Consider the following 69576-nt stretch of genomic DNA (forward strand, 5'->3'; position numbering starts at 1 on the left):
GAGATTGGAAAGGTACCATCCGAGACCTCTCACTCACTGATTGCTCTCTTTCACCGACTCTTCCATTTCCCTTCTCCTCTCCGCCTACTGCGTGTCTGTCAAGTAAACGCACATCACCGAGGACGTGCGGTAACAGCCTCTGATATGCTCTCTCCTGGCTGTCCTCATTTTCCAAACTCCGTGTAAACCACCCGGCCATGAGAGAGTTGGAAGATGGATGAGAGGCTGGTATAAATAGTGTTCTCTAAGGATTGTGCAAGGCTTAGTGGATAGGGGTTGGTGCGAGGGAGTCGGCGTGTGTGTGTGTGTAAATGGTTTAGATTGTTAGTATTGTTGAGCAGATTGATAGTATCTATGAATTTTAACAAATAGATGCAACGTCTGTAGATTGAAGCCATTTAGGATCGTTGGAGAGGCTCCTCTGTTGTGGAATTGTCACTTTGGACTGTGGGATGAGCTATTTGCTTCCTCTCCGTGCTACAATCTGCTCCCCCAGCAGGAACTGAGTCTGCCCTCTCTCTGTGTGTTTGTTTTGTTGTGTATGAATTTGTCTGCACAGGGCTCTAATTGGGCCCACTTTCTACACAGAGTTTCCTGCGTTGAGGAGTTTTGAGGGCGGGGGAGGGGCGCGGTGTGATGGCACAAACCAGATCCAGTTTCCTTAATTAGCCTGAAATCAAAAATGAAAGAGCGATGGAGAGAGAGGATTTGAATTTCTCTGTTCTCACTTTGAAGCAGCTGGTACTCTTTCAGCGTGGGCCCACTCACTTCAGCTCGTGTGTTGATGCTTGTGTGTTTTCTACATATTAATGTTGTTTATTTAGTATGAAACGTTTCTTTTTTTTTTTCTCTCTTCCGCAGGGCTCTTATGGTGTTGTCAAGCTTGCTTACAATGAGGATGACAACACATACTATGTGAGTATTGTGAACCCCACTCCCACATCCTAATTGCACAATAACAATATGCCTGTTATTTTTATGAATAAGCTACATCTGTGAGAAAGTTCAGAATGTCATTTACTCTTCATAACAATGGCTCAATGACAGCGACTGAAAATGTCATGGGGGTTGTTTTACTAATTTCTCCCAAGTGACAAAGCACACATGTCACAATTGGTGATTATATCATTGTTAAAATAGCTTAGTGGATTGGCAGATTAGTTGGGTCTGAATAAGGCCAGTCTGGAAGTATTCATCCCCTTTGAGCTTTTTCAGACTTTAACAATCTGTAAATATTTTATACGAGGGTTTCATGTGATATAACAACAGAAGTCTTGGTCCTGCATTCATGTACTTAAAATGAAGGCCTTAAAAATCTTAAATTTATATTAACATTTTTTTTTGGCCTTAAATATGTTTGTCACAGGTCTTATATTTTGTTATGGCAGTAATATTTAATCTTGTGTATGCAGTTTTTCTTTTCACGGGACTGTTCTGACAAAAGTTTGAACCTCATGTAGACATCTTTAGATTGTGACTCAAGGAGAATGAGGACTAATATGCCCTTCCTACCTAGATAGGTTTTTTTGCATCCATCATAGGTAATTGGCCAGTTTATTGCCGATTGGCTGGACGGCGTTTGTTTTTGCCACTAGCTCACTTCTGTTGAGAGGCTGGGTGCATTCTGTGCAAAAACAACTTTTAAGTCTGCCCCTTCTGTTTTTTTTTTTTTTTTTTTGCAATGCTTGTTTGCAATGCTTGCAGGAGGCCCCAACCGTTCTCTTTATAGGTTTTTTTGGTCTTAACTTTTACGCAAGGTGGCATTAAAAAGTCTTAAATTTGACTTGCTGAAACCTGCAGACATCCTGCTCCATTCCTGTTTTCCATAATTGTGAAGTGCAAACTAAAGGATGCATGTTATTTAATCTGGTGAGTGTGGCATGGATTTGTATGAAGCCCTCCTTAGTCAATGCTTTATGTAACCATCTTTCACTGCAGTTACAGCTGTAGGTCGTTTGTTGTGTCTCTACTAGCTTTGCTCTCTTCGTGAGATTGGATGAGTAGTGTCTGAGAACATTGATTTTTCAAGTCTTTAGGTATGGACTCTGAGTCATTGTAGCTCTGGACCTGCTTGAATCTTAACAATCCCTGCTGGTTAATCAAATGCGGATGTGCTAATTCACATCTGGATGAGCTCTCTTTCTTCTTGATCACTCCAATTGGTACAGATTTTGGTCTTAAGTGGCACAACCCCCGAGTAGATTAAGTAAAGTTTGTGTTAATTGCAGCAATCGTTGCAGTATTGAACAAAAGTATTGCAACTGCATGTTTTCCAAATATTATTTAGCCCCAGATTTCATCACAGTCCTGCTAGAAGCTCCATCTCTGCACCAGTCCCAGCTCTTTTGCAGCCTCTGTCAGGTTTCCGTTTAGGATGCTCTCTCTACCCCTGGTGAGAAAATTCATGAATATGATTCCAATGCTCTCTATATGGAAATCTTTAGGCATGCTGTGCTTTCTAAAAATCACTTTTGAGTCTGTAAAAGTGATTATTTTAGTTACTGAGAAGCATTAGTTACCAGACAAAGGATTTTCAAGGTAAGAGAGATGTTTTTTTTTTTGTTGTTTTTTTTAACTGTAGATGCTGCCACTGTCGTCTGTACAGTAGGTGTATGAGTGGGTGCGCTGTCAGTATAGCAGCATCTGATTATGTGGTATCCAGCTCCTTTTTTTTTTTTTTCCCCATCTGCCCCTTTGCTCATCTTTTTCCTGGATCGCTGCCCACTGGGCTCTCCCGCCTCCTGTCCTCCTTATTCTCCACCGAATCTAAACCGGTTTCTCTGTGTTGTGTAGGCGATGAAGCTTCTGTCCAAGAAGAGGCTCCTGAGGCAAGCAGGGTTTCCACGTAAGTCAGAAGCAGGGTCTTTAATGCTGCAGTAGATAACTGATAAAGGCCACTTTACTTTTTTTGTCTTTTGTCTAACCTCTTGCTACTCACCAATCTCCATCAGGGAGACCACCTCCTCGTGGAACCAGAGCAGTCCCCGAGGGTCCAGCTCAGCATAAAGGGCCACTGGAACGAGTTTATCAAGAAATAGCCATTCTAAAAAAACTCGACCATCCTAATGTAGTTAAACTAGTAGAGGTATGTAAACTGCAGTTTACTTTTATACAGTGCTGATTTTATTGTCAAAATTCAGTCTTACAGATCGTCAAACTAATATTAACATCAGAGATAGGTAATATGGGTAAATAAACAAAAGTAATTCTGGAATGATGAGTCAATTCATAGAGGTACAAAAGCAATCCAAACACCTGTTTTGAAAATGACCTAATCCAGAGAAATGAAAAATAAAATAAAACAAATAAAATCATTGACATGTTCAACTCAGGAAAAGGCCACAAATCGATCCCCTGCTGCCAGTGCCTGTGAATGCAAAGATGAGGTTTGGTGTGTTTTAAGTGTGTGTTTGGATTGACATTCATTTCTTGTTCCCTCGTGCTGCAATGGCAGGTTTTGGATGACCCCAGCGAGGACCATCTGTACATGGGTATGTTCTGGCCAAACTGTCACTGTCCAGACTGCAAACAGACAGAACACAGATGGTTTTTTTTTTATTCTAATAAAGCATATGGAAATACTACTTTTTGTTATTTTGATAACATTTGTAATAAAACTGCATTTTTAGAACATGTCTCCTGACAAATGTAATCTTTTTTTTCCTTGTTATTTGTCACAGTGTTTGAGCTGGTGAAGCAAGGGTGAGACACGCTTCTATTACGGCAATGATTATACGACTGAAATGGACTCTCAATCTCATTACTTCCAGTTGCTAATGGTGAGTGTGTGTGTGTGTGTGTGTTTTCAGGGCTGTGATGGAGGTGCCAACTGATAAACCCTTCAGCGAGGAACAGGCCCGCTTTTACTTCAGGGATCTGCTGAGAGGAATCGAGTACTGTGAGTCCCTCAGGCTTCTACATTCATTTTCCATCTAATGGAAGCAATTATTTAATCAATATGAATCACTTTTGCTTCAAAATGAACCTGTGATAGATTATACCTGCTATACTGATATGGCTTTTATTTTTAGGTGAAATAAAAGGTGTTGTGAATAATCATTCTTGTCTAGGTTAGACATTAAAATGCTCTCACTGTATCATTGAGATTTGTTTTCACAATGCTACCCTCGCTTTACAAAGTTCTCCATGTGAGCCGCTCTTGACTCCAGCCACCCACGAGGATCATTTCACATAATTTTCCTGGCTGCAAATGCATTTCAGCTCAAGAGAAAAGCTTTTACACAAGGGTTGTCTAGGAGACTATTACTGGGATGAAAGGAGAGGGAGGGCTTTAAGTCTCAGACTCAAAAAAAAAAAAAAAAAACTTATAACAATCACATAAAAAAAAAATGCTTTTCTCAGTATGTGTTTAGTTGAAATTCAACCACCTCCATATTCTTTCTTTACGTGATCAGCCTAAATTATGGCTGTTATCCTTTTGAACAATGATGTTTACCTGGAGATTCTTTAGCATTTCCAGACTTATGTTCTCATCATTTGACTTGTCTTACCACCTCACGGTTTTAACAGTGCATTATCAGAGAATCATCCATAGAGACATCAAACCCTCCAACCTGTTGGTGGGAGAAGATGGCCACATCAAGATTGCAGACTTTGGAGTTAGCAACCAGTTTGAAGGTGCCGATGCCCTGCTCACCAGCACAGTGGGAACACCTGCTTTCCTCGCTCCCGAAACACTTTCTGAGACCAGAAAAAATTTCTCTGGGAAGGTGAGGCAGTGTTTGTGGCTAACTAGTGCCACCTGGAGACTGTTGTCAGTAATGCAATACAATACTGATGGTGTTTCAGATTTTTTATTTTTTTTTTCTGTTTATTGGCTGACATGGCTTTAAGGTATTTCTTATTTTTCTTTTTAAAGGCATTGGATGTCTGGGCTATGGGAGTAACGCTTTACTGCTTCGTCTTTGGAGTGGTGAGTGTGTCCACTGCAACAAAGAGTAGAGGCTGCTTGTCTCCTTAAAAGTTGTCCCAAACGGTGGTGTTCCATTAAAACAAACAAAAAAAAAATAAATAAATTATGCATATTAATTGTCTCCACAGTGTCCTTTTATGGATGAGCGCATTCTTAGTCTACATCAAAAAATCAAAACCCAACCTGTGGTGATACCAGAATGGTATGTTTTAATTTGTGCTGTAGGTATCTCAAAAACTGTGTGCTGTTGTTTTTCCACTCACTTGCTGCTGTTTGTTCCGACGCTTTGCATTACTCGTTTTCTTGTGCCAACAGTGCAAACATATCGGATGGCCTCAAAGATTTGCTGTTGAAAATGTTGGACAAGAAGCCAGAGGCCAGAATATCAGTGGCACAGATAAAGGTGAACACTTTCTATAGTTTCCTAATTTGAGAACAGGCTACGTTAGTTACCCCCAAGTTGGGATTGTTTTGTAAATGGATATAATGACCCTGCTTCATTTTGGTACGAATATATAACAAAAATGAAATTTTTTTTCCCCAAACATAAAATTGATTTTATGTGAAACAACATGCATCTTCAGGAGTAAATATCTTTTTATGACGAAGGGGATTTTAATTTCAGTAGATAAAAGGAGTCTACGGTTTTAATGACGGGTTTTTGAGCAAGTTTCAGTTCCAGATTACATCATCACTCCATATATAGAAGCGCGGTTAGAATTGTATGTATTTCTGCTTTGACAAACAATACAAAGATCAGTGGTGCAACATTTATACTGATGCTGTCATAATGTGGAGGTTTGTTTGGTACTGGAAACAGTTTCCTGTAGAAATGTGCATACATGGTCATATTCTTTACTTATTTCTTCATCCTTGTATGATATATTAAATTATGTCTAACATTAGTCTGTTTGTTGTGTCCAGGCTCATCCGTGGGTGACGAAGAACGGTGCCGAGCCTCTTCCTCCTGAGGATGACAACTGCTGTTTGCTGATTGAGGTCACTGAGGAGGAAGTGGAGAACTCTGTTAAACACATCCCAAGCCTGGCTACAGTGGTGAGTTTCTCTGCTAATGGGCATTAAGGAAATGCCATCGCCGCTAAGCTTATATTTTAAAAATGGATTTCAACGATCTAGGTATAAACTGGGTACATTTAAATAAAAAAAACTGTCTTATATTAATCTGTGTAATATTAATCTTAGCTTTTGCATAAACTTTTGACAGATTTTGGTGAGAACCATGTTAAGGAAGCGCTCCTTTGGGAATCCCTTTGACTTGAGCCGAAAGGAGGATCGCAGCGGTTTGTGTGCTCCAGCGCAAACATTTACGTGAGTGTATTGTTTACAGGCTGACCTAATGATGCTATGACAACAGTTGGGAGTCCTTGAGCAATGCGGTTTCACCACAACTTTCTTTCACAACTGGGCTTTCTCACTTAGTGTGTTTCGTGTTGTAATAATGAAGAATGATTTTGCCGTTTTATTTGACCCATCACAGACAGGGCCCACCTTTTTCACTAAATCCATGAAGCATCATTTCTGACTCGGTTCTTAAAAGCGCGGTCTGTCTTTTAAAATTGTCAGGTGGTGTTAATTAATCCTGCGCTTAAATGCTGTTACCCAGCACCGCAGGTTCTAATCAGATCAACAGTCAGCTGATGAGTTTTGCCAAATGCTTGTTTACAGTATTATTAAATGAAGATGGTGGCCTCTGTTAGCAGGGATACTGAGATAATAGCATGGCATGAAGGATGCTGTCTCCATGCGATCCTCCACAAGAACTCTGAATAGAATGCAGGATAAAACTTTTAATTGATTAGACATTTATTGTGCGTAATGTTGTTTCTTTTATTTTTTGGATAGTAACATTTACGTCTCTCATGGTAAATTACATAAATATAGAATTGTAGATATGATTTGAGTAAAAAAGACAAAAAAAAAAACTTTCACATTCCACATCTTGTATGGCTTTGCACATAACACTCCTTCCCTTCTTTCTCTATAAAAACAAATAAAAGTCAGAGAGAATAACTATATATAGATAAACATTGCAATAGGTTGAGTCAGTGGATCTTGGAAATAAAGTAAATGTTTTATTCTTGTTTGTTTCTGCATATTGCTGCTCCATAGAGTTGGTGCTCAGGTTGTGGAAAAACACACCAGTTCATTTGAACAAACTGGGAGATTTAAAAGAAGAGACAGTTTAAACATACAAGCATCAGGCCAGAAGTACTTCCATGGGGCTTATGGTTAATTCCAAATACAGTTCCATCAATGTCTTTGTCCAGGAAAGAGACGCGGCTAAACAGAGTCAACCGGCTAAGAGTTGTTCTTTGGAAAGACAAATAAGGAGATGAAACAATGCTAATGGCAAAAACAGCTCTGTCAATGACGTCATCAAACAAAAAGAAGAAGCTAAACGCGGAATCATTTCGGTAGAATCTCTTCCTGTGGAAAAGAAAATGAAGACAGTTCATTTAAACACTGCAACGCTTAACCCTCAGTTTGAAATCCTCACCTGTAAGCAGTTAATCACCTAATTTCAAAAGTATCACAGAACAAATATCATAAATACTCTAATGCCTGATGAAAACTATTTGAAACCACTTGCAGATAAGGTTTTTGCTTTCGTTTTTGTACTTCGGTAGAGCGGTGCTTCAAAATTGTTCCAGTTGTGTGAGATCAGCGTTTTCTCGTTGCGATGCTGCCGCTGGTGCTGAGTCTCGGCTGTTTTCTCTCAGGAAACAAGAGAGCGCAGACGGAGTGAGAAGCATGGACCTGCCCTACGTAGGAGAAGACAAGGCTCTTTCCTGATGGAAACGGCTTTATATGCACACTGATATCTTCCTGCCTGTAACTGCACAACACGACAACCCCTTTACTCTTTGCAACCGGCCGTCAACGCTTACAGACTTTAACTTTTTACGTTGGATGTGAAGAATTTTAAAATTAGGGACGAACTTATGATCTTAAGGACTTTGGCGAGGATTTTGTGACGACGGTTATCGTTTCTCTTCTTGTACAGCTTACCTTTGGGGTGGTGGGGGCTTGTGACTGTCGTATGTGAACCTTGAAATGTCACATCCTTTTCCTCAACTTACACTTCTCCTCCTCCTCCTACTCTCTTGCATGCGTTTATAGTCTCAGCATGCCTCGTCTCAGGCTTCAATGGTCCAGTTTCAGGTTTTTAACGTAGTCTAATTCCTAGATCCCCCACTTGTTTTTACTTGATAAGATCTTCAGGTGTACTGCGCTGAGAGGGGGAAAAAAAAAAAAAAAAGAGGGGATGTTTGGATGTGAGTTCACCATCACAACCGGCCTTCTCTTTGGCAGAGAATGCCTCCTGACAAAGATTGTCTAAGTTCAGAGTATGGCAGAGTGGCAGTGCCCAGTTTTGTTACATATTTAACAGACTGTACAGTTTACCAAATAAGGAAAAAGGGAAGCTAAAACATGTTTACTTCATTGAATGCATGCATTTATTTTTTACAAGATATTTATCTTAATTCCCACACTTTTAAGTTTGACGTGTACTGCAATTAATAGAAAGCTTTATAAATGATTTAAAATGGTTAATGTAGTGCTGTGTGAACGTTCACATCTGTCGTCACTGGATTTGGATGGCATGGGGGGAAAAAGGACCTTTATATATGCTAAAACTTGTACTTTCAGACATCTTAAGTGAAGAGTTTTTATTTTAGGTGTTTACACTCAATTTTAAAGAGCTGCAGTAAGCTGAATATTAAAGTCTGCATGTGAGAACAGCAGAAAGTGTTGGTGAAAAGTTGTTGTTTCCTTAAATATTTTAATCAAAGTATTTTATTGTGCTATACAGGCAGGGCTTTACACGTTCCTGCAGCATTCTGTTTTAGGATTTACTTGATGACAACACAACCTCAAATCAAAAAAGGAAACCTAGTTTTGTTTTAGTTAGTTTGTTTTGTCTGACTGGATATATGTTATTTAAAGACAGAGAGCATTTAAATAAATGCACAGGTTTGCAAAGTAAATTACAAACAATTTCTTGTTCTTATAGTTGACCTATAAAAGCTGGCTGCTGCCATAAAGTTAGGATGGAAGCACAGTGCCAATATTCAGACTTTTTACAGATCTATGCATGTCATATCTTTTGACGTGTTTGGTCAGAAACATCAGTCATTCTGGAAAGAAGCAGAATTTAATTTCTGATATCAGTTACAAATGTCCTCCTTCTTATTTTCCCAATTTTATTTTATTTTTTTACCTTTTCGTCCATTCCTTATTTAATTTTTTCCCCCAAACATTTAGTGTTGTAGATAAAACGACTGAATGTGTGTCTAGTTAACATAGATTATTGACAGTGTTGATACTAACATTTAATGCTTCCACACGTTTTAGTTCAGCACTTCCGTCGTGTTGAATGTATAAGAAAAGGGAAGGACTTTTTTTGTATTCGTACCTGCATGTTTCTCTGAAATGTATGTTGGTTTTTAAGACTCGTACTATGCACATTAAATGTCTTTATGGTGCAGCAGTACACCTTGTTGAGCACGCTCAGAAGCTATAATTCGGGTGATTCGTTTTGGAAGATTCATGATGAAGATGAATGTCATAAATTTGGTCTTATTATGATGCATTTGAAATGGTTTTTTTTTTTTTTTTTTTAAATATATATATGTATACTCATACAAATAAGTTTAATAGAGTTATACAAAAAGGCTTTTTTGTGGAGATGATCTGCACCTGCACTACATGCTTTGTATCTAGACATCAACAAACTTCTGGAGTAATCTCACTCCATATTTGATCGACAGTCCTGACAGAAAAGGTTCATTCTAGCTGGTTGGCTTTTCTTTAGACAGACAGAAGTCTACAATCGTTCAGTAAGACTGAGGTCGAGGCCATTCAAGAAGCTTAACATGTTTACCGAAACAAAGCTTCAACTATCTGCTTGATGATTTGGCTGCAGGACACAACCACAGAACCATGCTGCCACCACCATGGCGACCAGTTGGCATAGTTTTCTTTTAAAGCTTTACATTGACTTTTCCAAATGGGTTCTCCAGTCTAGCTTGAAAGTGTATTTTGTAACAGGGATAATTAAAGTTCATGGAAGGAAATTAAGCAATTTAAGTTAACTCTCCAATTTTGACTTGGAAAAATGATCAAATATTCAGAATTACTCCATAAGCTTCTTTTTTATAGCTACAAAAAGCATACAGTGTCCCAGGGAAGGTTTAACCTAATAAGAGGGTTTGTATGTATACACTGAGCCTATATGTTTAATTTTAATTCAGTTTTAATGAAAACAAATTCACAATAAATTCAAACTTGTGCACCCATATCTTGTTTTTGTGGTTCATTGAAGTTACGGCTGTATCATTATCATATCCTGGAAACAGTTCAAATATATCACTCTATAGGCAACCATTTAATATCGATGCCTGTCAGGAGTGTATTTCAGCTTATCACGAGAAATGTGTGGTCAGAGTGGTATGTGTCCTTTTTAATGTCAAGCAGGTTTTCAGTCAAAGTTTAAGTTATGCTTTTAAAATTAAGAGCACAACACATAAACACAAATTAATTTTTTTTCTATGACATAAAACACAAGCCACACAGCAGAACTCATTGAATCTAAAGATTCTTCTTATTGCGCGTACATTTTGTTTTTAAAGACCTGTTGAACTTGTTATATAAAGTGAAAGGTAACACTTTATTTGAAGGGGGTTGAATAAGACTGTCATGACACTTTCATAAACATGACATAACATGTCATGAACATGAATAAGCCTTCATGCATATTTATGACTGTTGTCATAAAGTGTCATTCGGTAAATTATGACACTTTTAATACAAAGTTGACATTATTCAAAATGTCTTTATGACAATTTGACATTAACCAGGAAATCATTACTGTTTAAACTTTACCTTTAATAACATAAAGTTACCTAATTTTTAAAGTGCAATCAATAATACTTTTATAACAAATTTATATCAGTAATGATTTCTTGGTTAATGTCAAGTTGTCATAACAAAGACATTTTGAATAATGTCAACTTTGTATTAAAAGTGTCATAATTTACCGAATGACGCTTTGACAACAGTCATAAATATTCATGAAGGCTTATTCATGTTCATGACAGGTTTTTATGACGGTGACATGTCAGTCTTATTCAACCCCCTTCAAATAAAGTGTTACCAAGTAAAAACACATGCCGATATGTTGAACCGCTCAAACTCAAACCGTACCGTGCTCATTATTTAAATAAACAATCACTGCCTTCCTGTAAAATTCTTTCTTTTCACTTTTTTGCTTCAATAATCCCACCGTAGGCTCACAGTTCCTGTAGTTGGCCACACGTGTGCGCTGTTTACTATATTTCTGAACATGGAAGACTAACTCTTAAATGTCTGTTTCAAACAAAAAAAGAGAAGTGAAATTATATCTCCAAAACCCTGTTTATTCTGAAAATGAGCTGATGGTTTAATCTTTAAAGTTTTGTTTACAGCTGACACACATTAAAGCTTTCATGTTTAAGATGTTTAAATTTAAATGTTACCGTGACGCGATTTGTTGCTTTTGTCAACGGAAGCTTGCATCAAGTGGCCGAAATGCCAGAAATGTGATCCTGGGAACATTCGGCAGACACAAACGCCTCATTCCAGGAGATTTCCATCTCATCCCTGGCAGAGCTCGCTAACATTCAAACAGGAGGCGGCGAGGTCACAGAGTCCAAACTGGCCACTTTCCAGACCTCTTGCTGTACAAAACAAGGTAGCTCAAAGTAAAGCCAGTGTGATTTTAACCTTTTAAAGCATGACATAAGGAATAACATAAGGTTCTTTTTTATAATGGATGCTTTTAAAAGACCAAAACATTCAAAGCAGCTCTTGGATTCCTCTGTGATAAACTCCGTTCCGTTTCCAGCTGTTGTTCTGCTTCACACTGACACATTTAGTTTCTCTGTAAATATAAATTTCCTCTTCCTCAACAGATTTTTAGGATTTTAATTCTAACGCCTTGGAAATCTAAACTCGTATAAAGGAATGACCTCACACCCCACTTCCAGCCACAATTTCAAAAAACCTTCAGGATTTGCGTATTGTTGTGCTCAGTTGCCTGGCCAACATCTTTTAACAAGCTGTATAAGAAAAGTATTAGCCATTTTCTACCCGTTCACATTTGCATCTACCTGCAGCTATTGCTGACTTACAAGTGTGTGGGAGCAATTCTGAATTTTGCGGAAGACGAGAAATTATGACATCCGGGTGTAAATGGAAATTAGCAATACGTCTTGATCTAAAGAGCTCAGAGACTTGAATACTTGACTTTCAAGTATAAAAAAAAAAAGTCATATTTTTATCACGTTGATTTAAAATCCACAGGCTAAGAATTTAGAAGGTCGAGTTTAAAGCTTCCAACAGGAGAGTCTACGGAGAGACAAAAGTTGTGAGATGAGAATCTCTATATCCTTTCCTTAATGCGGATTTCTTATCAGGCCAGTTACATCACGCTTATACTTTGTGCTGAATGGGATGATAAAGAAAAACTGCCCTACTTGTATTGGGGTTTATGTAACAATTTATATTAAATAAATAAATGCAGTAATATTCATTGATGGCCTTCAGTCGGATAATACTCTTTGCTATAAGGCAGAAAGAGTTCAGGGATGACGGCCTCAGGCACCTAGTGGACTCCATGCCTGGATGGGTTAGGGCTGTTTTGGCTGCAAGGACGATAACCAAGCACACTGTTAGGTGTGTGGTCTTAATGTTATGCCTGATCGGAGTTCATATCTCACAGGCTGACATAGAAAAACGGGAACCTCTTAAAAAGGCTGAGCTTAAGCACCATTTAAACAATTTGTGTGGCTGACACCTGTCGTCTTTTGCTGACTACAGCACAATGTGTGCTAATGTTCGCCATATAAGGGTTCTGTTCAAAACCAGTACAGAGACAGCTTCAGGTTCTGAGCTGCGCTGTGCGTAAATTTCCCCCCGCTGGGGCACATGAGGAAGCTGGAAACTGCACATCAGCAGCTGAGAAACGCTGATAGTAACAGAATCAGACCTTTTACTCTCCTGACTCGCCTAATTGTTTTCCAGTTGGAAGGTTGGGAGGGTGGGGGAAGAAAAATGGGGAGGGAAAAAATGAAGTAGTAAACAAAAACCTCAATCATCATCCTGTAAAAATGCAAGTAGAACTTAAAATCTTGTTTAGGTGTTATTTTTTTTGTTCAAGTTCCAGTGAAACTTCACTTTCTGTCGATGCAGAATCCAAAACTGACATAAACACTAATTCTCTCCATTGTTTTTCCTTTTTTTTTTTTTTTCTTTATATCAGACTTGCCTTTCGAACCTGTCTCCACTCCTGTAACTTTTTCATAAATCAAACACACTTGTAGTTTGTCTGAGTGCTCTGTATTATAAACCTCTATTTCTAAACTCTTCAATGTGTGCATGTACACATTGCTGAAGTTAATATACTTCTCTTTTATGCAGGTCCAGGAGCATTTTCCCCTTTTAGTTTGCAAAGTAGACAATAGTGTTAGGAGAAGGATAGCTGTGTTGCCTACAGCTTCTATAAAACCTTGTTTAAAACATGATTTCTCCGTAAGTCAGTCTTTTAGATTTGCATATTATTTGAAGCTAGTTGCTAAAATTAAAGGGCTGCAAATATAGTTGATTTCTCTTTTGTTTTCACTTTTTGCTTTGCTCTTTGACCTCTTTGACTTCTAGGCACCGCTGACAAAATTGAATTAAAAGTAAAAAAAAAAAAAAAAAGGGGAAATATCACACTCTGATAAATAATTGTGCTACTAATTGTGTGGTGCTGGGAATTGATGACAATCAGCTGTCCATTATATTGTACCTAATCTTTTTTTTATGTTTAATGAGAATACATGACTCTTGAAACTCATATTTTTATCTAAAATCTCCTGGTATTTCAATTACCTCATGATGACTGGAACTCAAAAGGGTATTTTTGTGACATTACCCCATACAACCAGTTGGCATGTAGACTCCGGTGGTTGTCATGGAGACTAAGTGACCACAAATGAACCCAGGTAATTATGAAAGGCATATTTTCTTTTTCCGTCCGTCATCAATCATCATTGCACCTCACGGCAAAGCAAACATGGATATTCATCCAGCCCTTATTTTTGGTGGAAGTTCTTGTTTTTTTAAGACATGTATTGCTCAGGCTGAACATATGGACAAATTTAGGTAGATAGCTATTTTCCTATAACACACAATTGATAATAGCTTATTTAACTGTTGAAGAATGAGTTATGGATTAATATTTAGAGGTCATTTAAAAGGAAAACACAGAACTTATTCTCATGTCTGTCTAGGGGTGTAAATAATTGTGGCACTTTTTTTTTTTTTAAAAAAAAAAGCTTTCTTTCTTTACGTGCTTGTTTTTCTCCCCAGTGAATAAGTTAAAGGTTGTTTGTCTAATTTCTTTTAAATAAAGAAGAATTTGTGTTGATGCTTTTTACACACCTTCACCAAGGGTGCCAGAAAGTGTGGATGGCTCTCTGTGAACAATAAAAAAAAAAAAAAAATAAAGCAAACAAGAGGACAATAAACTCATAAGAATCTTTAATTAGATTTCCAGTGAATCTCCTTCTTCTTTTTTTTTCTTGCTAATGATAGAAACAAAAAGTAATCTCTCTAAATCTCCTGAGTCACGATGCCCCTCACCTTATCCTCCCAAATAAATTTAACAGAATCCTAAATGAGTAAGAGATTTTTCCTCAGAACAGATAATAGATTATTTTTATCCTGTGGCACTTTTTTTTTTTTTTTTTGACTGAAATAACCCGTGGCTGCCGTGTTTCTGAAGCGGAAAATTATGCCTGGTGAAAGCTCTGAAAAATAATCCCATTAAAACCCAGCAGCTGTTTAGGGCGACTTCTTGGAGAATTTGGCAGCACAGTGCTTTTGCTGGAATTAAAATGGCTCTGTGAGATGACAGGTTGTGTAACTGCTGAATTTTAAATCTGTAGTGAAAACATATTGCGTGACTCAGGCTGAGAGAGAAAGAAGAGAAGAGACGAGAGCACTTGGCTATTCCAGAGAAACAGGCTAGGACTGCAATGTCAGACACAGCAAATACATCAGAAATAATAAGAAAAAGATCGTTTAGAGTTTGTTTTTTTTCTCCTCGAAAAAAGGTTCATCACATCAAACTTAAACAAATCCTCATATAATGACAACAGAAGAAGTAGGAAAGAATTATAACGGAAATATCTACAGCATTGTCTTGTGTGTGTTAATCAAAGCTGTGACCACTTAACCCCTACACACTTTCTCCACCCACTTCTTGTCTGCAAACACTTGACTATTTAAATTTTACTCTCTTGCTCTTTGCAGCATAACAGATCTTGGTGGTTTGTTGTGGAACTGCTGTGATTGGATGAGTTTTGCACCATGGACTTTTAAACATCTTGACTTGTTTTAAAACATTTTCTCAGTAAACGTTCCCTCTGACCTAGCAAGCAAAGCCAAAAAAGGCAGAATCCCAATTTGGTTTTGTGAATAATACCCAAGACCCTACTTTTAAAAATCAAGGCAGCTGATGGTCACTTCCGGGATTTGATTTGTTTGTTTTTTGTTAACCAAAATACAAGATTATCATATTTCTACATTGCAGTCTACTAGACTGCAATGTAGATAAAAAAAAGATAAAAAAAAAAAATTAAAAGATTCATAGGGTTATAAGGATTTGCCCCATAGCCTGAAGCTTTATTCAAAGCTCTTATAGAAAGTTTTTCATATTTTCAATCTAAAACTAACATTTCCTTTGAAATTAAAAGCAGCATTTGCAAAAGTTACTGGTTCACCTGTTGAAGACGTATAAAAAGCCTTAAAATAAATCCATTTTTATTGCAGCAACATAATCTTTAAGTTGGAGGGGGGGGGGGGAACAACAACAACAAAACAAAAAAAGCTCCAGTACTGAATTTGATCACGTTTATCCAGGTTGTGAAAAAAATAAAAAAGAACAGAAATAATAATTGGCAACAAACTTCTAGATGGGGAAAAAAGGGAAAAAAAAAAAAAAGAAATTATCACCTTTACCAACGTAGACCTGGACCATCTTCCATTAAGATTCCCCTCACTATTTGCTTCAATAATATGAAATGCTATAGGAGTTTATTATTAATCCCAAATGCCCCCCGCCATCCTCACCCAGCCGTTGAATAATGTTCTCACACTGAAAAGTTTCTAAAGATTTTGCAACTGCAATAAAAGCTGAATTTGTTTAAAGGATTTCTGCCAGTGGTGCCAAAAAATAAAAAATATATCTCAAAGATAAGAATTAAATTCTTATAATTTCCACTCACTAATAAAAGGTCAGCTTCCTTTATATTGTGTTGGGTGATACAGCTCCAGCATCTACAATTTTAGGTGTCAGGTGTATGTGCCTTTTTAATTGGTTTAACTCCTAATTTACCGCTTTCTGCTCTGGAACGCGGCAGCATTTTCATTCTTTACATACTGCTGATAAGCTCTCACACACGTCCACTCAACCGGTGTTGTCACAAACAAATCCAAGTGAAATTGAAGTCTAAAGCCGTTGCTGAGATGACATCTGTGTTATTTCCCTCAGAAATCTTCCCCCTGAGCCACAGCAGATATCAGAACCATGTTTCCATTCGCAGTTGTGCTCATGACAAGCACACCAACTGAATTATAAATAGGCTGTGGTACCTGTGCCCTTCTAACTTTGTCTCTAAACGTATTTTGGTCTATGCCCTAGCATGTGCGATTGCGTCTGTGTGGGTGACATCATTCTTGGTCTGTCTGAAACAGCTGGGATTGTTCGACTTGTCTCAGAGTGCGCATTTCTGGTCCTTTTAAATAAGTTGACACCCGTCGGTGAAGTCTTATGTCTGCTCACAGCTTCGTACTCTGGTAGACAGAAAACTCTGGTCCTTAGAGTTGGAGGTGCTGGAGGCTCGTTTGGCTCTTACTAAGAGCAGCAAGAGTATTTTTAGCAGAAAAAAAAAGGAGTTGGTTCTATTGTTAGGACTGATCCCGCTGCAAAAGAACATGGTTTGATCATCAGGGAAACTCCTCTTCAGTTGTAGGAGCCCTTGGATGGCTGTTACATCCTTTGACATCATGAGTCACGCTGGACTGTCATCCTTTTTGAATAGACATGACAAAGGGATATTTATGGCAATGCTGGCAATTATTCTTTTTGCTTAAAGGAGATTTAAGAGGAAAATGCACACTTACTTTAAATGGAAAACACACTCGAAACTTTTTTTTTCTCCTCACAAAACATTCATATTCCCACAAATCTCTAGAGAGATAATACATTCATTCAAAGCAATGGCGTTGAATATTATAATGTGATCATAGAATAGACAGATTCATTAAATTCATGGCAAAAACCTGAGTTATTTCAAAGTATCTCCATATGAAATTGCACGACAATGCACTTCAAAAATAAACGATGATCCAATATAGAGTATTATTTGCATGACTAAGGCTATACTAATATATCAATGTGAACTATACACACTTTAACATTACTGATGTATATGTATGTCTCAGGGGCCAGTCTGAGAGGTCAAAACACAGAACCACATTGAGACAGGATGAGTTACAGCAATTCATCTGAAGCACATTGCCCCCCCAGAAAGCCATGGCATTGCAACAACAGTGTGACAAAAACTGTATATGTATACACTTTTAATCATCAGTTTATATTTTTGAAACTCAAGTGATGAAGAAAAAAAAAAAGATTTGACAGGTTTGATATGGATAGTTCAGCTTCGTTGGGGTTTATCCTCATTTTTTTCCCACATTTCCTCCGTCGTTCTACATTGTCCTGCTGCTGCTTTTTCCTCCACTTCCAGCCTTCACCACCATTAAAGCAGGTACGACCTTTTATTATTATTTTTTTAAGCTGTCGGCCCCAACCTGACAATTAAGATATGTTCTCCCACCGGATCGTCAGTTTTAACAGTGTCCTCTTGGCACTGCTGGGCTACTGCTGCACTGTTTGTCAGCATGTCTTTGTCACAAAAGGTCCTCGTAGTCCAAGAGTTTCGAGTGTTGGCGCGTCTTCCAAAGGCGGTAAAGGCGAAAATCGAAGTACATCTCGATCATTTCTTTGCCTTTAATGATAAATGACGAGAAGATAAAAAAAAAAAGTTAATTACATTTATTTATTTTTAGAAAAAAACAAAATGCTTACATAGTTTTTGAGTTTATGATCTGGATTACTTTAAAACACCAACATAACATGATGCTGCCACAATTTTACTTCCCAGCTGTAAAATTATGCCAGCTTTCCTCTTTCACCTCCAAATGCAATGTCAGCCATTATTTTTTCCTTTTTTGATACGTTAGTGTTTGGCATGCTGAGGTAAGTGAATCTTCATCAGTGAAGACGGAACGTCAGAGATTGTATGTTGCCGTTGTTTTGCAATTTGTCAAGATGTCCATAAAAATCTGCGATAGTCTCTTTTTTTTTTTTTTTTTTAGCTGGAGATACACATTTGATAGACAGCCATTTTGTGGATTTTTATTTTTATTTTTTCTGTAATTTTTTTCCTCTCAAGATTGGCTACTCTATTCAAGTAAGGTCTTCATGGGCTGGCTAGAGATTAAAATTAAATTATACTTTTGCCAAAATGTTTATTTAACTTTTTAAAAATTATTCCTGTTCAAGGTATTATCACGGTTGATGAATGAAAAGTATATTTTTAATAGAACATGGACCTTTTCTGCATCACATCTAAAGGAAAGAGAAGCATGCAGAGTAAAGAGGGAATCGTTATTCATTAAGACTTGATTTGATTTGAAATGAAAACACTGTAAATAAAAGGAGAACATCTGTTTTATAAATCCTCCTCCTTATCTGTCAGTGCTGGACAGATGGCATGTGTGTGAATCATACTGTAAGTGTTGGATGTAGGGTGTGTTCCTGGGCCTACCTTGTGCAGACAGCTCCAGCGGTGATTCAAACTCAACAGAATATGGCCTCATCAGATTCTTCAGTTTCTGGAACAGCTGTTGGGCACAGATAAGAAAGCGAGCGGCAATTAATCCGGCCTCTCTTGTAACAAGGGAGCCGGCGTGTTCAGTGACACACACCAAGCAGAAACCCATAAATTCAGCTCGTTACTGTCTCACAGACAAAACTGTTTCTGTGCAGGTGACAAAAAAGACAAAATATGCAAGGCTGTTGGTCTTTACTCCTGGCTTTCATATTACCACCTCTTTTAAGGACAACTCTATGTTATAAAAGGTATTACAATATATAAATACATGTAGAAACAATTTTTCTGTGGAGAAACTGTAGGTGACAAATTCTTACTATACTTCTGTTTACAACAAGAACAAATCACTACTTTAGATTTTTTTTTTTAAGTCTTGCCATTCTCTTTAAATGCGACACTGTAAATTCCTAAACTCAGATAGCTAAGGACCTGAAAATATAATGTGGCAAAAATAATGAATGGGAGATAACCGCCCAGCGTTTGAAGCAATGTCTCTTTTGGTTGTGTTCTTACTTTTCAAATGTCCAGTAAAAGCTAGCTGTACTGCAATGCTAACGCTGGCATGGAATGTACTGTAGACTGTGTGATTTATTTTTATATCTGTTTTTTTCTACAGGAAATAGATATCACAACACTACACATCCTGTTAGCGGAGAACACCACACTACACACTATGAACACTAGGGAGCGCTGCTTATAAGAAAGTACAGCATTGGAGCGAAACCACTGTGTCCGACTTCTCAGTANGAAANTGACAAAAAATGTTATGCATAAGTTGGTTTTCTCTACCAACTTTACCAATCTAGTAACTAGCATTTTTGCCCAACTTTCCTTTGAAAATAGCTTAACCTCAGTTAGATTGGATGAAGTCTATCTAGAGCGATTTTCAAGTGTTGCGAGTTGCAACAGATTCCTAATTAGATTTCGGTCTGGACTTTGACTGGGCCACTGTAATACAAAGATAAGCTTTAGTCTAAATAATTCTATTGTAGCTAAAATCAAAACAACACGAGCCAATAACATCACCACATAAAATCAAGGTGATACTGATCAAACACAAATGCTAACTCATATGTTAAGTGAGCACATCCAGCACACACAAACATTTATGACACGTTTGGAAAACCATAATTTCTCAATACCTTTTTGTCCCTGTAGATACAGAACGATTAATGTTACAAATAGGAATGACAACATATCTCATCACACTATATCTATTCAAGTTAGTTTGTGATTGTGATGTCTCAGGCATAACTTTTTGACAGGAGTTTTCTCTCTGTGAGTCTGCTGTTGCCACACACTCAGTCTCTTAACTCAGAAAATCCTGGCTGCGCGTGTGGCTGATTTCAAAGGGACTCAGAGGATCTCTTGTAAACTGGTACAAATGATGAAATTTATGTCACACAGGTGCAATGGGAGGTCATGACGTTAAATTCTATATCATTTTCAAACCTGCACAGTATAACACACGTTATTTTCTTTTTGAAATCCTAAAAAATAAATTAATATTCTCTGGAGAAAATGTAAATAGAAAATAGGGAATGTCTTTTTGAGGCGTTTAAGGAAACTACAGTGCATGTTTACAGGTATTCCAACCAGAATCATGAACTTAAGTCCCTATGTATATACATAAAAAAGAGCAATCTTACACCTGTTTTTTTTTTTTTTTCACTTTCGCTTCATATGATCCTAAAAAACAAAAAGCTTGTAGCTGTGTTTGTCTGTCTAGGTGCAGAAATCCCTGATGTGTAGTCTGTTCTGCAGACTGTCCATCAACCCCAGAGAGAAGCACTTTATATAACAAAGCATTGTTTGGCAGACATGACGGGAACAGACAGATGGGTCAGACAAACACCGCTGGCGATGGTCTGTTGCTGCTTATATGTTTGCCAGCTTGTGTCTGCAAAGCCATTGTTTATCCTTTATTTTGGCATGTTTGTGTGTCTTAATAGCTGTTCAGATCAGGTACAGAGAGGTGTAGCATCACTTGGTATGTGTATGTGCCACTCAAATACACTCCGCATAATCACTTAGGAATATGAGAAAACAATTATGAGTGGAGAAAGACAGAGCTCACTGGTTTAAAGGGAACCTTTTAGCCTTTGGTGAAGCTTGCATCTCATGTAGGGATTTTATTAACTAATATACTCTTAAGAAATATTAACGATCAAGTGCAAGGTATACATTTTATGCTGCAAAAATAACAGCTTTCCAAGTATTTTTGGTCTATTTTTAGTGCAAATACCCTAGGGCACTGGACATGAGACAAAACTAACTTAAGATGTTGTAAGTGAAATAATCTGTCAGTGGAACCAATACTTCAAAAAATAAAAATAAATACATTTTAAGAAATTGGTTTCTTAAAACAAACTTCTGTTTTTTTTTTTTTTTTTAATATTATATTATGTAAGGTGTCGGAATACCTTTTCTCCATTGGGGTTTCCCAGAACGTAGCATCCCATTATGTGGATCACATTTGGCTCAGGGTTGACTTTACTCATAAAGCGACTCAATCTTCTCCAAAATCTGACAAAAACAAAAAAAAACAAAAAAAACAAAAAAACACAGAAAATAAAATCTGTATGAGATTTTTGTGAAAACATTTCCAGGGCAATAAAGACAAGAACTAAGTGAACCAGTGCTCCTGTCAAATAATAACAACAGCATAATTAAGACCAAATAAGCTATGTGAAGCTATAAATATTTCATCAATTGTTACTGATATTTTTCCCAAGATAGTACCAAGACATCCTGGGGAGAAGCTTTGATAAACTTTTAAGTTCAAGAGCTGAGAAATAAAACACCACATATATTTTTGTTTCAGATGAAAACTACCAACACTCCCAGTCATGTTTCTTCACATGTCTGAATCTTCAAAGACATTAAAGATAAATGCAATTTGTGACAGGACAAAAAAGTAAAAAAAAAAAATAAATAAATAAATAAAAAGCCTCCTACTGGCTCATATCTTCTTCTTTTTCCACTTTAGCAAAGGTTGCCACCTTGTTCTTCAGTAGATACAGATGACCAGGGCCTCCCTGTTAAACAAATATTAGCCCACATTTAAAAAAAGGAGAAAAAGAATTAAAGATCAAGAGGTTACAATAAAACTAAAATATGAAATCTTCCATCTCACCTGACAGAAGATAAGCATCCTCCAGAATTTACTTCCTCTCCTGTAAGCTGTGAGCTTCTTGTCTATTTCCTCTGTTAGCCAGAAATAAAGTGGGATAAAATGAAAAAGATGAACAGACCACACTTCGAGACAGAAGCATGTAAATGTGTAATAGCATGATATTTAGAAGCCCTTGATTCATGGATGAGATCCAGATGTAATTCTGTAATCTGAACATTTAAATACAGATTTGAAATGATCTTTTAAAATGTTCTGTGTGAGCTTTATTTCACGTAGAGATGCTGAAATCTCAGGGGAACTTTTGCGTTAAATGTTTTTATTATGAGCAATACTTTACAAATGCAGACGGTAATTTTAAATAACAGCAGGTAAGTCGATTGGAAGGATTAAACTGGATTTAAACACGCATTATGAGCCAAATCTAAGCTATAATTCGGAGATTTAATTGCATGTCGGGTTTCTCCCCAAGCCATTTGCTTGACTTCTGATTCTCGCTCTGCAACAGGAGTCAGTTTGGACTGTTCTGCTGCTCAGCTGAGATTAAAACCTAAAGGTGGCTCATCCTGTATATTTGCACTCAGAGAAGTCACAAAAAATGAAATTCATATTGAGCTTCAGCTTTAAAATAAATTTTCTAAAAGTGTAAAGTCTGCTCATGAAATTATGCCTCATTTGTATGAAAACTCTGCACAGAACATGTTTGTTGGGGCCACGAAACACCACAGCTCAAGCTGCAAATTAATTTTCCTTGAAAATTAAAATTAAAGAAATTACACAGACTTGCCCAGAAGCGCAGATACAATAAAGAAATAATTAACTAAACAGAAGTTCCTTACTTTTTGTGCTAGGTTTACGTATAAAAGGTTGTTTGATTTTTTTTATATCTTTCTCCTCACTGATAAATTTGGCTTTAGTGAAAGAATTAAAAAGGCCAAATGTCAAGTAAAAATCTATTAGAGAGCAGTAGAATCTAATTTCAGCTGAATCAGGGTGCATAAAGCTAATGCATGTGCGTGGCAAGACCAAATTCTTAAAATAAATCATCAAGTGGTTGAACAAAGTACCGGTGAATGTACATAAATTGTACGTCATACTATAGATGGAAAATTTCTGTAAAAGGATCTATGATGGTCTAATTTTTTGACAGCACACAACCTGACATTATTACATGGATGTGTATATGTTTTACACTTACTGTGTAGGAAAACACTGCAAATTCCAAGTTTTGCATGAAAATACAGTTTTGCAGTTGCATTGGTATTTTTGCTGAAGCATTAATTACATTTAAAGTAATTTGGGTTGTTTTAAAGTTAACTTAGCACAATTTTTAAACAATTATTTACACAGATGCTGACAGCTTACTATGACTTTTTACATTTTTGTTGTATGTTAAGCAAACAGTAGGCAAATAACTCACCCAAAATGTCATCAAAAGTTGCATGTTCATGATCCTGTGAAAAGAAACACAATTTAGCACTGAATACCTGTATTAATGGAAAAAAGAAACGTAAATGATGATTACAGGCTGAATGACCTTTCTGTTTTTCAGCGTACAAAACATATTAGTCTTCAGTGTGTTGGACTCACATAGAGGATGGGGATGATGGACGGATCATCCCTGCGGATTATGGTGGGAATGTATTCTGCTTTTGGAACCTTGGAAGAGATCAGCTGAAGATGGAGCAGAGAGGACACAGAGGACTAATTAGTCAAGTTATTTAAATGACATTCACAATTCAAAGGCTTCATTCATCCTAGTTGTCATGACTAGAAAAAAAACACCCTGGCAGCCCTCTACATCAGCCCGTTTTAACCAATAACTATCGACTCATTAATAATGCAGTTTTAAGAAGACATGGGCAATGTACAGGACCTGATATAGAAGCGAAAACGCACACTGGTGTTATTTTGGAGTTTGTTTGTTTTTTTTAACTTAAAAATAAAGATCTAAGCTCTACTTAGGGCTAACATTTTGAATTTAAGAATGAGCACAGAGGTGAAGATTTTTTAAAAGTCCTCTTAAAACAAGTCATACATGGTTTTATTTTATCTTGACTGGACTATTGCAATTGACTTCATGATGGCACTAAAGCTGAAGAGTCACATATCAGAAGTCCTGTTTGACTTTTAGCTGGCACACCAAAGCAAGACCACAGAGTTTAGTTCTCCAACTGTCTCTGATGATAGCATAGATTGAATTTGTATTATGAGTCAGCTCTTTTGTTGGTTTGTGGTATGTTTGGTGTTTGGTTTGGATTACGTCTTATATGGATGACTTTTCCTTTCCATCCAGTTGGTTTGTTTTCTTTTTAACAGCCTGTCGATCAGTTATAACCTCTGATTGTTTGGATTGGAAGAATAAGAAAGACCCAAGAAAAGCCAGTAATGAGGGACAATACATGGCTTTCTACATTTAGTTCTTTATCCTTTACTCATGAGTTCATTATCATCTCAATGCAGCTCCATTATTATGTTAAAGAGATTTTGCTCTCTCTTCTTCCAGACAAAATCAGCCGAATACTGTAATAATACCATAATTTTGGGAGGAACAAAGTCATCTCCTTCACAGGCCAGCCTCTCCATCTCTTTCTCCTCCTCCCAGTCTAGAGCATCATCAAGGGCTCCGTCCTCCAGGGCGTTAGTGGAGGCCTGCAGGTCTCCACCTGGAAGACAACAAGGCACAGGGCAGAGCATCAAGATCAAGACCTGAGGCAACAGGAAGCACGTGGAGATGCTGGAAGAGCAGTGGGAGGCCAGCGATGTGGCAGAGAGATAGTTAGGGAGTCGAGACCAGATCAGAGAGAAAGGATGAGGTGAGAGGATGAATCTCATAATGATGACATAAATGAGAGAAAACGACAGGAAGGGAACCAAACACTGAGTTTGGCTACTACCAACCAGGAAAACGCTTCTGAACTGATAAAGCTGATAATTTAACTGCCTGTATTTAAGAGTCCTGTTTATGCTACTTGTAGTACATAAAGAATAACTCAATCATGCATGAAAGTTTATAAAATATTTTCTAGATGCTGTAAATGAATGTTATGATGGAGAATTGGAGCCAGCCCAAGAAAAAATAAATGAAACGCATCATGAGCCAATTACTGGTATCAATTTATACAAATGTTTACAAGTTCCAAAAGTATTTTGGTTTCAAAGTCCTTTAAATCAAACTCCAGACAAAATACTGGAGGCTTTTCTCACGCTGTTTAGAGGGTAACATTTTCTTTGCTGCACACTGCCAGTGAGCTGGATGAACGATGACTCTAACACATCTCATGCTTACAAAGGGAGAAAAATTTCTCTGGGAATATTTTCAGATAGTAGAAAAAATGATGGTGCTCTTATGAGTGGTATGTTAGTTAAAGAAGCAAAAGATTTCATACCTTACACTCAAATTCTGTGTTTATACTTTAGTTGATGCTATGTTGTTTTAAGCCACTGATACTGTGAAACATAAAACCTTTTCTCAGATATCATAAAGTGTCAGATTTACTTGTGAATTCACCCAGGCTGGAACATTTTTGATTTATTTTAAATAAAAGGTTATTTCACTGCATGACTTTCAATGTGATTAGAGCTGCAGGCCTTATTTAAGGGCTTCTGAGGGTAATTTCTGTCCATTCAATGATCTTGAGAGACGTTTTCTTTGAAAGTAAGTGGGGGAGTGGTGTGATGAAAGTCTCCTTAAACAGGTTGCTCTCTTAGGACCTTTACAAACTGTGGAGTACAGAATAAAATAGACAGATAATGGGCCTATATTTCACAAACTGAAAGCCGCAGTGTTGTCAGCTGTGACAGTGCACCTGTTTCATGCTGAACAGGTGTAAAGTTCAATGCCTCTGCTGGGAGAAAGTAGTTTCGAACGCATGCTGTGATTCTGAGACGTGTCTTGGATTTTTGACATCGGTCGGTTTCCACATTGACTGGTTACCTTTTACTCGCTGGGGAGCAGTTTGACATTTTAACAGCAGAAATCTGTGTTGCACTGGAGCATGCAGCACAAATTATTAGTTATTTCAGAGTGGAGCTCACATTTGTGTTTTGAAAGCTTTGATCTTGTCATACTGTCATATTTGGAGAGAACAGCTCAGATATCCTGTGGCACCAGAGCCGGCCCAGGGCATAAACAAACCAAGACGATGCTTTGGTCCCCCAGCATGGGGCCCCCAGTAGCATTTGAATTATTAAACAAAATATTGATATCAAACCTTATGATTCTAAATAATTCAAAGTTTTTAATATCCTAAGTTTCTGTTCTCCATTTCAAACAACTAACATTTTATTTTGTTTTGGATTTAAAATAGTTCTCCATTACACCAGTTGTACTTATGCACAGGAAAGTCATCATATTCATACTTTTGTTAAGACATACTTTAATGCCAATAGTTTGATTATCTCTGCTGCTGGTGTTTCAGTAGAGTCACAGTTTATGCGCACTGTACCTGCAAATAAATTTCACAGAATAACTTATAAATCTCACTGAGTTTTCTGTAAACAATGCCAATTATATAAGCAAGCTGTATGCCAGACATGACTGGTCTGTCAATTTATTAAATACATCAAAACAAAGAACTCCCATTATTTTCAGTCAATAAATACATCAGCTAAAATCTTATATAAAAAATTAATTAAAGATAATGGATATATCCTCACCACTAGACATACTATTGCAGTCCCTTCACTTTCTGCTGAGGTTATAACTATTATTTTTTGTCAAACATTCTGCAGCACCTTTTACTTCACCTATCAGTTGTCGACTTTAGAAACAAAATTTTAATCTGCAGATCTTCAAGACAATCAAATATTCATATCTGACAGGAACATCCTAATCACTGCAGCTCGACTAAAGGCTGTTTTTTTTTTTTTAAGTTTCATGTTTTTAATGATTTTGATTTTGACCTTTCTTTGTGTTTCTGTCTTTCTGATTTTATTCAGTTTGTCTAAATTTATGCAATTTACATTCAAAAGCAGTTTAATCTTGACCTCCTGCTTGTCCCAACTTTCTAATCATCAAACTGGTTTTCTATCATTTCATTTATTAATTCAAGGTTTTTATAATCTTTTCTTATCCTTGGGTTTCAGTTGTTCTTATACAGTCTTTGTTGCCATCAGCTGTGCTTGCCACTCTTATTATATGTCTTCTTTGGGTTTTAGTTTCAGGTTTTCAGTACTTCATTTTGGAGTGCTTTTTTTTGTCATTTCGAACAATATGCATTATTGTGAAACAAGTAATTATGCTACATTAAATCACATTCCATGGCAAAATTGCGGTGGATGAGTAAAAATAGCATGAATGGAGGGACATAGATGACAAAATAGGATCAGAGTTAAGGCCAACAAAGACACAGCAGAGGTTCAAGAAACATAAACCACCACATTATATTTTCATCAACTCATTTCTTTGGATTAAACACTGATGAAGGTGGGGAGGGGGGGATCAAAGCACAAACCCGAACATTAGTGCAGACAAACATCATGCAGACAGTCTGAGCTGACTCGCACTTCCACAGCCCCGCAAATTCACAAAAGACACACAAGTCCTTACAGTAACATTTCTACCAGCTGAAACACTCGGACTTGGACACACTCCATCGTGGGGGACATACTCACAGAACGAGAGAGCATCACAAAGTTGAAGACAGACCCACAATCATAGAGAGACAGATGGACAGGGTCATAATCAACAGCAGAAACAGTCAGTTTGTACGTGTGACTGTGTCATTCATGTGTGACTCTGTTATTTTTTTTCTTTTTCGCCGTGTTAGTTAGTCTTAGTCAGGATGTGAGCTGTGATGCCAAAAGCTACTTCGTTATACGGAGGATCTATAGAGCAGACTGTGCTGTTAAATAGTGAGTCCTCTCTGGGTTTTTAATGTTTTCAGTCAAATCTTCTACAAAAACAAGAGTTTAGAGTACAAAATTGGTAGAGAATAACAGCAGATTCTCTATGTGAATCTCGTCCAGAGTTACCACGGGTCTCCTGGTTGAAACTTGGACTAAATCTGCTTTAAACCACTCCTTAACTTTCTCTCTGATGTGTTTCGTGGTCTTTTTCACTGTTCGTCCACTAATTTCTTACAAAACTCTGAGACCTTCACAGAATAGCTGGATTTATACAAAGAGTAAAGAACTGTACATAGACACTACACTGTTTGGATTGTGTCTTTTGTATGTTAGTTTTAGTTTAAAACTGGTTTTTTGTTTCTTCAACTGGACTTTATATAAGCTACATAAAATACTGGAGAAACACATCAAAGTTTGAGCTTTTTAAGTGGCAAAATTTAAAGAGATTCAAAAAGCATGAACACTTCTTGAAATGAAAAATGTTACAGCTCAAACATGTAGAATGTGATATCTAGTTGCAGCACTATCAAATTTGCATTCAGCAAGATATTTATTACAGATTACATTAAATAATACTTTTGTGGGTATTTGCATGTGCAAAAATATTACCTCAAAATCTGTGTTTCTAAATAGGATTTAATTATCAGTTATTGTTCCTTGTGGCACCATTTCATCAATCCCTATGTTGCTTTCTTTCTGCTAGCAGCTCAAGCCTAACTTGGTGTGTCTTTGCTTGTGGATGTGTCCGTCCGTGTTAACTCACTGTCTTTAGCCTCATGAGGGGAGTCAGTCTTGAGTGGGGTGGGGTCACTCCAGGAACGGCTGAAACTCTTCGATCTACGCTCAGCGAATGCTAGTGTAGGTGAGGAGAGAGAGTCACACACACACACTCACGCCCACTCTCGCGCACACAACAGGAAGCCCTCAGAATGGCTTTTTCCTCAAAGCACACACACTGCCAAAAACAAACAAGAGACAGCAAAGACTGCTGCAGCTACCAGAGCACAGATACAGAAAGCGCACAGAGCAACAAACTCTTCTCCACAAACACTGCTTACACACAAAACCGACAAACAAATGAGCACGCAAACAGCACACAGTCATTCTGTTGCTTGTTGTTGTTTGCATGTTTATCCATTTACCACATGTTCATCAGTTCGCATTTTATGCATTTATAGAGACAGGACGAGTTAACATAGCTATTTACAGATTCTATTCTACGTTATTGTTTATATAGAATAAACTACGATTATTATTTCCCTTATGCTGGTTTGTTTCGATTGTTGTTCCTTACATGTCATACCATTTAACCATGAGTCTGTGAAAAAAATAAATGTCATTCCACTTTTCATAAATCTTACATTTTAGGCTTTGAAACTGTGGCCAGACTCCACAAAATGCAAATTTCACTGCATCAAGTGCAAATAAAGCGTTGAATAACAAAAATAGAACAAGAATTCACAAATTGTGTGCAATCACAATCACCCTCTGAAACGCCCACTTTGACATGGAGCTGTGTTCATATGATCAGCAGTCCAACAACCCCAACAGGCCCGATCCAGCAAATAATTCACTTCAAGGCGCAGTACAGTAATAGAAAACAAACATTCCAACAATCAAGGCTTGATGCTGCCGCATCTGTGGCATCGATTCTGTGGCTGAATGGCTTCCAAATAGTAACAGTGTGGAGCTCAAACAATGAGATCATTCTGGTGGGCTCTATGCTGGTCATAGTGTATTTCTCTCAATAAACATGAGTAAAATGGGTTGTTCCAGACAGTTCAGAAAAACGGCGTACTTTGATCTAAAAGAAGCTCCTCTGATAAAATGTTCTAAAAAGCTTTAACGCAGATATTAAGAGATCAAACAAAAGCCAAACAGAAAAGACTTCAGTGACCAACTTTGGGATGATCAGTGAAGGTCTACTGTTCCCTGAGAGTGCTGAAGAGGGAAAAAAAATGCATAAGTAAAGCTAAACTATCAACAAGAAACACCCAAAAAGCTTCATTTTTGAAAACACCACAATTTCTCCTAGAGACAAACGGATCTAAAGACAAATGGATCCACATTTTATGAACTGATGAAAGCAAGAATTTTCCTTTTGAGTCTAGGCGCCAAAGGTTTGTCAGATGAACTGTACCGAATTCATACGGTGTGTCATGTTCATAAGATCAGTAAATAACAGGAAAGCTAAATTTTCCAACCATTTTCAGTTTACACAGCAAAGCCTTGAGCTTATAAAACAAAACAAAAAAACTGATGATATTGCTTTTTTTTCATCCATCTGCTTCATATTCTTTATTCCTGACCTTCTGAGGACTGATCATAAATAGAACTGGGACTTTAATATGTTAATTTTGATTCATTTGCTACATTAAAAACAACACTTTAAAATAATTAAGACATTTAATTGCGCAGTGGAACGTAAAGCCCTCCGCCACTCGTCTAGTGTTTACATTTAGTCTAAATGTCAGATGTCCCAGTGTAAGTGAATGCAGCACCTAATGATCTGCAGGCTACATAATGCTCCCTACCCTCTGCTCAACTTACAGGCAGCACAAATGAAAGGTTTTTATAGCGTAAGGATCAATAATCAGTGCGCAAATGTCACAACGCTAAAGAGGAATAAAAGTATGTTGGACAGGTTTTGAAAACAAATGTCACAAAATTTTCAGCATTTTAAATCTAAACTGATGGAATGAGACACCCAGATAAGGTGGGGAAGAAACAAACAGCTAAACATGTGTTAGCATTGCTTTGCCCTCCTGCTTTCAGTGCTGAATGTTTTTCTACTTTTACTTTGTTGCCATTGTGACTGAGGGGCGATTTAAATGATTTAAAAATCCCATCTCCACTAAAATGCAGTGACTTGAAAGAGCGACAGAGAGGACTTGAACACTTCTGAATATCGAACTAAATAACAGAAAACATGTTTGGTAAAATATCAAAGCATTTAATTTTTTTTTTTTTTTTGACAAAGTAGCATAATTTAGAAGAGCATAAAGTATAAAGCCGCTGATTTTTTTTACCAAAGGACAAGCAGGTTTGTACCTGCAATTGGTCACATTGGATATATTTCACTGCATGAAAGCAAAGCCTCAGCATTCCAGTTTTCAATAATCCTGGGTAGAAACAGACACGTCATCAAAAACAATTTTTCTGTCTATTTATGAGCTCAACCAAAATATATAGGAATTGAAAAACTTGGGACATAGAATCAATTATTGGTATTTGCTAAGAAATTAAAATACTTGCGATTAATTTCTTACAAACCTAATTTATTTGACTAATGTGTTTAATCATGTCTTCACTAATAATAAGTTTTGATGATGATTCTTCCATGTTTTGCTTTCAATAAAAGGTGCTATATCCTAAATGCATTTGGTTGTATGTAAATGATAACTATTATTTGGATTTGGATGTTTAATCAGTTTTTTTAAACACACCACAATTATTTCGAACATAAAAAATACATACATACATTGCAACAGATAATATACTTGTATTAAATTTTTTTTTTACTAATGAGCAGCTGTAAAAAAACAAAAAAACAACAAAAAAACAAGCTTAACTCACCGGTGTCTTGTTAGAAATTATTTTGTTTGACATTTACTTAGCAGTTTGCAACCAGACATTCGAAGAACACACATTACATGCAAACGGTTCCAACCATGCATTGACTTGCCTCATCTAAGATACACTGACTAATATAAAACCTTGGAAGTGTGGGGCAAACGGGCAACGCTTGGTGGTATACACATGCAAAGTAACAGTTAGCGGAAAAGAAAAGAAAATGATCATGGTGGGGTGAATAACATCACAGTCAATATGAAACAAACATATCAACTGCTTACATACACACACATCTGACTCACTCTGCGCTTTAATCCTCCTGCTTCCCACCATCCGAAGATGCTTCCGGAAGTTCCTGTGGGTAGCCAAATCGTAGCGGAGGAGGGACAACGGAAAGGCAGAAGACGGAGGACCACAACATGAAGAGGAGATAGAGGAAGGGGTGGGCGAGTGGGAGAGACGGGCAGAGCGAAAAGAAAAGAGTTTACTCTCGAGACTTTCCTAAAGGTTGAAAAGGGACTATTAGGTAAACAAAGAGCGTACATTTTGTTGTCAGTGTGAGCAGAAAATAGGGTTCACAGGCACACAGTGGGTGTAGCATTCTCTCTTATTACTGTGTCAATTAAAATGGGCGGTATAAATAATTTTGTCAGTAACATCTACTCTTGTGGAAACATCTGAAGGCAAAAGGGAGATCCAGTTTTTTTAGATTCTGATGCTGCTGTGTGTTTGGTAGAGGATATCCCTTTTTAAAAAAACACAAACCGATCCGGTAGAAAGCGCTTCAGATATAAATGTCATATTTGTTTGCTCTATGATGGTTTGCATGCAACATACTCTATCCCTAAAAATGGTGTAACACCCAAATTGAGAATTTCTGCGGTAGAGCTGCACAGTATTTCAAATTGAAGTCGGGATGATTATATCAGTTCCTGCAAGACTGCAATCACAAGTGATTCCATGGTTGCAATATATGGCAACCAATATCATATTTTACATGCAACTCACGAGTGGCCGGTTCGAGCTGTCCTTGATAACGTCGCTTGATGCATATTTTAAGTGACTGAGATGCTAGAGCTCAGAGAAATTTGTACAAATAAAAAGAGAGTAAGATTCAGGAAAATTTAATAAAAATTATATTTTCTATTGTAATATTCAGTCAGTATATTGAAATTACATATTTATCGAATATCTCGCAGCCCAGACATTTTGAACCTACAATAAATTTAAAAAAAAAACAGCTAAATACACATCTAATGTGCTCTCAGTGATTCAAAGCACATAATAAATGAGATAAAAAAAACAAATAAATTAGAATTTTACCTTTGCTGTTTTTTGTATAATTGAAGTCGGAGACCATTTTTATCCCCCCAAATGCTAAACTTTGACAGGATTGCTATGATAATATCCTGTGTACCACATAAAATCTAAGTTTTATTTATTCATTTACTTTCATCTACAAATGTGAAAATGATCAACAGAATTCTTATGATGGATCAGGAATAAGGTTGATAAAACCTTCTTAAGAATATTAAAATCTTGTTTTAGATATAAATGTATATTTCTTTGCAATGATAAACTTGTATACGGTGGTCATGCGACATTTGTGTTACACAGTTTTTTAAATGCTGTGATAACCAACAAATAATGGACTAAAACAACCTTGATATTACTTTATGCAGCAACTGGTGATTGCTGGGCATGAAGGACTTTACTTTCAGAGAAGCACAGCAAGTATTTTGATTGATCTTTGCTTGTAACAATTTACTCTCACCTTTCAAATGATCGCTCTGTGTTTTTGTATTCTTGTGATGATTGGACATTCTGCTGCAGCTCAGTTTTCAGCTTTAAATTTTCACAAGAGGCAGAAATAAATAAATAATTGCACTAGGCTGCTCTACAATGGTGGCATAATAATTATAGTAATAATATATGTAAATTTTATTCAACAGTGGGGCAAAAATTACAGTGAATTATTGGTAATAGCTTTCAATGGGTTACAGTTCTGTTGAAAATTTGAAATTTGCGTTGTATGACATTAAGGGTTGCCAGGTTTTATTATTTTTTTTTTTTTTACATTATTTAATCACGTTGAGGCTACCAAAGTTTCCTGGTCAGGCTTATGAAATTAAATTCTCTTTTTAGTTTTATGATCAAGATATGATTTTCACATTTTGCAAAGCTGGAAACTGAAGCGACAGGTCTTGCTTTTTTTATATTTCCTCACAAAGCATCAACTGAGATAAGCAAAACAACTGCAGTCATAAAAGTGAATTTGGAAAATATAAAGCTGAAGTTCATGGATCATAAAATAATAAGGTTTTCCATTGCTAGTTTCTATTTTACTCTTGTCTGATGTTAACTGTAACAAATGGGAAGGAATTTCAGGATGTTTTAGTGTTGGAGATGAACTTGATGGAAAAAAAAACCTTCATGGCTGTTAGTTTGAGGAAAGAGTCATTTTGATCTTAAAAAACAAGCCCCATGTATTTTCATTTAATATCAATTATAACATTATCTCTAACACACACCACATCTCTTATCAACATCCAAGGTGTTGCTTCTCAAATGAAAGCAGATGTATTTTTTGATAGCATTGCTATTTTGTATAATTATTTACCTCTTAATGTGGCTATTAGTAACTTTAAAATCAATTCATTAGTTTTTTGCCCGATCACTTACTGCCAGATTTTGACATAATGTTCTAAGAAAAAGCTCCAAATAAACATGCTTTCATCTTTCTGAGCTCCTCCCATGTCGCCTCTACACACAGTATTCGTGCACCAAGCAACCAGCCAACACTCATTATTAATGGCCTCGGCATGTGGCTGTTTGAGAGTGGGAAGTGTGTTTATCTGATGGTGGGGAAGCACATAAACGTGGAGGGGGGGCGTTAAAGGGGAGCGGACATTTTTATTCAGTTTTTTTTATTTTTTTATTTTGTCGTTGGTTTCCCTCCGGTGGTCTGGAAATTCAACTTGCAGCAAACGTTCATAACAAGTGGACTAAAAGGATACAGATACATTTAAACTGCGTGCTTTGTGGGATAGTCAAAACAATCTTAATTTATTTATTGCATCCATCGAATGGATGCATTAATTGTTTGGAGAGATGAACAGATTTTAAATATAATGAGTATAAAATCTCGTATTGAATGCAAGCTAATAAGATTTTTCTGAGATCAGTTTTGTGAATACATAATTATTTACTATGCTAAATTAGATAAAAATAAAATGAGGTATAATATTTTCTTCCTTAGTTTAAAAGGCAGAGGTGAGATCATACCTGCAGGGTTAGCTTAACAGCAGCATGTCTGTCTGCTGTGTAGACTAATAAGTGTGACTATCTGTCCCAAACAGGCAGTTAGCTTTTGGCTTCTTGTTAGCCAGTTTTTTGCTGCCTCACAACTAAGTGTTTTTTGTTTATGTCTTAAAAGTGCACAGGTTAGTTAAATGTAGCAAAAATGTCTGTTTTTGATATGAACATCTTAGGTTAACTTAGAAATACTGGTAACACTTTATTTGAAGGGGCTTGAATAAGACTGTCATTACACTGTCATAAACATGACATAACATGTCATGAACATGAGTAAGCCTTCATGAATATTTATGACTGTTGTCATAAAGCGTCATTCGGTAAATTATGACTTTTAATACAAAGTTGACATTATTCAAAATGTCTTTGTTATGACAACTTGACATTAACCAAGAAATCATTACTGATATAAATTTGTTATAAAAGTATTACTGATTGCACTTTAAAAATCAGGTAACTTTATGTTATTAAAGGTAAAGTTTAAACAGTAATGATTTCTTGGTTAATGTCAAGTTGTCATACAACGGCATTTTGAATAATGTCAACTTTGTATTAAAAGTGTCATAATTTACCGAATGACGTTTTATGACAACAGTCATAAATATTCATGAAGGCTTATTGATGTTCATGACAGGTGTTATGTCACGTTTATGACAGTGTCATGTCAGTCTTATTCAACCCCCTTCAAATAAAGTGTTACCGAAATACTTTACCTTACTGTACGAAAGGATTCATTGCTCTCTAACAAAAAGCTTAACCGCATTTTTAGTCGTTTTTCTTTTTCCGGTCACCAGTCACATCTATTTCTGACTAGCAGTGGTTTTATATTTATTTCCATGAACACGTGGGAATATCACAAAATTTGATTGGGAAAAAGCCTAATGTGCACGTATCTCTGGTATAAACGCCAAACAAAACTTTGTTTGGCAGCTTCTAAAAAGACAGTAATGATTGCCTACACGCTAGAGGAATTCTAGATTTGCTTCAATTTGGACACTTTCAAACAGGTCATGTTGGTCATGGAGAGCATGTAGCGATCCCAATCCAGTTAATGTGGCTTCAGATAATGACTGGTTCACTTTTAGCAAAGTACATGTTGATTAATGTGTTTCAAAGTGTCAAGAATTCACAGGACTCTCTCTACAATTATGCTCACATCTAAAATATATTAGAGGGCTAAAGATAAAAAAGGCAATTGTAAGCAAATGTGAATTTATGATCATTATAAGATTTATCAGTAATATCCTAATCTTAAGACTGTCTAACATTATGCAGCATTAAGATTGCAGACAAACAGGTAGATCTAAGGTAGCCTCATAAATTCCTCCTTCAAACATTGAGAAACGCTGTTTCCACTTTTTGTTTTCAAGAAAATATAGTGAATACCATCCAACGGGTCCTTCTAAAAGTTGCGCACTAACATTTGCAATTTTCCCAGACATGTTTTAAGCTGCGATTGCTGATTTTGATTAAATACAGTTATTCGCAGCGTTAATGACTCTGTCACTGCAGATGGATGACACTGAGATGTCAAAGGAACCGAGATGTACTGCCTGGTGTCACATTCACCATCTGGCCTTTTGTGACAGAGCATCTGGGTCTGAGTGGGATGCTTTCTGAACTTGCTGGTGAAGCAAGTACCCTTCCAAGTGCAACAGAACGTCCCTCCATTTTTCCAAAGGCTTTAAAATTTTCATTTCTTGTCTAATGAATTTTTAATAGAACTTAAGCTGGAAATATTTGCAAGAAGAAAATCCAGAGATTGTAGATTTATGCAGTTTACCCTTGCACCTTTATGTCAGATTTTGACCCTAATTCCGAGGTTAGATTCTAAAAAAAAAAAAACTCTTCCCCTTTGCATAGCATCCCCAGTCAGGGGACGCTTCATACCTCAGGATGACTTCTGCCGTATCCTGCTCCCTCTCTCGTCTTTTTCTTTGCACAAATCCCCGGAAAGCCCTGCCAGGACGTGGCACAGTATTAAAGGGATAAGAGAGGGAGCCTGGTGGCATAGGGAGGGGTAGGGCCGTGCAGGGAGGCTGATGCCATGGCTTTTAGCTGCAGGGTTCATTTGGCTATGAATGAGACTCTGTTGTAGGTATGGCTACAGATAGCTTTGACAACAGAAGACGGAGGGGATCACTTAAACCAGTTCTAAACAAAATCTCTACCTATCATAATCAAGCCGGGAGGGGACATGAGCCAACAGGAATTAGAGAAGCTGATTTCATGATTTTATTGTGACGTGTTAGTTTGACGTGTTAAAAATGAAAAGGATAATAGCCGAATCTGGTTGAAGATTTAAACCTGTTTGCAAGCAATCCAAAAGCAGAAAAGCTTTTCTTGAAACCCCATGTTGTGACACTCAGACTGTTTATTGTCTGTGCTAATGCTGGACATTGAGTGAAAACTAGGTGTGAAAATCATCGCTTTCAAAGTGTGCCCTGATCAGTGTTAATAGTTGTCAGCGATCGTGTGAAGCCGTCCAACAATTGCTCCAACAAGAGACCAAACTGGATGCTAAATTATTCCAGTCCTACTAAAGATAACAGCTGATGTATTTAGTAAAAGGAAACTGTGGCTGTTTGCGTCCTTTGCAGAAATCTTTAAAATTCTCAGAATAAAAAGTGAGAAGAACTCACCGATCTCAACAGGGTTTAACAAATCTCAATGAAAAGTCACATTGGACTCAATTTGTTTGCAGGTCTAACATTTTTGTTCTAACCCAAACCTAAATTTAATTGCAAAACTAAATCAAGCCTAAAACAAAATACATCTATTTTCACAGAGGCTATTTCTAAAAAATAACTTGACAAAAATGTCCAGTTTCTAGATGTAGAAAATCTAGAAACTGAACTAGCTTGCAGCTGATTACATGAGGCTGGACACAAATGTATGTCAGTATGTATGCAATAAAGTTTTATGAAGCTTAAACTACTTAATATTGTTAGAATAAACTCCAAATTTCTACTTTAAGCCAGCATTATGCATTATTAAACAAGCTCCTCTCACATCAAAATGCACAGCCACATTTGTCCACAATTACTTTCACACAACAGCCCTCAGATACCTGTACATTGTTCCCCTGAGAGCTTATTTCTGAACACTGATACCAGCAGTCCCCATCACATGAATCCCAACTAGTTTTTTTTCTTTTTGCAGTTGGAGAAAAATAATAAATAACAGGAATAAAATGATGGTACAACACAGTTCATGTTCTTACAGCCAACTGTCTTTTTTCTGTGCGTGTGGTGCAAAATATGATTCTCCCACAGAGATTTTGGAAACTATCACAGAAGGAAAAATCTTGATCAGTTTTACTATAACAAGTGGAAAGAATCTGTATCAAAAGGTTTGAACTTAAACATTTCTTGCTGTTTTAATTTCTTATTCGAATAACAAGTTGGTTGCTTTGAGAATACTAAATGTTTTGGTTTAAATGTAGAAATAAAAACTCAAACATCATAAGTTTTTTTTTTTTTTTCTCCATGACATACTCCATAACTTTTAAAGCAAGAGTCATAGTTGAAAAAAAGGCAAAAATAATCACTTCCATAGGTCTAGATTTCCAAACTGTTTCACAGTAAAGCGAAGCCTAAGCAGTATGGCATCACAGAATAAATGGACTACAAGGCTCGCTTTGTTAATTTCTATTCCAACAATATTGTGTTTTCATCTCACAATTGCCCAAAATTATGTGTAAAACTAATAGGGTTTTGTGTGGTGGACCAACACAACACATAAAACAGTTTTTTACGTTTGATAGCAGTGAATGTTAGTTGGGTTAGTGAGATAAGTTGTGGTGTCTGATGAAGGGGAGGCAAAAGTTTTATCTTACAGTTGGACACATTTGTGACAGCAGCAATCTGCCTAAATGGTTGTCACAGACAAAACAAGTAATCTCTTATGACTGCTTTTCTAACTTCCTGCGCAGTTGTGCTGGAGTAGTAATGCTGGCCTTTACTGCAGCTTATATGAAGATACTATTGCATTTTAATGCTTCGTCCTGCCTTGATCCTGTTTATCTGTCTATTTTTCAGCTTTATTGAAATACTTAACTTATTGAAACTGGCAGCTAACTTTCTACTAAACTATAACTGAATGGTTTACAAGCACACACTGGAACGATTTCTCCTTACTAAATCTTTCACAGTCAATTTCCAGGTTTTCAAATTCAGTTTAACTCAGCCAGCTCACACTCAGTAATAATTAGGATGGGTGCAAAGTGGGTCATGACTGGCACAAAGATTTTAAACAGCTCAAGTAAAACTATCCATCCCTGTGTGCTTGTGAACAGTTTGCAGAGCTTAGGTCATCCAGCAGAGTCATTTTCCAGACTTCAGCCTGGCACGTCAACTCGGCTTCAGTGGATTATTCTGGACTTTATCTCTTGTTGCATGAAATCCTGTAACTTTCTGCTGTTTGACTTTGTTGTAACGGTTCTCACACGACATCCATTAGCTGTCAATCAATAGGGCAGAGCTTTGAGAAAGATTTTATGTACGGTTTGCAAGTCGGAAGATACAAACCACTATAGTACTCAATTGGTACACACAATAGTAAATTTTCCTGGACACAAACTAGTTTTCTGTGATATAATATATGAATGAATGTTAATTGTGCACATCAGTGTTAAGCAGCAGGAGTTAAGGTTAAGTTTTACAATAAGGAAAAACAGAGAGAGAGTAATACTTACGATATCCTATTTCCAAAAAAACATCCGAAAGCAAAAACAGAGGAAAACAAAACAGTGAAACATGTCAGTGTTTGGTCACCATGAATAAATTATTTGCTAATAACTCCACTTGATAATTTATCTTTTATGAGCATTGAAATGGCGCATATTTGTGAAGTAGATGAACCGTGTAGGATTTTAAACTTTAATCATGAACAACTAAGCCAAGATCCAAAGACTCAGAGGGGAAAGTCCAAACAATGCATTTAAAAATGTTAGCCTACTTCTGACATAAACAGATCACCTGAATAACAATTTCATTTTCAAGTGACTCCTGTTGTTGGTGCACCATCTGAAACTCATGCTAGCAGACGTATTTGTGGTGCAGTTCTTCTATCTTGGCTTATCTGGACTTTTTCTTGTTTTGCTTTAATTTTTTCCAATATTTACAAGTTAATATTTTACATTTACTTCCTTCTCTGACTGTAAAGGAATGCCTTCAAGCTTACGAGATTAATTTGCAGTCTGGACGCAGAAGAGAAGGACCGGAGGAAGGAAGGGAGGGAAAATTTATATAACTTTTCTAGATGCAACGACAAAATTGCTAATCTATTGGTTTCAGTACTAATTAAAGGTTAACCTGCAGAACTTCTTAGTTTTCTCAGTATTTTAACTAGTTTACATAAAGCCTCACTCCTGCTCCTGAAGGACAAATTTCTTATCTAATCCTACTGCTATTTATATTTGCAGTAGTTCAGTTTTATTGTGTGGGCACATAAGTGGAGAATAATAAAGTTAAAGCTATGATTTATCAACTGCAATGCCGGAAAGTAGATTTTGAATGTATTTATTTTTTTATTTAAATGTGAAATGTTTGTATTTGCTCCATATTTCTGCTTTAAAAAATGCACTGTTGCAGTATTATTACTATAAACTAACAATAAAATCACTCAACATTTAATAGATTTGGAAGAAGTTTTCTGCAGGACACTGACAATTTTTTTAAAGCTTGGGAAATTTGAAACAAGTCTAATTTCATACATGATGATAATAATAATCTTTATTTTGTGTGTTTACTAGATATGTCCTGGACTTTACTAAGTTTAAGTTTACATGACTAGGATGTGAGAAACTTACGCTTGTATTGTTGTTGTGGCTGTTTGGAAGGTGAACATGTTTTCCTTGGGGAACCAGTTGGTGTCCTCTGCAATTTGAGAGAAAAATTGGAGTTCCAAAGTTAGCAGACAAAAGAAAACAATTTGTGCACTGTACAAGGGGAAAGTATCGCAATGAATGTAGAAGAAAAGCACAAAACCAGCACCAGCACCTCACAGTGCACCACTCCACAAATGGAGAGAGGGAGAAACGAGGGGAAGAGACAGCAGAGGAGAAACGGTTAGACGAAGAATCAGGAAATGCAGACCACCACTTCACATCTAACACCAACCCTTCAGTCCCCAGCAGACCGGAGAAGAAATGCATTTGAAGTGTATGCGATTGTGTGTCTGTTTGTCTGTCAACATCAGAAAGTAAAACAACTAGGGGTGTAACGGTACATTCTTCTCACGAGACAAAACAATACATGATGTTGGGTTTGCAACTGCTGCATGCTATTCAGCCCAAACAAGGAGTCAAAATCACAGTGTTTTACAAAGTACTTGTCTCTCGATGCTTCTTCTTTTCAAATAACTACCTAAAATGTTAAAGTGATGGACACTTTTTCCATGCTACTGCTTTTTCTACGTCAAAATAAAAGCCTCAATCATGGATCCGGGATGTTACGCACTTTCACAACAGGACCTAATAAATACAGCTTTTGCTTACTTTATCAGGCAAAATGCTTTGCAAGAGAAATCTCCAAGATCTTGTTACACCCCTAGAAACAACAAAAAAGCTCTTACTGCTATTTTTTTAAATTTTTTTTTAGAGAAAGTGAAATGCTCAAATGTTATTTCTTCTCTGGTCCAATAATAGTGAGCCCAGAGAAACTGGGTCACATGCCAACCCCTTCCCTTTTTGAATCTCAGCGCCTCTCGCTTCCTCTGTGTCATCCACCCTCTCACCTCTCTCCAGCCCAGTCACCCGGTCCACACTCCACATCCGCTCTAGGCGTCGGTGCTGCTTGCCTGCCTCTCTGGATGTACTTTCCAGGTCCAGCGACCCCTGGCTACGCGAAGGCGCGCCGCTGCACGAGTCGCAAGCAAGCCCGCTGCACTCCGCTTCTCCTTTCGCGCCTTCGCCGAGGCTGCGGATGTTGTGCGCGCTGACAGAGGTCTGCAGCGGGGGCTGGGATAGGTGATGGTGATGATGGGCGTGGTGGTGGGTCGTGTGATGGGAGTGGGATCCTGCACCCACTTGCTGCTGCTGTTGGTGACTGCCGCTACAGCTTGCCCCGCTGATGCCGCCGCTGCTAGAGGAGGCGTTTATTCCAGAGACGGGGGCGTGGTGGTGGTGGTGATTGCAGTGGTGAGTGTGGCTACAACTGCTGATGCCTCGGCTGCTGCTCGAGCGGATGTACTGGGTTGGAGATGAGGAGGCAGAGGACGGGGAGGTGGAGGGCTGGACTGGGCCACCTCTAGACCCCACCCCACCGCTCCCGGACTTCTCCTTCAGGATGTCCAGTTCTAGGCTCTCTTTGCTGCCCCGGCCACTGCTCATCAGCATGCCGTGCTGGGAGGAGATGGTGTACACACGGGTGCACTCAAATGACGTCTTCTGGTCCTCCTCTGCTGCAAAGCTATGTTCAAGCGAGAGACCAGTCGGTTTGGTAGAAACTGAGATGGATGGGAGAGCAGGCTGGATTAGGCCCAGCTTTTCCTTTGCCAGGATAGGATCTGGTTTGTCCGTACAGCCTTTAGCAGAGGAGCAGGGAGGGAGGTGAGTGTTGTTGTTGTTGAGTCCAGTCGCGTCTCTTGGCGACTCTGGATCCGGAGCCACCAAGGTTTCACACAGAAGATGAGCTACAATGTGAAAGAAGGAGACGAACACAGAAATATCAGTATAAGCTAATTGTAAAACCACTCAAGCTGAGGAGGAGGAAGTAGAGGAAGAAAAAGCTTAGGATGGCACAGCAGATACAGCAACATCATCATCATCATCCCTGTGGTTGTCAGCGGTTGTAGTGACACACTAGTGAGCACAGCCTGGCATTTCAGTAGAGGATGAGGTGAAGCAGGTGGAGGAAGGATTAAAACCTCAAAGGAAAACACAGCAGAGGACAGAGGGATGGACAAATGGCGGGACGACAGAGACGCTGACCTGATCCGTTTCGGTTTTCAGGGTGCGTGTGGGACAGGTACTCTCCAAATGCTCGCGCTGCTCTGTGGGGATACACAAACAACGACATACACACACAAAGGAATTAATTCATGGGCTGGAGGGGACGGATGAGCTGGAGACAAGACAAAAGGAAAGAGGAGAATGGAGAAAAAGGGCAAGGGAACTATAAAATATAATCCTAATTGCCTTCTTTGAAAGCTTGTGCCACCCACAGATTAAGATATGGCAGTTTTATCTTCCCTCTTCAGCCAATCTGAGTCTGAAACCGAGACAATGAGACAGCAGCAGGACACAGAGTGAAGGACAGTTTTTACTCGATGTAATTTCACAGCGTGACCTCAGTTAACGCTGGTGGATTTACTGAGAACAGGCAAGTGCGTTTGCATGTCTAACTGTCCACGTGTCAGAAAGAAATACTCAAACTTGACAGCAAAGTGGAGACACATGCTCAGAGATGTGCTGAAAATAGACGGGAAGAACTCAAGAACTCTAAAACTCAACAACTACAGCATTTTTAATCTGCTATCATAACCAGTTCAGTTTGGCACCTTGTTAACATCAAGGTGCATACACACACGCACACACACGCACACGCACACACACACACACACACACGCACACACATTCAGTAAATTAGAATATTATTGAAAAGTCTACTTAGTTCAACTTTATAGACTGTGTAGTATATATATATACTTTGCTAACCCTCCTGCCAAGCTTATGTGGTTTATTCAACCGAATGAGAAGTAGTGTGGATAATTATGGTCTCAGTTTGTTTATTGACTTCACAGGCTATATGATGTCACAGTTGGCAGCCCTGTTGCTTTGCAGCAACCTTGGGTTCAAATGCAGCCTTGGGATCTTTCTGCATGGAGTTTACATGTTCTCCTCCTGCATGCGTTGGTTCAGATTCCTCCCACAGTTCAAAACTGTGACAGATAGCTTAACTGGTCTCTCTAAATTGTCTATCCTGTGTGTGTCTGTGTTGCCCAGTGATGGACTGGTGATCTGTGCAGGTGTCCCCTGCCTCTCTCCAATGACCGCTGGGGATAGAGACAAGACCTCCAGCCGGCGTCTATAAAAAGCAAAAGAAAAAGAGAGAAAAAAGAGAAAAAAATATATATATCTATATATATCTATATATATATATATATATATATATATATATATGTATATATATATATATATATATATATATATATATATATACATATATATATGTGGCACTTCCAAATTTTACACTGTATTTAGCCTTAAAAAGTGGTACACAGCATTCTGCTAGTCAAAATACCTCATGAAGACACACTGACTTTCCTTTAAAAGTGTTTAAAGCATAGTTTATACATGATGATGTCTGCATCTCTCCTGCAACAAGTAATTCTTCCACAGCCACTAAGTAATGTAAATGTTTCTGCCGCAGTTTTCATTAGTCGATCAATCCGATTTCCACAGATTTTTGTTGAAATTGCTGTGCATTTGCATCTTTTGTCTTGTATTGACCCACATGTATTCCACAGAGTTTCACATGAAGGCATGTGGAGGCTGTAAGACAATCGATAGTAGCATCCAGAAGCTGAGCACATGCTGGTTTGAAAGCCAGACTCCTTGTACAATTAAACAATTATCTTCATCAAAGATTTTGGTTTTCTGCAACCTGCAACGTTTGCAGACTTAACTTTATTTTTCTCCCTTTTAGTAGCCTCCAGGCCGATCCCATGGGAGGGAAATGTAGTTACTGTGTCTCTGACACATTGAGGGCAAACACTTACTGGCTGCAGGTGCAGGTTTGAAATTTTTGTATCTTTTCGCTGTTTTACTCTTTTACTGTGTCTTGTCTTATTGGTAATTTTGGCTTAAAGCTGCATAATTTAACATTTTTGTACTGTTACTTTTAGATATCCACAAAGTTTCTCAAGGGCAAGCAAACTGAAACAGCATATTAACTGTGTTAGTCTGACTTCCCTGTCCTCTATTAAAATACAGATGCTATACCTGTTGTGCTAAGAAAATTAAATAACAAAACATCCCTCATTCATTTGCAGCTTGAATAGTTTTCATAACCTGATATGTTCACAATGCCAGTTACACTTTTAAGGCCTAACTTACTAATTATGAGCAGGAACAGATTTTCACATGTTTGAACAATTATTAAGGATATACATTTGAAAAGGGTCAACAACTTGTCTCGTTCATCAATATTACCACGATGAGTAGAGCTACGCAAAGTTACGCTGAACGACGAAAGGCTTCTGTCGGCTGGTGGTGCCTTTTGCGACACAACACATTTCAAATAAGAGATAAAAATATATGAAACCGAGCCTGCATTTTTTTTTTTATTAGAAATGCATAACAAAGATGCAACTTCCTCTGCATCTCGATTTGTTCCAGTGGTGACAAAAGTAATTAGCTAACGCTAAGTCTTAAATCTGACAGGTCATCTTGTGGACTTAAGGGAAAATTATAACATAAAACACAATTCTTCTGCTGTGCTTGATTTGTACGGAATGTCAATCTTAGATATGAGGATGACGCCATGTCTGATTTGAACTTTTGCTTGTTAAAAGTTGGTTAAGTTGGATTTATTGATCTTTGGGATCAGTGACTATTAGCTAAGCACTATTAGTCACACAAGCAGATAACAGTATGTAGTATATACTGCCAGAAGTATTTGCTCCTCTGACTTCACATGCATGAAATACATTTCATCCCATAAGACTTACTGGGATGTTGGTGCACTCTATGCACTTATGCCAGCTTCAACTATTCTGGAAAGGGTTTCCACAAGGCCAAAGAGCATATTTATGGTAATTTCTGTTCGCTTACAAGTGTATTTGTGAGCAATCCATCCATAACTCTGCCACCAGACTGCCTGTCCTTAACTTCAACTAAATTTATGCTGAAAGCAGCAATCCATTATGATTTGATTTGCAGTCATATAATTACTCCTGACAATAAACATAAGAATAGACAGACAATACAGAGACTCCTTCCTGTACTGGAGATTTCCACTGAAGGATAATCTATAAGAGCTCCCCTGCTGCCTGCCAGTGGCTTCAATTATTGAAGCTTGTCCAGACCAGTGAGTTCACAGGTCACACATACACACTGAATCCCAGAAAGAGCAACGTTGCTGTAAAAACAGATCCTATTCACATTGATGGTCAAGTTTTCAGGGGTTTCAGAGTTCCTTATTCAGTTAAACTTATTTCCAAGGTTTTGGGAAGGTTGGCCAGCCGATGTATGCATGTCTGAAGAGTTTTTTTTTTTTAATATCGATGACTCTTAATGAATTAAGTCTTACATGATATACCAACAGAAAGCAGCTCTTAATTGTAAATGCTTGATTCTATTGATTAAAAAAAACAATACAGCTATATAAATTTTAATTTATATTGAAGCCCCTTTACTCTAATAACCACTAAACAAATCTAATTGCTTTCCAGATCATATATTCGTTGTTCAGAGTGAAATTTAATCTCAGTATTAATCAATCTCTTCTGTTAAGGCCTCAGACGTTTGTTAGAGAAAAATGAACCAATAGTTTCCTGACAACCAGAGGGAAATAGCAGACAGGTCAATGAGAAAGCTGCAGAAAATAAAGGTTAAAGTGGAGTTGGGTTTGGTTAAAAAACAATATCTCAAACTTTCAACATATCACAAAGCCCTTTTAAACTCAACATCCAAAAATGAAGCGATCAATCAATGCCAGTTTGCTTACTGCAAAGCTGCTAAGAGTCAGCAATGTAGCAAAACCAACGAGTTGAGCAAGAAAAGCATTAATCAGAGTAACAAAGAAACGGCAACTCTGGAGAAATTGGAGAAAGCCACAGTCGAGAATTAAGCTCTTGTTAAAAGAACATTATAAGACATGTTCAATTAACACTTATTACATTGACACAGTCAACAGGTGGAAGATCAAAGAATGACCTGTAAACAATTCAAATTCAAAAATACTTTATTGATCCCAAAGGGAAATTAAATGCTGTTGTAACTCATATTAATTAAAGATTCTTCAAAATGTTTTTTGTACATGGTGATGGCTATAGGCAGGAAAGCAGTTTGTACTACATGAAGTACCTTAAAGTGTTTGGATTATGACAAAATATCGAAAAGTGTGAATGCTTGTGCAAGGCATTGTAACACTGAACTGTCAATCAGAAAAAAAAAAACTATGTTTCACAAAAAGGCCCAAACTCATTAAGTAAAACTGAAACGTTGCAGCGTTAAATGACTTTTTCCAGCCGTCTAATTCTGTTTTCTGACACTGCAGGCATAAATCAAAAAGTTTTTCCATGCTCACGGAATTCTCTCGTCTCCTCCTCTGCTAATGGGGATGACAAAAGTGAGTAAGGCTCTGATACAGTTTAGTGGCGACATAACAGGAACCGAGAGGCTTTGCACATGCTGCGACACCCTCAAGATTCCTTCACTACTCATTCTAAAAATAGAGCGCCATGCAGCTGCAAGGATGCTCTGCTGCATCTCCTCTGAAATATATAACCTCCAGGGCCGTATAGTGGCGTTCTCTGAGAGTGAAAGAGTGTTTTCACAGGTTGAGTGTATGCACACACATTTCTGATTATATCTAGAGACTGACACTACGATGATTACTGCACAAGGCTGCAATGAAAGGGGGTGTTAGCTGTAATCATTAGGTCTCTCTTAGAAGGTCTCAGATTCATTTTGCCCTCCCATTTCTTCATTCAGCACTCTGGATTCTGATTTAAATTCCCAAACAATAGTGCGAGAGACTCGCCTCATCCATTATACATGAGAGGAATTGGAAACCTCTCAGTCTGACTATTAAAGGAACCTCTGTCTGTGTTGAGCTGTGTGAGGTTTCCATTGTGCTTCATATATGTCTGGGGAGAACAGGACGGTAGAGATGCAGGTGTGTGACGAGGCAGCAGGGAGACACACACACACACACGGCAGAGAAAAATGGAAAAGGAAAAGGCTGGGCAGGCAGGCGGATATAAAATTCGCCCCGCATGCTCTCGGACATGTGATAGGGGTTTTAAGGAGAAACGCGCCCGGGAGGAGGGGGGTGTTTCTGAGCAGGAAGCGGAGCGCACGTAGACAAATTGGGGGACATGTTAACAATGAAAGCTGGAGTAAACTTGGGGAAACTGAAGCAGATGGAGAGCTTAGTCAGCACAATGGAGATGCGAAAGATAAACAAGACAACAGAGACTTATCTCTGTCTGGTGGAAATAAATTAACAATTCAGAGCCAAATACTAAAACTAACATCTTTCATTTACTTAACGCCTCAAGAGCATATATGTGTCTATTCAATCTAATTTGCAATCTGTGATTCACAAATGCTTTAGCAGTTAAAAGTGCGATAAAAATACTAGAAACGGTAGACTGAGTAGGAAAGGGAAGTTAGATGAAACAGACTAAAGTTTAGTGCCCTGGATTTGGTTCAGATTTGACTTACTAAAATTGATGGAACAGCCAGGACTGTTGGAAAGAAACACTGAACTGTAAAACTTAACTTTGCAGTGAAGATACACAATATATTATTTCTCATTCTGACATTAAATAAATGAAAGAGCAGACTTTTCCAGTTTCAGGTAATTTTGGATTACATTCTGTTTGTACTGGAAATAATCAACTAAGCAAAATTATGTACTTTTCATCAAGTTTCTGCTCATGTTCATGTGACTGGAGAAAAACAGCAAACATATTACATGATAAGGTTCATGACAGAACAATTGGGGAAAAGCACGGTGGTGGAGGGGTGATGGTTTGAGTTTGATTTGAAGTTACATAATAACCCAGACGTCTAGCAGGTGTTCAATCATCTGTGAGCTCCTCTGTTGTACCCTGGAGTCTAATGTAGGCCTGAAAGCAGGTCTGGACATTAATAAAAGTCATAATCTGCAATTGGACCCTATAGGAGCTATCCAAAAACGAATGTATGCCACCTCAACTTCCTATAAAACACATAATCTCTAAATTACTGTAAAAAAAAAAAGCAACAGTGAGAATAATTATGCCTTTGTTTTATAAGTGAAATGAATCATACTCATTTAAATACACTTGACCTCTTAACTATGTGCAAGAATATTCTCTATTTCTTTCAAAGAGCTGCACATCTTTTACATAATTTAGACAGAATTATGAAGTACCAAAAACAGAAAAATAGTAGAACTATGTCAAATTCTAAGTGTTTTCTTTTTTTAATCCATATTTGCTTTCTGTTGACAAACATAAAAAGCAAGAACAATTGTATTCCCATCCCACTTTATCAGTCGTTTGTTTGGCTTCTGTCTCTAATAGTTTTCAGCGTAGGTCTTCCAGTTCCTCAGCCGCTGTTCACACTCACTTTTTCTGAGTTGTCTTTCATGTGTCATGTGCAAATTGCCTAATTACATTCTTATGCAATGCAATATGCTTCAACCACTCGCTCCGCACAGGAAAAAGAAGGGGAAACTCGTCTTGTTCTGAATATCATTAGAAGTGATACCTCCCTCGGGTAAACAAGAAGCTGCTAAAAAAAGAAGTTCCTCATTCTTAATGCTCCTTAATCGAATCTTCCTCTCAGAAGCTCTAATTGAATCGTGCCTCTGACAAACACACACATGCAGAGCAGCATCTGTGCACTAATGTGCACAGTAAGGGTGTTGAGGACCTGTTGAGAGGCTTGTCGCATAACTTAGGGGGTCGATGGGACTTAATGGGTCTCCTGAAAGTGCAGTGAATTGTGGGATATTTGATCAGGGAGCGGGTGGAAATGTCAGCACGCTTATGGCCGAAAGCAACCACCATGTCACGCGAAGAGTTATGTGGCCGTGATAAGTGTAGAGTAATTTAATGTTTATATAAGTTGTAACAGGAAGATCAAACTCGGCCGATCTGTTTACTGCACTAATATAGAAGAGTTATTGCATAGAATATATAATAAATTAGCTTAATTAAGTAATTGTGGTCTTTATTAGGCATTTGAATTGAAAAAAAAAAAACCTGACTGAACCACAAGCAGACTAAGCATCAGATTTACAACTCATAGTTTCATAGAGAATAAAAAGTGGGTCATTGTTTTTGTGACTGAGCTGCTATCATTTTGTGTCTTCTTTTGGATTTTATTTATCATAGAAAGTACACCTGGCTCAGATTTTCTGTGTGGAGCTGTTTTTCTTTTAAAGGAATTGCAATTTAATGGCAAGTACTCCTGGGATTAATTTAGAGTTCTCTTTGTTTTTTCTCAATCATCAAAAGTACACCTGGTGCAGTTTTTTTTCTGTGTTATGGAGTTCTTTCCGGGACTGAATGATTTTCTGATTAATTGCTATAATGACCTATGTGTACTGCCTTTGATTTTCTGCTCCATTAAAAGTGTCCAGTGTTTATGTGTGTCTGTTGTTCCTCCCCATTGAAACAACTTTTGGATCTGTGATTTCAGGGACTGGTTCTTCTCCACTGTCACCACATTCTTGATTATGAAGAGGGATCGCTCGAAAGCTAAAAACTTAAAGCAAGCAGCCGGGTTTCCTTTTTACCAGCTATTCTGTTTTATTGTATTTACCTGTTTTATTCACTTTTGATTTGAGTTATTGCTACTTTAGACAAGTCTTTGTGGCTAAAAAGATTTCTGAGCTCAATGAGACTTAAATAATGGCATACATGGAAAATATAAACCAAGTGTAACAATATTCTTTTTATGTGTTTGTTTACGCCTTAATGGCCAGAACCAATAAAGTACTCATGACCTATATCTGCATCATTGCAAAAGATCTTTTGCCAAAAAAATACAGATAAAACTTAAAATATCCACAATATTGTTCCACATGGGTGACTTGTAATACACACTTCTGCGTTTGTGTTAAGTGGTCCTCGTAATCAGCAAGTTAAATTTGCCATTGGTTTCTAGAATGACAGTAATTTGAAAATGAATAGGCTCAATTTCAGAGTAAAAAAACAAAACAACAAAAACCAGAGCACAGCTGGAACCCTCATTTTCTCAAACTGCAATCAACCAAATTCAACCTCATTCAGCGGATTTAAAGCAACAATTACTGCTTAATTGAAGCAGAGAGGAGAAAAGAAAACATAGAATAGGATAAATGTCTTACAATGATTTTCTATAAATTAAGATACAGGTCACACCAATATGGAAGTGTTTATAAAAAAATATTTTTTAAATAATCAGAAAGAAGTCTGCACATGAACATGCTTTTTTTTTAATCAAATATGATCAGTGGAAAGCAGGACAAAAAGTTATATAACGTTCTTAGGTCTGTGACTGCAGACCAACAACAAAGTCAGCCAGGTGGCTGACCTGCATAAACTAAGACATAATATTTCATTTGCATCCCTCTGTCAAAGCCAGCCCTTTCATCTCGCATGCCATTTTTCACAGCCTCACGGTTTCGTGAACCCCGTTGTCCTCCACCATTCATCCGAGCCACGACGCAGCTCTCCTCTGAGGCAGATCAAAGCGCTTGTTTTCTCACTCGGGAGAACTGAATTTAGGTGTGTAAATAAGATGTAACCTCTCTCTTGTCTTGGCTGATCTGTTTCATATTCGCAGATACATAAATGTGCATAAAATTACACACATTAAGCCAAGCCCTCTCGAGTGTTTTCGTTCTGTGGCTAAAAATTTTTGTAATTCACATTAGCTTGTTTCCTCAAATGAGCCTCCGTATGAAGACAAGCACTTTGTAATTGCTTGATATAATAATCCTGATGAGTGCTTTTTAAATCTGGCACACCATGCTGACATAACTGTAGGGATGGCGGACTCAGTATTCCCACCACTTTCCTGCAGCATTAAGCCTATTAAAAACTATTTAGTGGACCGGAGACAAAACTCTGCAGACCAAACCACAAACTCCAGGGCTGGTAAGTAAAGCCAGCATGCATGTGCCAAACTCTTTAATCAATGAAGTGAGCAAATCCTGACAGACTCTCTTGTTAAAATCACTATTAATATGTAATACAAGTGACTTTCAGCTCAATTACCTAAACTTGTTATGTAAGATAGAACAATCTCAAAGCTTTAAAGTGACAGTCCACAAATAAGTATGTATGTTTTTATTATTATTATTATTATTATTATTATTATTATTATTATTATTATTATTATTATTATTATTATTATTATTATTATTTCAGCCTTGTGTATGTACTGTTTGATGTTTTAAATGCCTAATGCTGGTAGATGTTGCATTAACATGAAACCGTTTGCCAATTTGATACTGGGTTTGTGTCTTGATACTCATGGGACGAAATCTGGACAAGAAACACATTATGCTACAATGTTTTAAACGACCAATCAGAGTGTCTTAACTTTTAAATACATCTGCTTCCATCCATCTTGAAAAACTCTCCAGTTCATTCTGGTGGATCCAAAAACTCTCAGAATATGTTTGTCTTGATGTTTTCTTCAGATAAGACCAGAAAAAACAAATCAAAATGAAGAGCTAAAGATCTCTCCAGACCAGATGTCACCTCCACTGATTGATTTCAATACAAGGGAGCAGCAGTTTTTCTCCAAGGTCCTCCTGGTAAAGATATGGGGTACACATGGTTTTCAAAGCTGGCGTTATTTAGTAACCTCATCACTTCTCAAAAACTGTGAAAAGAAAAAGCTCACTAATGCACATGTGTATTCTAAGCTACAGATACGACATCATTCGGTCAGTTTATGTTAGGCTAGTGGTTTCCAAGTCTGGTCCTCAAGACTTGAATTACTGCGTGGGGATTTGGGGAACCATAAAAATGCACTTTAGAGCTGCTTTTCTCATTGCAAAAATGAGCAATACATAAGGCGGGATATTTACAGCATACAAATGTTAAACTTTTAAACTTAAACCTAAAAATATGGACCTTGTCAAATTCAAACTGGTCAAATAATGTAGAGAGCAATAAATAATCAGATACCACAAACATTTAAATATATATATATATTTTTTTTTTTTTTTTCCAAAAGGAAGGGGGGTTATGAGTTAAGAGAAAAGCTGCATTCTAGAAAACATAATGCATGTGCAATAATGAAGAGCACGTGCTGTGGAGTGAATTTGTGAAACAGTAAAGCAAAATGTTTTGCTTTTTTGTTGTTTCACTGTTGTGTGGATATCTTATAGGAAACTTTAGATAATAAGCAATGTGCAGACTGTATAATAACATACTAGCTGTACAGATGCACTTCTGAAAGTGTAGAAATTGTGACAATAAGGTAAAGTTTGATTTCTAATGAGTAAATAAGTGCCTGTGAAATTAATAGAAGACAGAATTAAGTGTCAGTATCTTTGCAGATTAAACTCAGATTTCCTGAGCGATCATAAGACTCAGATTATCTATGAATGCAGTGCCATAACATATTCATAACCCTTGAATTTTTTGTTTTTCTTCAAATTTAGACGGATATGTCATTGGGATTTTATATAATTAACCAGCCAAAAGTTTGGTATATAAGTAAAGAGCAAGGGAAATAAACAAATCTACAAAATGTGGACTATAAGCATGTTCAGTCCCCTTGAGAACCGTTTTGTAGAACCACTTTCCTCTGCAGTTCCAAGTCTTTTGTGAATGTCTTTACCAGCTTTTCATTTCTGGAGACTTATATGCCTGTTATGTGTTGTAAAATAGCTCAAATTCAGTCATATGTGACTGTACGCATGTGTGAGAATCAATTTCCAAGTCTTGGCGCAGATTCTCTGGCCTGGACTTTGACTAGGCCACTCTAACATATGATTATGCTTTGATGAACTCTTCTATTGTGACTCTGGCTTTATGTTCAGGGGATACAAATACAAATGCACGCCACACTTTCCAGATGATTAGTTTTAAACATTTGGAAAACCGTCTCACATCCACTTCACAGCTATCCACCACCTATAGCAATGCTGCTCAATCACATATGAATAAATTGCATTGAAGTTGGTGAGACTGCTCACAAGCTGCTCTGAGAGCAACTTGTTAGCTGAATGCATCAAAGTGGCGCACAGACTCCACGCAGCCCTGAAGGCGCACAGATAAAACCAAATATGGGATTTGCTACGTGACACACACAGACAGAGGGAATGACGTAATATCACATCAGCCCACATGTGTGGATGTTGGACTTTGCACAGCTGAAGGTCATTCATCGACAGAATTACATATCACCTCGATCCTGTTATGAACTCCCCTCTCTGGTGCACGGATGCTTGATTTTTTTTTTTTCTCTCTCTCTCTCAGACAGGATGGAGGCTATCCCGTCTGTCATACATGAACGCACAGCCACACGTGCTTCGCAGCCCCAACTCAAAGCAGCGCAGCGCGGGATGGATGCAGCCTGTAGAGATGCTGGTCCTTCCCCTGCGTGCCGTCGGACGGACTTTCTGCTAAATATGAATTAGTTGCGTCTTTTATTAAAACACTGACCGGGTTCAGAGGGGTCTCTCGTCCACCCTGGCTCCTTTTTGTGAATTTACAACCCCTGCAGTCCCGCTCTGTGCCCGACTCAGGCAACTGACAGAGGAAGGTGATCAGCGCACGACGGCGATGATTTTAGGTGACTGATTGATTAATTGGCGGAGGGATGCGAAAGGCAGCCCCCGACAGGGTATCTTCTAAGTGAGAATGCAAAAGAGGCTTCCTGCGAGTCCTCGCTTTGCCTCTGCATGACTTTGGTTATACAATGATGCCTCCTCATTCAGAACAACATGGGAAGGCAAGGATCCTCTTCCTCCCCATTCAGACTGACTAAGCCTGAGCCTCAACAGAGTAAAAAGAGGCATCTACGTGTTTCTATTACAAATGCACTGGGGAGATAGCGCTGAGAGATTTAAAGCACTTGTCCGATCAGCCGCACGCCCCGGGGCTACAGACGGGACAAAGCGCACGGAGCGTCTATGCGCATTGCAAGGCAGTGCAGGCTGACTAAACCCCCGGATAGCGCAGTGGTCATTCATCAAGTCACCCGACTGTCATACCTGCATGCATGGCCACACACACCAAAAAAAAAGGAAAAAAAAAAGGAAGAATCAGATCCCTCCCAAGAGGTGCAATCTCCGAGGGTTGCTCACCTAACTTTTGCTGCCACAGAAGATATCGCATCGTTTCTCAGATTCTTCCTTTTGGACACGGCAGTTCCCATGCTGACATGGAAACGACGCAGGCGGGAAAAGTGGTCATTCCAAACGCTCGGAGGAATGCGACAAGGACGAGATGAGCGAGCTAAAAACAGAAAAGTTGGAAGCAAATCCGGGAGCTGACGGGTTTTACACACGCGTCCGCAGAGCGAAGAGACGGACGGTGTACTCCTCTCGGCTCTCCGCTTGTCTCTCCGGGTTTGAGCACGGGTAGCTCAACAGCTGTGGCTTAAAATACACACGCAGACACCCCTTTCTGCTCTCTCTCTCTCTCTCTCATTGATCCTGAATCCACTCAGAGGACTCGAGGTTTTGGCGATATCAGCATCATTCCCACGAAGAGAAAAGGACCATGGGGAGAACTGGTATCATTCACCCATTCGCTGCTTTGGGATTTATTTTTATTTATTTTTCTGTTATCTGTATGTAGTGATTTTTTTTTTTTTTAGGATGTTATGTAATCGGTCATTTGGGTTAAAGGCACCCCTCCAGTTCTTTCCCCGTCTCACACACTCAGATACTTTGAAATGGACCCTTATGAACAGAGACAGACACCAGAAGGAGCAATGCAGTCCCTCTTTGAGCATCAAATATGACATTTGCAGAATTTTCTTCCTGCGGCTGATTTTTATCTACAAGCCATCATTCCGGACCGTAGAGATGAAAACGAGAACATGCATTTCACATAGACCATTTAGTGTCATATATGATAATGATGATGATGATGATGATGATGATAATAATACCTGTGCCAGTTTGTAAAAATGTTAAGTTAGGATGAAAAGTGATCCATTCCTTCACTTTCCAACTCATTCAGAGTAACGTTGTCACCGTTCTGCCTGTGGCTATACATTGGTGTTTTACTCATTATTTAATTTATTTATTGATTTATCTTTTGATTAGACAAGGCGATTAAAAGGTGGTTTGTGTGAAGTGAATATAACCTAAAGGGGATGGAGGTCTTCTCTTGGGATGGCCAGTGGGATGACCACCCAGTTTTCAGGGCGACGAACCCGTCTACCACCCCTAAGGGTCATGGTTGAGAGATACAGTCAGGCTCACCTCAACGCATGGCTCTGGCTCTGGAACCAGTGTCCACAAGTGTGGTTGGGCACTCTTCCACTCTGGAGTTGCCATCACTGAACTCAAGCAGGAGGCTCGAGTTATTGCCCGCCATCTTCATGCCTGTATAGAGATTGGTGCACTGTCTGCAGTGGAGTGAGCGCTGTACCGATCTATCGAGGTGAAGAGAGAGCGCTGAGCTAAGTTCTTTATTCAACAGTCAATCTACATTCCTACCCTCATCTGTCATCATGAACTCTGGGTAGCAACAAACTCAGGGATACAATCAGCTGACATGAGTTTCCTGCACAGACTCTGCTGGACAGGGTGAGAGTAAAGCTGCTTCTCCTCCAAATCAAGAGGCGAGATAAGAGAGGTTGAGGTGTCTCAGGCATCTGGTTTGGATGCCTCCTGGACATCTTCCTTCTGAGGTGTTCTTGGTACGTCCATATGAAGGCCCAGGACATGTTTCAAGGCGTTATGAATCATACTTTTAATGTTATGTTTATGCCTCACTTCTGCGTCACTCTCTCTCTCTCGCCTTGCTAATCAAGTCTTTTCTGCTAACCTGTCTCTTGCCTGTTTTCACCTGCTCCCTTCACTACTTAATTTCCCCTCTGCCTTCTCTGCTGGATTATGTGAATTGTGTGAATAGGATTTCATTCAGGTCTTGCCCTGTTCGCCCTCTGGTGTCTGATCCCATTCCCACATTACTCTCATCCTGCCCGTGATGGATTAGGCCTACTACGGCTTATGTGATATCTGCTCCCGACCCTCGGTACAGACACTGACCAAGGACCCCAGCCTTGGCCCTTTGCTAAGTATTCTGTCATCTGCCTCTTCATGGATGACCAACGCCTTTTTCGGCTGCCTTGTTACACCTTGCCCTTCCCCCAGAGGAGTTGGCCCAAGTGAGTAGGAATAAGGGAGTCACTGCTTAGGCTGTTTACTTACCCTGGAGTGGAAGGTAGTCGTCGGATAAAAATTGCACCATGCTGACAAAAATCAACATAAATCATTGGAACAAGTTAGAAAAACCTAAAATAGTACTAGAGAAAGTTTTATGGGTAATAATCAATTTCATATTTTTATGTTCTCCCAGCATTTTTTATTTTTTTTAGTTCAGTTTGGAAATTATTCTAATTTGGCTTAATTACTAACGGTAAAAAATGACCAACAGAAATAAAACAGGTAGTTATGTATTTCAGGTACTAGAGCAGAATTCGCAGTATGGTTGAGGCTGACAACTGATGAAGCAAATTATAAGAAACAACTTACATGCAAATAACAAATGCAATAGTAATGGAACATTATTACATTTACTGCCATAGCGTTATTTAAAAGGTTAAAAAGTAATAATTAGAATAAGGGTGATGATAAGACTCAGATTATCATGCAAACTAAATACTTAAGTGTAAGTAAACAATTAGAAAGGGACAAGTTACACATCGTTTATTTAGAATGCATTTTTAAAATTGTGTAATATGCTTAAGCAACAACAGAAAGTCAAAGAATTATCTTTTGACCAACAATAGACATTTCGCAAATAATGTAAATAACAAATTTGATGCAAATTATTCAATAAAACATCTAAAGCCAGTGGAAGTCTTTGTTGAAAACGGCATTTCATCAAATTTTGGGGGAAATATTTTATTAAGGTATCCACTGATCATGTTCTGCCTTTCTGAGATTACACTGGGAAGATAAGTGGTTATAGCTTATTACATTTTCAGAACCCAGAAAGGATCTGGGTCTGCATCCAGAATAGTTACGAGAACCACATCAGATGCCTTTTGACTGTGGAGGAGCTGTAGCTCTACCCTGCTCTTCCTCATCATTAATTCAGAACCCAGTCGGCCTACAAAACGTGCTCATGTCCGTGATTTAATCTTTTCGTTCATAAGTCATTTCTCTGGACCAGGGGTAAGGGTCATGACTTTTGTTCTTTCTTCACCACAACAGACCAGAAGAAACCTTACAATACTGCAGACTGCACCCCAAAAAGTCTTTCCTGCATCAAACATTCAGGAATATGACACCGAGAAACTTGAATTTCTTTGCTTTCATGCAGGTGAAAATCATAGATTTGAAGTGAGACGAGAGAAACCAGAATTTGTTAAATGTTTTACTTTCCACTTTTAGCGGCACGAAAATAATAAACTTCTTAATGCTTCAATTGAGGAAGAACAACCTTTGAGTAATAAAAGTGCAAAAATAGTTGCAGAAATCCATCATTTGATGTGTTTACACAAAGCTGTTCTCTTCTGCACTGTTTAATGTACTCAACAAAACCTGTGCAGCAGCACCTATAGATTGATTTGTTTGCAATTTAAAGAGTTGTGTCTGCTAAAACCCATTTGCATGTTTCCTCACAGATTGATGTTTGTCACTGTGGTGTTTGCACGCGCTCCCATGTACGGCACAAGCATACATACGTCATTTAAACGGATGTGAGCTCGTGCTGTTGTGGAATCAGCCGTTAGCCTTCAAAAAAAAAAAAAAAACATATCAATCAATTTGCAATCCACAGGTCATTTCTCCAGCAACTCAAATGTGCAAAGTGTCCTTGTTGTTGTTATTGTTGTTGGGGTTTCTTTCTTCGTCTTTGCTTTTGCGTCCTTGTCCTGCACGTACACGCAGATGGTCACTGTCACACACCCAGACACAATAAGACAAAAGGAATGAGAATCGATAAATAAAGTAAAGCACCGCTGGGCTGGTGTGAGCTGCTGTAACCCATTAGGCAGTAAATAATTCCAGGCATCTCTTGACTAGACTGAGGAAGAGTGTGCGGGCGGACTGTAGATGAGCACAACAGGAGGAAGCATAAATGTTTGGAAAATACATTACAGAAAACAATTCCTGCTTCAAGAAAAGTGATGGAAATAAATATCATGAGGAGATATTAAGCATAAATGTGCAGCATGTTCTTCTAAGAAAAAAAATAAAATATCGCCCGTGCCAGTAGGATTTAACAGTGCAGAAACTGGGAAAGGAAAGTGCTAAAAAATACAAATAGGCAATAAAATGTGCAGGATGAGGAAAAAGCTTTATGCAGTCATTAATCCACATCTGCCTCGGGTAATAGTGTCTCTGCTGACCCTGAGACGCACTCTCCATTTGATTGATTGTAAAACAGATCAATGTTTGAGTTGGTTACAGCAGCAGTCCGCCAAGTGGTCCGACCCAGTCTCAAAACATTCAAAATCTTTTTTTTTTTTTTGCATTTGTTCAGAAAACATCTGCTAAATATGACAGTGGTAATGTGAACACAGTGCAGTGGATGTGAAAACTGAGTGATTGCAACCTGTGACGTGAGTCTCAGTGAGTGCAGACATGGCGGTCCTCGCCGTTCCAATCCATGAAGTGTTTTCATCGCAAGCGTTTAGTGCAACATTTGAGACTTGCAGAGGATGACTCATGCTAAAATTGGTCATTCCTACTGGCATGCCCAAAGGGCTGTGTTGTGGTCGGCACAGGAATTGCGTTCGATATACTGCAGACGGGCTCTCAGAAAAGGGACATTTTCCACATTTCACAACCACTGCCAAGACCTTTAAAGAAGGCCTTTGTCATGACTTTATGCCGAGGTGGAATATCCTTTTTATTGCACAGATGGTGTGCATTATTGTCAGAACAAGTACTGATAGTCTTTTGGACTTTCCCGCGCCTGTTAAACAAGAAACAAGAGTGTTTGAAAGAAACAGTAGAACCCGTTTTTTGCTTAATGACTCCAATTTCCTTTGGTGAATTGATGAGGTTCTGATTACGTAATCGCTGCATGGAGCACTGATTTGCTGGGCACTTGCTTAAGAGTCAGAGAGTAATGGATTAGCAAAACAGAGAAACACTCAGCAGCATTAAAGAAGTTCTGCAGCAGCCAAATATTGTACAGGCTTAGTCAACCTTCAGATCCAATTACAATGTTTTGTCCTGTGCACCCATTTCCACCAAATGTAATTGAAAGTTTCAGCAACCTTCGTTTTGTTTTGTATTCCTGCACCTTCAGTGAAACTAAAACCCAACTTACCCAGCAAGATTATTAGTTTTTTTGTACTATTAACAGTTTTATTTCAGATTAAGACATCCTATGTTGAACCCACTGGGATGTTCAGAGGTCATTTCAAGAAAAGAAAGTCCAGCCAATAACTTTTTTGCATATCAAGACAAGATTCGACTCCTAACAACAATCTGAAGTAATAATCCAAATAAGTTATCTTTTTTGTCAGTTTTATTGTTGCAGTTCACTGTTGGCTAAGCTGATAGACCAAGCAGACCCAGGAAGCAACAGTTTTCTTTTCCTCCCATCAAACATTCAAATTTGTCTGCAAACTTGAGGTAACAAGAATATTTTGATTTACTTTAGCACAGAAACTACATTTTGCCATCCATGAGATACAAAGTGAGGAAGTTCAGGATCCGCTATAGGGATATTTTAACTGTTTGGGGGATAGGAATGATTTATGCATGCATTGATGGGATGCGGTGGGATGCTGTAATCACAAAAGTGGATTAAGACTAAACACTAGAAAAGCTTTAATTAAGACATTTATGAATTATGATAACCACCCAAGGCATTATTAATAACGTTTAACTCTTAAAAATCCTGCTTCTTTTAAGTATTCTTATTTAATTTAATGAGAATTGTGTAGAGAGTTAACAGATTATGCTGCCCAGTGTTAATTAACTTTGATAGTGCGTTTTAAGCTCATTTAGAGGCTCATTTGCTGTATCTAACTACTCAATTAAGTGACACACTCATGATATGTAGAAAGAATAGCATCATAGCTTTAAATGGAAAGTTCATTTCTTTTAAAACAACAAAACAACCTTTTATCATTTGCATCTGTTGCATGGTATATTATTTATTTTTTCTATGTTGAAATAGTCAGAAAAAACTTATGACACATAGTTTGCAGTGAGTAGAAACGTTAACAGCGCAAAAAGTACAGACTGAGTTATGAGTCATAATCTTAGTCACAGAGCTGTTATTTAACTCTTAGGTTAATACCATTTCTTCTGGGTCTGTACTGATTAAATTCAACCTTTCTTACAAGCAAAAACCTTTTACAGCCAATATGCTGTATAAAAATACTATTCAAAAAAATTGTATTTAGATAAAAAAAAGCATTTTCTATTATCAATTTAAAATACAGCACTTTGCAATAGTCAGTGCTTTCAAAAAAATCGCTTAATACTTACCTGCATTTCTTTTGCTTCTGCTTTTATTGTCACAGTTTCATGTCAATAATGTAAAAGTTGAAAATTGAAAATCTGTGATAAAACGTTATGTTAACTTGCTGTTAAAAACTTGCTGTATCTGCAAGATTCTTCTAAAAGGAATCTTCTTAGATTGGATGAATACACATGCATGTCACACATTCCAGATTTTTACTTGTAAAACGTGTGAAAATCACCCTTTAAATTCCACTCCTCGAATAAAATTACAACAAAATCTCCAAAAGCTTCAGCATTACTTAAAGCAAAAAGTTTCAAGAACAATTTATGATTTTGCAAGGTGCCAGAGGTCAGTGGCACAAACATAGTGAACAAATGGGATCAAGGAAAACCTACGGCTTTTGGTTCAGGCTTTTGGTGTGTCTCCCTCAGAAAGACCTTCAACGACATTGTCAGTCCCGTCATTAAATTAAAAGCATGATCTGCTGAAGCCCTAACTAATGCGGCTTCCATCAGCCCAAGCCGCACTCAGGTTTCAGTTCATAAATTGTGTATAAAAGATGGATTTACTCATTCAATGTCAAAGGTGCCACCGGTGCAGAAGAGCTCGAAAAAACAAAACAAAAGAGCTGATGGATGTTCTCCTTCAGGCCATTAGGCTAAAATATCTGCTTGACTAAGAAACAAATATGTTGACAGGCACAAATCACATCTCCTGATAGGACTATAAATCCTGCTCTAATGTTGCGCACAGTAAACACTCATGTAGCATGACAGCAGCTATTGCCGTCTCATGACTTTATGTATGTACATATAACTGCTGGAAGAAGTTTTGTTATAGTGACTACACCTCAACTGCAAAGCAACGCCCTTATCAGCATAATATGGGAAGCCACTAAGCAAACTTTGGAACTTGGAAAACATTTATTATTAGATTATAAACAGTCCTGCAACTTTTGAGATATTGGGCCATGAATTGTGAACTGTCGCTTTCCTAACTAAGTTTAAATCTTTTGCGTGGGTTATGTTCAGAATAACAACGTCTGTTTTATTTAACCTCTTGTTTGCCGTCTGTAAAAATCAGTCGAGGTACTTTTCTCTTAAGTGGGCTGGTGACTCTGTAAACAGTTCGATGGAGCTGAATTAAAACAATTCCGCAAAGAAGAGAATTCAACTTCTGATTTATTGGAAAAATGAACTTAAAACTAAACACAAACTAAGAAAAATGATGAAAAGCAAAAAAAGGTTCCAAAAAAAAAAAACAATGCCTAGTAGCTTTGTTGTATTATTTCCTCTTCTTGTGAGCTCAGATGTCAGTGATAATCACCTGCAACGGCTACAAATTACCCAAACACCCTCGACCTCAACTTTAAAATGTTCAGCCACTGTCATTTTAATATGAACAATTTGTCAGAGGCCACATTAACATAATTCCCTATTACTGATTTGGACAGAACAAACAGCTCATTTAACCTGTTGCTGGCGGCGTGTCTGTTCTGTTCAGCACTGATCCTGGAGGTGTAGCAATAAAGAACAAATCAGTATGTTGACCGCAGCTCTTTGATGGGGATCTTCATGTTTGTCAGTTTCTGCAAAGCCTGCCTGCCTTTAGTAGTGCTCATTGCTCATGTATGAGATGACAATGTGTGCCCTTTTAATTTTTAAACACAGGCGGGTTGTTGTGAGGCTGATTTAGGGAGTGCGTCTAAAACAGAGGATAGATTTTTCCCTGGCTATGGCTGTTTGTTACTTTGTCATTACCACAAGCTGAGCAGCAGAAAATTGGCTGGTAAGTGAGTATTTCATTTGGAAATAGCAACCGCCGTCAAAATGTTTTTTTGTTGAGTTAATTACGCTGCATTTACTTTGTGACCTGCGCTGTCAGTCAGTCAGTCCACGCAGAAATCAGAAATTTATCACACCCTGGTTAAACTTGATGCACAAACATGCAGACACACTCGCATGTTCTCTGGTCTCTGACACACACAGCCCATCATGCGCCTATGAAAATGCGTCCGCTTCCAGCAGAGCGCTTCATTTCTGTGCATTGCTGTCTGCCATTTTACCGCTGACATCCATCTCCTCGCACTCCCTGCTGTGTCAGGTTGGCAGTTTCCTCAGGTACATGGAGACATGCAGCTTCAGACAAGTCCTGCCTTTGAATAGACTGGGAAAATATCTTAGAAATTTCCCTAACGGAGAAGCTGACACATTGGTTTCCTCAAATTTATTTTAGGAGGGATTAAAATTAAATTTCCTATTTATCTAAATTCAAACAGTCAAGAGTTTTATCTCTGATTGCCAAACAGTGTAGAGCAAAATTTTATTAGGAAAAAGAAATCTCATACACCAGTTGATATCTTAGGAATCTAGTTTAATGAACTTAGAAACCTCCATTTTCATTATTGCTACAATTAAGTTAAGGCAGCTGTAACAGGAGTACTAAAATTTATACATATAAAACGCAATTTAGCAAAAGGAAAAGTCTTCTATAGAATTAGCATAACATATTACAAGCTGTTGCTAAATCAGTAAACATGCTGAGAGCATGTTATTAATAAATTATGCAAAAAAAAAAAAATCTATATGACCACCAAATAGAACATTCTGTTAGATGCTCAAATTTTCTATCAATTGTCTGAAAATTGTAAGAGTAGTGCCCAGAAAAAGCACATCAGCAACATCCTCACCTGCAAAGAGAGAAGTGCCGAATAACAATAATAATATTTCTGTTTTCAAACAAGCTACACTTGGCACTGCAGCACAGCTGGATACCACAGGAAGATGTAGCACGGAGTAGCGAGATTAGGCACAACTGGGTGTGTTAGCAAAACAAAATTTACTCCAGATTGTACGGGATACGCACCTTTGAAAAAAGTGCAACATTTGTAGCCTCGGTTTACAGAATTGTTTCGTAAATGTCTTAGGGATCATCGAGATGATATGTGGAAAATGTAAGATGGGCTTTTGTGTTTCTTTTGAACCTTTCACCTTGAAACTTGATGCAAATTTTTCTCCAGTCTGTTTCTAATTGTTGATTTGTGAACGCCGACTTTAACTGAGGGAAGTGAGGCCTGGGTTCTTCTCAGACTTCCTTGCTAGTCTTATTTTTCCAGCATTTTCTCCATGTGTGGGTGGTGACTCTCTCTTTCTATGCACCACAAATCTGGTACAAACTTCCAGAAAACTGCAAAACAGCTGAAACACTGAGTTCCTTTAAATCGAGGCTAAAACCCCGGCTGTCTCGAGTTTCCTTTGACTTGTCGTAACAGGAATGTTGATGAGTCTTTGCTTCGTCATTTTGATGACGGCATTTGACAAAATGCAATGTTTGCTTGATTCATAGTTGGTGACTACATGATGTTTTATGATGTAATGCACTGGTTGCTGAAAATGCTATGAAAATAAACTTGAACTGACTTGACTTTCAGTGGTTTGCTGGAGTACCTGAGCCGTAGAGATGACTTTTAAACCCTTTGAAGACCAATCGATGTCAGCTGGTTTTCATCTCTTCTGCTTTCAGCACATCATCCACAGGTATGAGGAGTGAAGTTACAGACTCAATTGGTTACCTTGTGGGGGTAAGAATCACTTTACTCTTTACTTTTTAAATCTTGGAAACAGTTATGAATGTGTTCGACTTTGGTTACTTCTACTTCCCGCAGCTCAGACTACTTTCAACGCTAATTCATCTGAAGAGCAAAATTTTAAGCTTTTAAAGGTGGGATGTTGAAATAGTCTTTTGAGAATATTGATAGCAATTTCCAAATGTTTCCGAGGCAGGAGATTTTGCCGCATCAGTGGAGTTGTCAGGTCTCTATATTTGCAAGAAAGTGTTTTGAGTAATAAAGCTGGTTCAGCCTGTCCTATCAAGTAAGTCTGTTTCAGGGCTGTCCCAGCAGAATCTGCCACCAGTAAATGGGGAAAAACAAGGTCACATAAAGCGTCTTGGTGCAGCGAATGATTTCTGTGTTTATAGATTTAAAAGTGCAGCTTTTCTTATGGCTCTGAAAACCAGACGCAGAACTACAGAGCAAAACGACTGTCGTGAATACTAATGCCGCGGATGACCTAGACGGAGCATTTGGCACCGTCTGAGGAACAAATGGCTGACCCTAAATGAGTCCAAGGAGACAAACAAAAATGGAGGGAACGCATTGTTTGAAATGGAGGGCAGGAAGTGAGAAGATGGAGGACAAGATCCTCAACGACAGAAATGAGTGGGGGAAATGACACTGATGACATAAAGAAAACAAAGGGGGACAAAGTGTGTGGACAACAGAGGGAGAGCTGAGACCTGGTCTGAAAGGCAAATCTGCATCACACATGGGACCCTCCTCTCTTTCCTTCAGGGCAGCCCCTGTTATTTATCACCAGTGGATGTTGGCTTCATTAGAGCGAAGCCAAACCAGACTCTCTGTTCAAGTGAGTCATCCGCCGGCGCTCTGTTTCACATCCCTTCTCTGCTTGGCAAAGGCAGCAGGACGGTAATTGTCACTCTCCCTCTGTTAACGGGAGTCCCACGGTCACGTTCACTGCCCACGCCCCTGTGACATTCAGCCGGCTGCGACAAATGAGCTGCGAAATCCCGGAGATGATGTGGAGGATTAAAGCTCCTAATTCACTTGCACGACGAGGAAGGCTGCAACAAAAGGAGTGACAAAATTCAAGCAACACCCTGCAGATTAGCTCAACTCAGCTGTTATATAACTTCCTTCTTTCTTTTTTTTCCCCCCATAATGCTGATTTCTTTTTCTTTGTTTTCTCTCTGACCTCTCCTGCAGACATTGTGAACTATCTAGTAGCTATTTAACACATGCAATTAAAGAGCATACATTTCTATGATATTGGGATTTGGCATTACGGAATCAAAATCCTAATTTGTAGTCATTACCTAGCAACATATAATTGGTCAGGAGGCAGAAAAGTGGAATGTAGGTATAAATCAGTGGGACCACCAAGTGCTGTCTACATTTATGTGTCCATGTGGAAACCCAAAATGTCCCAGTAGTTTATCAGGGCTGGGCATGTTGGGACACAAGTGATGTCCTGGTGCATGGATCCAAATATTGGCTCAAAAGCAAGGCACTCACATGACGCTTGCATTGTCTGGTTTTGGGACCGTGATGGGAAGTCCACGTCTCTGTGGACGTGGAAATGTGTGGATTGTGTAGTGATGTGGGGTCCAAGCGGGAGCAGAGTGAGCGGCACTTTTCTGTGAGCCTGAATGATGGGGCAGAAATGAGCACCATATTGCAGGGTCCAAGTGGGATGGCAGTCGACAGTATAAATGCAAGTACTGGTGCAAATTGTGCACTTATAACAAAATGTGGGAATATCATGTTTGAGCACTTCAAATGTAGCCCGACCTTCAGAGGAACTACAGGGGGATGTCTGCAGTCAAACTTTTAGGATCTTTTTTTTTTTTTTTTACAAACTCATACTTCTGTAGATCTTGTGGGACAAGGGCATTTTTCTCTAAGAAAATTATATGTTAAATTATATGTTCTTCTGCCTTGAGATCCAATGCATTTCAGAAGTCACCCAGGACTGCTCAGGCCTCATATCGCTCACACTTAGGTATATCTCTTCCCTAATTTGTCAAAATGTTCCATGGCTCCATTCACAGTGTCAGATTTCAATTCCCTCTCGTCTGAGTACGCTGAGCTGCTTCAGCAAGTCTCCCTTAGAGCGGCTCCGGATGGTTTCGACAGTGATGAGGACGGCCTTTTGCTCTACAAAGCCAGCTATTACTGTCAACTCTGTCATCCACTCGCCCCTGAACAAAAGCTGGCTCTCGTTTTTGACGGCAGCGCAGAGAAGAGCCGGAGACAAGCTCTTCCAGCTTTAAGGTCAAACAGTCACATCCCTCCGTGCAGCACTCACTGACAAGACGCGCATTTAACACTCAAGCTGTACCAAATTCCCCAATTGAGTGAACCATGTGAGTCACTGTGCTCACTTTAGATCAACAGTGAACTATTTTCCAATAAATAAATAGGATTTTTCCAAACAGATATAAACGTCTCTTAGTTATTTATTTTTTTTTTTGCCGTTTCAGGATTTGCACCCACTGTTTGCGAAAGATTCGGCGTCTCTAATCAAGTTCCCACTGCTTGCAGATAGCAAGAATTAAGTGATCAAATGCTTTAGACATTTATTTGCAAAAATAATCTCCGCTTCTATCAGCGCTCCCCACTGGTTTAAATTACATTCCGGGAAATTCTCGCAGCAGTTTGCAAGAGCTGGTTGTGAATCACAACAAAGCCGACCTAATATCAAACAGGAAGTTGACTAAACTGCAATTAGAACAGAGGGGACACTTTGCTGGAAGCAAACACTTCTGACTAAAAAGGAACAGCATCAATAATATCATTTTGTTTGGTAGATAGTGTTTTTTTATTTTTATTTAGAAAGCTCTTATTTTTCTACCACTTTTTCTTTTCTTTTTCCTTTGCTACATTGTTTGGTTTTTAATCCAAACAATGTATTATTGCTATTTATTCTGTTAAGAAACTGGAGCTTTGGGCTTTGATCAAACGAGATTGAAATTTTCAGCAACCCCATCCTATCCTCCCTTTTTGAGGAATCTTGTTAGATTGTTCTGCATTATAAAATTTTCTAAATTAAAAACTTGAAACTGGGTGACATAAGAGTGATAGCTTCTGTTGGAAAACTGGAAGTGGAACATTGGTAAGTCTTTTGTAAGGATAACATTTCTAAACATAAAGCCAAATCAACACAGATTTAAACTACAAATAAACTACCCCTTGCATTGTTTGTCTACTGGTACAACTTTCAGGCAAAACACTTGCAAAATGTAAAGTGACTCACAAAAAAAAGCTGTGAAATAGAAACATTTAAATGAATCTTAAACGTCTTCTAACATTTAGACAAAAAACGTCTGCCAAAATGTAATTCCCTTGCATGTTGTCATGAAGTACTGTGGCTAAAACAGCAACAAGGAGAAGTGAGTCACTCTTTAGCAGACATGGTAGGAGATGAGTTGACATGTTAGCATGCCCTCTATCGTGTAAACAGGTGGATTTATGGTGTTGTAAAGGGTGAGCTAAGGGGGCAGTCCTCCAATCTCATTACTGCTCCAGAATCACCACTGAGACTAATGGTATTTGTGTCGGCTCTTGCAATTCAGCTACAGTTTATGTGTGTGTGTAAATGTGAAGTGGAAAAGCCTTCTCCGTACGTGACCATCATGTCTATCCCCACCTTGGTTCACCTTCGTATGGCATCACTCCCCCATTTCTCAAACTCTTTCCCAGCCTTCTCGTCTCTCCGCATCAGTTTTAAAGATCGTTCCCCCGATGACATATTTCCACTACTTTGTCTAATAGCTGACAGTGCTCTCCGGTTGGCTGAGAAACAGTGGCCTGACTCTTTAAGAGTCACCAGGAGGAGAGAGGGAGAACTGATGGCAGGAGGAGGTTTGAAGGCATCAAAGAGATGAAAAGCAAATGGAGATAAAAGGGGGATAAAATGTGGAATGGAAAAAGCGCAGGAGGGTGCAACGTCTGTGGCACTGCAGGTTTCCGTGTACGGAGAAACAAAGTGATCACAGCCCTCTGCTGCTGCAGAGTAAATTTTAACCTGATTGAAAAAAACACAGTTGATTCCTGTAGTCTTTATGTGCTGTTGTCAGAGGAGAGATGAACGTTAATAGTCTGTGAAGAGTAGGCCACTCTGCAGGTGCAAAGGTTTGTAAAGGTTCTCTCTTTTTAGCGGACAGGACTCTTTGCTTCAGTTCTCTGTTACTGAGTTTGTTTGTTTTTTTTAGTTCCCTTTAAAGTGACGGGCCTAATTCAACAGAGTTTTCAGTCAACCGGTGATAAAAGCATCGCAATCACCAGGACTCGCTTTAAAAATAGGTTTTTAATCTCAGTGGGTTTTTTGATCCTGGTAAAATAAAGGTTAAATATTAAAACAAAGACAATGAAAAGGCCGACTGTGGCTCAGTCATCAAATCATGATTGATTTATGAAAACAATGAAAAGACTGAAACATTCAAGGTGATGAACATTTTATAGGCACTGGAGCTCAGAAAATCAAAAATCAAGAAAAAACTAATTATAGGTGGGACAAAGCATAAATTTAAACAATACTTTGGTTAGATTTATGTTTATTCAAAAATAGTTTATTTTTTCTCTCTGAATACATTTTTCCATAAGCCTGTGGGCCATATAAGCAATAGGCCATAAATGTATCCTAAGGCATTTTTAAGGCTTAGCTTAATTGGTTGAAGCTAGTTATTGAAACTAGTTATATATATATATATATATATATATATATATATATATATATATATATATATATATATATATATATATATATATAACTAGCTATGTTTAGCTAGTTTAGCTATGTTTATAGCTAAACATATAACATGTTTAGCTATTTTTTTTTTTTTTTTTTTTTTTAGATTTTTTTTTTATTTTTTTAAAACTTGAAGGCTTTTTCCTGTTTTTACCA

At 38.1% G+C, this 69576-nt stretch overlaps 2 protein-coding genes and 1 long non-coding RNA gene across 7 annotated transcripts in view; 2 read left to right on the forward strand and 1 right to left on the reverse strand.

Annotated features, from left to right (window-relative positions):
- The window catches only part of camkk2 (calcium/calmodulin-dependent protein kinase kinase 2), a 19301-nt gene extending 11107 nt beyond the window's left edge, over positions 1 to 8194 (forward strand). For both annotated transcript variants that reach the window (XM_015033571.1, XM_015033578.1), the window contains exons 4-17: positions 1 to 12; positions 862 to 915; positions 2794 to 2845; positions 2952 to 3085; positions 3455 to 3491; positions 3681 to 3702; positions 3810 to 3898; positions 4531 to 4730; positions 4880 to 4933; positions 5062 to 5135; positions 5249 to 5336; positions 5858 to 5989; positions 6159 to 6262; positions 7675 to 8194. The exon at positions 1 to 12 is cut by the window's left edge and continues 36 nt beyond it. In XM_015033571.1, the coding sequence (XP_014889057.1) occupies positions 1 to 12; positions 862 to 915; positions 2794 to 2845; positions 2952 to 3085; positions 3455 to 3491; positions 3681 to 3702; positions 3810 to 3898; positions 4531 to 4730; positions 4880 to 4933; positions 5062 to 5135; positions 5249 to 5336; positions 5858 to 5989; positions 6159 to 6262; positions 7675 to 7747 (1125 nt within the window). In that variant the 3' untranslated portion in view covers positions 7748 to 8194. The remainder of the gene's footprint in view (positions 13 to 861; positions 916 to 2793; positions 2846 to 2951; positions 3086 to 3454; positions 3492 to 3680; positions 3703 to 3809; positions 3899 to 4530; positions 4731 to 4879; positions 4934 to 5061; positions 5136 to 5248; positions 5337 to 5857; positions 5990 to 6158; positions 6263 to 7674) is intronic.
- Positions 3092 to 3286, forward strand: LOC106948113 (uncharacterized). Its single transcript, XR_001425111.1, has 2 exons — positions 3092 to 3202; positions 3244 to 3286. It is a non-coding gene; the product is annotated as an uncharacterized LOC106948113 (long non-coding RNA).
- Positions 8195 to 17614: 9420 nt separating the features above from the next.
- nsmfa (NMDA receptor synaptonuclear signaling and neuronal migration factor a) lies at positions 17615 to 56986 on the reverse strand. Of its 4 annotated transcripts, none has more exons than XM_015033534.1 (15): positions 54787 to 56986; positions 42744 to 42805; positions 41549 to 42445; positions 40623 to 40689; positions 39507 to 39512; positions 31798 to 31850; positions 28686 to 28775; positions 24608 to 24738; positions 23663 to 23746; positions 23493 to 23526; positions 22076 to 22146; positions 21898 to 21977; positions 21363 to 21465; positions 18874 to 18949; positions 17615 to 18051 (listed from the first exon to the last, which is right to left on the reverse strand). In XM_015033534.1, the coding sequence occupies exons 1-15, from the start codon at positions 54855 to 54857 to the stop codon at positions 17954 to 17956; spliced, it is 1923 nt and encodes a 640-aa protein (XP_014889020.1). In that variant the 5' UTR covers positions 54858 to 56986; the 3' UTR covers positions 17615 to 17953. The 4 variants fall into 4 exon arrangements, with proteins under 4 accessions (XP_014889020.1, XP_014889029.1, XP_014889046.1 ...); XM_015033543.1 differs by having other exon boundaries at positions 41612 to 42445; positions 54787 to 56981; XM_015033560.1 differs by lacking the exon at positions 42744 to 42805 and having other exon boundaries at positions 54787 to 56982.
- Between the last annotated feature and the right edge of the window lie 12590 nt (positions 56987 to 69576).

The sequence above is a fragment of the Poecilia latipinna genome, unplaced genomic scaffold, assembly GCF_001443285.1.
Source record: "Poecilia latipinna isolate Pla-1442-1.1 unplaced genomic scaffold, P_latipinna-1.0 Scaffold16, whole genome shotgun sequence".
Classification (NCBI taxonomy): Eukaryota; Metazoa; Chordata; class Actinopteri; order Cyprinodontiformes; family Poeciliidae; genus Poecilia; species Poecilia latipinna.

Bases quoted from the DNA above. Each gene is read 5' to 3' on its own strand.
- nsmfa (XM_015033534.1), bottom strand. From the start codon at position 54,857: ATGGGAACTGCCGTGTCCAAAAGGAAGAATCTGAGAAACGATGCGATA. The intron at 23,527-23,662 runs GTGAGTCCAACA...TTCTTTTCACAG, and splicing joins CCATCATCCCCATCCTCTAT to GATCATGAACATGCAACTTT. The intron at 21,466-21,897 runs GTAGGAGGCTTT...TGTTTTTGTCAG, and splicing joins AAAGAAGAAGATATGAGCCA to ATTTTGGAGAAGATTGAGTC.